This window comes from Trichosurus vulpecula, chromosome 1 (assembly GCF_011100635.1).
Source record: "Trichosurus vulpecula isolate mTriVul1 chromosome 1, mTriVul1.pri, whole genome shotgun sequence".
NCBI lineage: Eukaryota > Metazoa > Chordata > Mammalia > Diprotodontia > Phalangeridae > Trichosurus > Trichosurus vulpecula.
The window spans coordinates 301,865,395-301,937,483 of NC_050573.1; the positions used below are offsets into that span (position 1 = coordinate 301,865,395).

Here is a 72,089-nt window from a genome sequence, read left to right on the forward strand (position 1 = left end):
AAGAGTACTTTGTTCCAAGCTTCAGGGGACATGCTCTTGTTTTCACAGCTATTTCTATGCAGCCAGCTCTGCCACACCAGCACTCCTCCTTCCCCAAGAACCGCCAGCCAGGATCTGACTGCGATCTTGAGCAGGCTGTGCACTCCTGCTCTGATCTGCCACTTAATTCCTCCCACCAGGTGGGCCTGGGGCCAGAAGCAACTGCAGCTGTAGTTCTGTAGCTGCACCACCCCCGCTGCTTCTGGGGCGGTGGCCGAACCTTGAACTCCTTCCACTCTGTCCCCCACAGCTTTTCCCACTAACCTTCCCTGTTGTCTTTGGTGTTTGTGGGTTGAGAAGTCTGGTAACTGCTACAGCTCGCTGATTCAAGGTGCTAGGGGCTGTTCCGCCTGGCTCCTGGTCTGGTTGGTCCTGCTGCCACCCACACTGGGCTCTGCTCTCGTCTGCCCCCAGCTCTGTGCAATAGAACTCATCCAGCGACCATCCAGGCTGTCCTGGGCTGGATCCTTGCTTCCCTTTGCTATTTTGTGGGTTCTGCAGTTCTAGAATTTGTTCAGAGCCATTATTTTATAGGTTTTTGGAGGGACCTGGCGGGGAGCTTACTCAAGTCCCTGCTTTCCAGCTGCCATCTTGGCTCTGCTTCCTTGTGTTAATATTTTTAAAATTCCTTTTATTTCTATATGTGCTGAGATCTACCTGTTGAGTTTTGATCAAGTCTTGTTGGTATTCGATTTCGCTATTTAATTTTTTGTTTTGTATTTTTCTTGCTCATATACCAGTTGTCAAATTAATCTTCCTTTGTATTAAAATAAGATAACTTATTTTCAGTAATTGCTAAAGATTATTATAATGAAAAGGATTGCTATCTGGAGCAATAATAAATATTAGAAGGAAATATAACTATATCTGTCTATCTATATCAGTATATTTATATTCATTTCAGATACCTAGTCAGTAATGTAAAATGCTTCATTCAACTTTTTTAGTTACATGGTATCTTGTACTTGAATAGATTTCCAACAGGTTGATTATTTTTATTTTGTTTATGAAGCATTTCATATTCTGAACAATATTCCTTATTCCTGAAACCCTTGCTTTAAAAAAACATCTTTTACCTTCTGACGGCTTATGTTGCTTTTTATATTTGTATTTTTTGGAAAGAAGCATAGACTCCATCATTTTTGTCTTCCACCAACGTTTCTATATTTGGATGTTTCCCCAAGTGGCCAGTTACCTGTAAAATTGTTAATCCTAATAGTGTATTCTTATATTACCTCTAATTGGATTATTTATACATAATTGTGGAAATTCTATTTTTCTTCATGCTTTTGGGAATAATTTCTTTAAAAATGGTGTAGAGAAATTTTTATACAAATACACATGTTATTGCTATATTTTATTTTTACTCCATTCAGTTTTCCCCCTATACCTCTCCTCCCCCTCCCAGAGATCCATGATTTACAAAAGATACATGTCTTTTTAAAGGAAGAAGAAAAATAATTACGTACAACTGAATACAATATTGGAAATATCTGATGTTAAATTCAACCTCAAATTTCTTAAAGGAGTGGGGGGAACTATCTTCTTACATCTCTTGCTGTGGCTTAGTTTATTCTTTAAAATTTTGAAATATTCAGTAGCAATTGCTTTGTGGTTGCTGTTCTTTCAGCTTTCATTGTACTCATGTATATATTTTTTTTACTTCCTTTGTTTACTTCACCTTGTTTTAGCTCATGTCAGTCTTTATATGTTCCTCTGTATTCATCATGTTCATTGTTTCTTAGAGTACAGTGATATTCCATTACAGTTGTAAAGCAATTTGTGTTTTTCAAATGATGGTCATCTGTTTTGTTTTTAGTTCTTCCTTACCACAAAAAAGTTCTATAAATGTTTTGTCTTAAATGGAGCCTTTTTTCTGTCAGTGATTTCCTTGGGCTATATTTGTTACAGTGCACTCTCTAGATCAAAGGTGTGGGCATTTTAGTAACTTTATAGAATTCCAAGTTGTTTCAGAATGATTGTCCCAATTCACAACTCTACAAACCATACATTGGTGTGCCTGTGCCTCTCTTTTCACAACCCCATCCAACATTAACTATTTTAGTCTTTTGTTATCATTTCCAATTGAGTGAAGAAATTAAAAATATGTGGTATTGGTAAGGTTTCAAAGGTTTAAACCTGAGTTCTACCTCCATAAAGATCCTCTTCTACCCATCATGTTTGGGAAGTACTAGGAATCTAGCACTCTTCTGACAGGAAAGTGAGCAAATGACTCAGTGGGTTCCACTTACACTTTTTGGATATTTTAGGGATTATAGGATTTAGAACAAGAAGGTACCTTACAATTCATCCAGGCTAATCCCTTTATTTTATAGATAAGGAAAAAAACATTTTGAATTACCTCTTAGCCAAGATCATACAGGTAATGAATGAATTACAGAGCCAGGTTTGAAACACAAGTCCCTGATTACAGATCTAGCATTCATCTTTCAGTTATTTGGCAGAAGGAAGAGGAACACAAATGTTTACACTCCATTTCTATAAACACCAGGTTGAAATGTGAAAAATTATGTCAAATAATAATAGATTCTGTCTTATGTGACACCAAACAAGAAGACTGATTCCTTCAGTCGTCTTGGCAACAAGTGGAGAAGACTAATCATACTGACTGCTCTTCCTTTATTCTACCCCTCATAGAGGAACCAGTTAGTATAGCCTGGAGAATTGTTCTAAGGTCATGCACGCTAGCTGCCAAGTTCTTCTCGTGATTCGCAACTTGCCACTTTGACCTCACAGCAAGAGATTGGGCATTTTGCTCAAAGTTCAGTGGAAGATCTCTTCCTTGAGTTCAATGAATTTGGGTGATTTTTGAGGATTTGGCTGTGGCACATCTATCGCCCAGGTCACTACTCAGTCAAGAGTAAACATGTGAAAGTAGTACACTTAGATTGAATTTTGAGAAAGCAATGTAGACTATTTCATTCAGGGAAATACTGTAATTCTTGTCAAAACACATATATTAGAGAGGTTTTGTAAGAATAAGGAGTACATTTTTCTTAAAAAACAAAAACCTTTCAGTATCTTGGATGATGCCAATAAGTAGAGCATGTATCATTAATTATAGTAACAATGATAATTTTACTATTTTCTCCCATATAAACATCTTAGAAAGATGTTTCCTGCTTTTGTATTATGGGGATATTCATAGCTTCAGCCTAACCTTGAGACGATGGTTAAGTTGATCAAAGAACTAAAGAACGAGGCCTGGATCCAGGACAAAAAAGCTCTTCACTTTCAGAGAGTACATGAAGAATAAAGCATTTTTCAGACTCAGTGACATTTAAATTTTCCCTCAGAGAGAAGAGATAGAATTTGTACTTGGTCTGTGATTATTATTTTACCTTACCTTTTAACGCATAAGCTTTTTTTAATCTATTAAATCAGTACACTAGCCCTATTCTTTGTCTTGTAAATGTAATAAAGAATAAGGCTCTGGCAAGATAGAGAGTGCCTTGAGTATGTTAAGTCAAAATTCTTTATCCACTTGATGGCTTTCTGAATTTCTTTGCAAATCTATTAGATGAAACTCACTAGTTTTTGGTTTGTTTATCCTATTATAAACACTTTCCCCTTATTTATGTAGCTCTAGAATTCTCATAGCTGTTACTTGTTAATGTATTTTAATACATATCTTTATCTATTTTTACATATGTACTCATTCTTTACCTCATTAGGGTATAATTTATTTAAAAACGTTGATGAATCTGCTGCTCCAAAGTATCGCGATAGTACATTTGGTACTCAGTGGTTATCTGAGGGTGTTTTAATCAATGAATTGGCCCACCATGGTAATAAAATTCAGGAGACTGTTTATTAAATATATATTTTTATAGGGAATAGACTGATTTTGTTTACTGATGTGTAGTAGAAAACAGGACACCTGTTCCACCAGCTCCCCACCCCAAGGCTTTTTTAGTTTTATTTCCTGAGTTTATTTTCATAATAACCAGCAGAATTATGAAAGTCAAAAATTATTTTATCATAGATATGTCTAGGACTTTGCAGTTAAGTTGACATAATTCAGAGAATGATTTGAGGGGAACCAGGCTTCCAACTATGCTGTGTGATAGGAATTAAAAGGAATTTTCTGGATGTGACTCAAATAAGAGCTTACTTTGAGAGTTCCCAGAATGGTAGAAGGAGAAAGAGTACAAATAAAAAATTTTAAAATGCCTAAAAGTACTTCTAGCTGGGCAGCTAGGTGATCCAGTAGATAGAGCACCAGGCCTGGAATCAGGAAGACTCATTCATGAATTCAAACCTGGTCTCAGATACTTACTAGCTATGTGACGTTGGGCAAGTCACTTAACCCTCTTTGCCTCAGTTCCTCATCTGTAAAATGAGATGGAGAAGGAAATGACAAACCACTTCAGTATCTTTGCCAAGAAAACCTGAAATGTGGTCATGAAAAGTCAGATAAGACTAAATAAGGACTGAACATTTACACCAACCCTTAACCAGTTCACTATATTTGCATTACAAGAGAACTAAAGACAATTCCTAAAACAATTATGCTAACTTGCTAGAAGCTATCTTTTATCATATGAGGAAGAGAGAGCATAATAGCTGAAAAAAGGTAGTGGCAGCAAAGAGCAGTACCAGCTCCATGAAGAAGCACTCTTGAAGCTGATGACAAGAAATGAACAATAGCAGCTCAATAAATCACAGCAAAACCCAGAAATTCCTAGCCAGTGGCAGTGGGAGAGAAGGGGAGAGTTCGATGAATATGACCAAGAGAGGGAAGCATAATGATATCATGAGAATACCTGTATTTCTGCAGCATATGGTGGTTGGCTTTGCTTTGGACATATTTTTTCTTGCCTACAATATTGCAAGGTTTCATCAAAATTGGTTTACAGAGATAATATCTTAGTTCATTTTGGGGGCAGGATTACTGAATTGGTACATCATAAGATTCTGTAAGTATTGTTTATCCAGATTTTAGGAAAACATTTGAAAAATTTCTTATGCTATTATGGAAAAAAGGAGAAACATGGTTTAGAAAGTAGTGCAATTTTGTAGATTCAGAACTGACTAAAAGGCTAGAAAACAAGCATAGTCATTAATAATTTGATGTTGACTTGGAAGGATGTCTCTGGTGGAATGTCACAGGTGTTTGGACTTGAATCTCTTTAAAATTTTTATCAATGACTTGGACAAACATAGTGATGATGTGCTAATCAATGGGCAGAAGGTACAAAGTAATAAGAAGGGATAACTAACACATTGAGTGGCACAGTCGGGATTCAAAAATATCTTGGCAAAATACTAGAATGTGAGGCTGGATTTAGATGAAATTTCAGAAGGAAAAAGTCTTACTTGAGTTTAAAAAAACAACTTTACAAGCAACAGATAGGCTTATTATTACCAAACAATAGCTTTTCTGGAAGAAAATCTGAGCGTTTTATTTTGGTGTAGTATCAGTAAGTACTGTGTTATGGTATTCAGGAAAGCTGCATTGGAAAGGCATAGAGGTGCCAATACCTTTCCTATTCAGAACATTTATGGAGTATTGTATTTAGCTGTAGGTGTCACATTTTAAAAGGATAATGTTAAGTTATAAAGTCCAGGGAAAGGCAACTAGATTACCGAAGGGATTTTATTTCTTACCCCAAGAGGATTGGTTGGAGGAACTGGAAGTATTACAAATGAAGAGAAGACTCAGAGTAGGGATGGAATACAATATTTATCTTCAAATACTGAATTCAATAATCATTTATTGAGTGCCAGGCACAGTATTAAGTTCTGAGGCTACAAATGAAGGCATTAAATTTATTTTTCTTGGCTCTGAATAGTAGATGTAGGAGCAGATTAAAAGTACAAAGAAGAAATTAATAATGTATCCTAAATATCAGTTTTCTCTAAAAATAAAATGGACTGCTTCAGTAGGTGGTGAATTTCCACTCACTGGAAATCTTCAGGCAAAGGTGGCTACCTTTTTGTTGAATACTTTGTAGACAGCATTCTTGATTAGACAGAGATTCAACTAGATGACTACTAAAGTCTCTTCCATATCTAATTTTTGTGACTCTCTTTTCAACAGCAGTTAAGATCCCTAAAAGAGTTTTATATTTTAAAGACAGAAATATATAATAATAAAGAAGTAACTACATAGGGTGCAGTGTAATTCAGTGTAAATAAGCCAAATCTAGATCAGAGGACCTACTTATGAGTCTGATCTGTGGTATTTACTACCTATTTGACCATGGGCAAGTCATTTAATCTTGCAGGGTCTCAGTTTTTGCATCTATAAAATGAGGACATTGTACTAGATGGTTTTAAAAATTGATTCAATCTCTAAATCTGTTTTTTGTTCCATGGATTGGCTCCAATTTTCTTTTTATCAAAAGTTACACAATAATTGAAATACATACATATAAAAATGCCAGTGAATTTAGTTGATGCCCTAGCTAGTATTCTCTCCACCCAAGAGGGATGGAAAGTAGTAATGGAATAGGATTTCAGCTCTTTGCAAATATTCTATTTGTGAATACCCAATTCTTTAGTCCTTCTAATGCTCTTGAAATCCATTTGTTATATTTTCTACAAGCCTGCAAAAATCTAATGATGAACCTGGAATAAGAGGAATGTGTCTTCTCTATGAATTCCAAAAGATTCAATCAATTAATAAAATTTTGTTAGGTTCCTACTATGTACTTAGCACTGTTTTAAGTGCCTTAGATATAAAAAGAGGAAAAAAATAGCCCCTGCCCTCAAAGAACTTACACTATGATGGAGGAGATAATATGAAAACAGATATCTGCAAAGTAATTTATATTCAGGATAAATAAAAAATAATTAATAGAGGTCTGACACTAAAATTAAGAGTGACAGGGAAAAGCTTCTTGAGCAGAGAGGTTGGGAGCCAGATAGATTTGAGAATCATCAGCATAGAGATGGTAATTAAATCCATGGGAATTATTGAGCTGACCAAGTGAAGTCATATAGAGAGAAAAAGAGGATCCAGGACTGAATGCTGAGGTACATTTTTGGTTAAAGAGCATGATATAGATGGGGATCCAGCAAAGACAACTGAAAAGGAATGATCATATAGGTAGGAATAGAACCATGAGAGTCCCAAAAATATAGAGAGAAGAGAGTATCGAGTTAGTGACCAACAGCATCAAAAGATGCAGAGAGTCCAATAGGACTGAGGAAAGGCCATTGGATTTGGCAACTAGAGTATCATTGATAACTTTGGAGAGGGCAATTTCAGTGAAATGATATGGTAGGAAGCTGGATTGTAAAGGGTTAATAAGAGAGAGAGAGAGCAGAGAAAAAAGTAGAAGCACCTATTTTAGATGACCTCTGAGGAGTTTAGGTACTAAGGGCAGAAGAGATATAGAATGATAGAAGATATAGAAAGATCAAGTAAGGGTTTTTTTTTAAGATAGAGGAGATGTGGTTATGTTTGTAGATAGGAGGGAATGATCTGTAGAAACTGAGAGTGAAAATAAATGATAGAGAAGAGATGACAGAGGGGGCAATCTGTTGGGAAAGATGGCACAGAATGGGATCACTTGCAAAGATTTAGTGATTAGCCTTGGTGAGGTATGAGGTCATTTTATCATGTGAGACAGGAGTGAAAGAAGAGATAGTGGCAGAAGGCATTTGAGTGATAGATGAAGAAGAGAGAAGAAGAGGGAGCTAACAAGGAATGGCCTCATTTTTTCCTGTAAAATATGAGGCAAGTTTTTCAGCTAAGAGGGGGGAGGTAGAGACATGGGAAGTTTGGGAAAGGATGAAAAGGTGAGTTCAATCTACAGTCATGTTGAGAAAACTTATCACAAGTTTCAGTGTCAGAGACAGAATGGCAAGGTAGGCAGGTGAGATGAAAGACAGTATCTGACCTCAAGGAGCTTACATTGTAGTGGGGAAGACAACTTGTAATAGGGAGTTGGAAAGCTGAGGAAAGTTAGGAGGTGGGAGGGGTGGGCGTCTAGAACATGATGATGAACGTGGCTAGAACATGGAGAATCAGCAACACAACTGGGAGGGGAATGAAGCGTGGTCCCCTAAATAGAAGTCCTAAAGGGAACTGACCATTGGAAGAACGGGAATGGAATAGCGGAGGATGAGAAAGTCTGAGGTGCTGAGAGAAGAATGGATATCTCCTGTCTTTGTGGAATCAATTTATCACAAAACTAGTTCCTTGGGGGCAGCTAGTTGGTATAGTGGAGAGAATATGGAATTTTGAGTCAGAAAGACCTGATTTTAGAACCTGCCTCAGATACTTACCAGATATGTAATCCTGGACAAATCACTTCAACTCTGCTTGCCTCGATTTCCTCATGTATAAAATAAGGATAATGATAGTATACATTTCTTTTGAGGATTGAATGAGATAACCTATGTAAAGTGTTTTGCAAACCTTAAAGTGCTATACTGATGCTTCTCCTCCTTTTTCTTTTTCTTTACCTTCTTCTCCTCCTCCTTCACAGCATCATCATCATCACCAATACCACCACAGCCACCACCATCATCATCATCAACGATAACAACATCAGCACCAGTACCATCATTATTCCTTGACATCGTAGGGTGCTGACATAGAACTATTAAAATCCAGTAGACCAAAAAATAGTATATAGAAATCTGGTTTCCAATTTCTTATATTATATTTAGCTGTCTAGGTTTGATATTAATAAATTACTCTTCCATCTGTCAGAATGATCCTATACTAAAATGAACTGTTTTAAATATATATATATATATATATAATTTTTAAAAAAAAAACTATCACTAAGCAACTCATTATGATCATTGATTTTTCATTTGAGTCTCTTGTAAATCAGATTATCAGTGCTTTGGGGTAGCAACTTAATGAGTACTTTCTCATGGAATCACTATACACAGACATGACTTCCATAGCAAAATGAATTTTTATAAACGGATTTTATTGTTTGAAAATCACTAAGTGTCTTAGGAGGTTCATGATATAGGGCATATGTGTCATTAATCTTACTGCTAGAAAAGTCCTGAAAAATGCCTGCCACTTAATAAAAGAAGCCTGGCTCTTCATGATTTTCATAACCATAAAACTAAACCCTCTGCATCAAAGTGTCTTTCAGTGACTGTTTTATGATTAGGATTTTAAAATCTTCTACTACTGCAGAGGCAATCTGGTGTGGTGAAATAAGCCCTAGCCTAGGGCACTGGGAATCATAGGTTCTTATAGAGGCTCTGATACTGTGAGACCCTGGGTAAATATCTTACCCTCTCTGGACCTCTTTCCTCTTCTGTAAAATGAGGATATTAGCCTACATAATTTCTAGGGTTGCTTCTTGCTAGATTTTCTCTCATTTAATTATAATAATAGTTTAGATTTCCTTTATTCTTTTGTTACATGATGGGTTGCCACATACTTTGTAATACATTTAGATTTTTTTAGAGCTATGCAAAATAAAATTGGTCAAAAGCAGAAACCCCTATTTCCCTATTAAAATAGTTTTAGAGGAGATGGTATGTCACATTCTGAATGCAAGCTGCCACTGAATACAGGTAATGCTGCTAAGATGAGATATATTTCTACAACATAGCAAAATGTCTTGCATATGATAGATACTCAATAAATGCATTGAATAAATGAATAAAGAAAAAAATAAATGAAAGTAGATATTCAATGAAAAATAACACAAATTATAGACCACACTGAGGCTTTCTAAGAGCCACATATGGAAGAAAATGAGATAGGATGAGATAGAATAGGATATGAGAATTCTATATTGGGAGTAACAATTTTCTAAGTGGCAGACCTGTCCTATCATTGCCATAAGCAGCAGCTTATTGGGTCTGATTTAAGTGGCATTTTTTCTGCAAAGCTTCCACCTTTTTCCAAATAACTATCTCAATACTTTGCTATAATGCTCATCTCTCTTAAATATAGAATTATACAATTTAGACTGCCCTAATTTGAGTACATTCGAATTGTCTACACATTCTTTTGTTGGGTGAAAGACTCTAAAAAATAACTAAATAAAGGACTCCATGATCAAGACATGGAAAGAAAAGCCTGAATTTGGTGTAAAAAGAGCTAAAATCAAATCTTGGCTCTCTTGATAAGTAGTTGTGTGACCTTTGGTTAGTCACTTAAATTTCTTTCTTCAAAATGAGGTTATACTTAAAATAACTGTAGACAATATAAAGTACTTGGGAGTCTACCTGCCAAGACAAACCCAGGAACTATATGAAAACAATTATAAAACACTTTTCAGACAAAAAAAGTCAAATCTAAACAGTTGGAAAAGTATTAATGGCTCATGGGTAGGCTGAGCCAATATAGTAAAAATGACAATTCTACCTAAGTTAGTCTATTTATTCAGCACTATACATTGGTATGGCTATCAAAACTATCAAACAAAAATTATTTTGTAGAGATAGAAAAATAATAATAAAATTCATCTGGAAGAACAAAAGCTCAAGGAAATCAAGGGAATCAATAAAAAATTCAAAAGAAGGTGGTCTAGTCATACTATATCTGAAACTGTATTATAAATCAATAATTATCCAAACAAGCTGGTACTGGCCAAGAAATAGAGTGGTGGATCAGTGGAATAGATTAAGTACAAACTACATTATAGTAAATGACCATCTAGTATATGGTAAACCCAAAGATCCAAACTTTTGGAATAAAATTCATTATTTGATGAAAACTCCTGGGAAAACTGGAAAACAGTATGGTAGAAACTAGGTATAGAACAACATCCCATACTGTATGCCAAGGTAAGTTCAAAATGGGTACATGATTTACACATAAAGAGTGATACCATAAGCAAATTAAGAAAGCATGAAATAATTTATCTGTCAGATTTATTGATAAGAGAAGAATTTAGGACCAAAAAGATATAGAGATCATTACAAAATGTAAAATACATACTTTTGATTATATAAAAAAGTTTTTGCACAAACAAAACTGATGCAACCAAAATTATAAGGAAAGAAGAAAACTGGGGGTAAATTTGCAACAAGTATCTCTGATAAAGGCCTCATTTCTCAAATATATACAGAACTGAGTCAAAGTTATAGGAATATGAGTCATTTACTTAATGATAAATCTTCAAAGGATATGAAGAGGTAGTTTTCAGACAAATAAATCAAAGCTATAGTCATATGAAACAATTCTCTAAATCATCACTGATTAGAGAAATGCATATTGAAACAACTCTTAGGTACTACCTCATACCTGTCAGATTGACTAATATGACAGAAAAGGAAAATGTTGGATGTTGGAGGGGATGTGGGAAAACTGGGACACTAATTCACTGTTGGTAGAGTTGTGAAATGATCCCACCATTATGGAAAGCAATTGCAACTATGCCCAAAGGGCTATAAAATTGTGCACACCCTTTGATTCAGCAATACCTCTGCTAAGTGCATATCCCAAAGACATCCAAAAAAATGGAAAAGGACTTATTTGTACAAAAATATTTATAGTAGCTCTTTTGCAGTGGCTAAGAAGAGGAAATCAAAGGGATGCCCATCAATTGGGGAATGGCTAAGCCAGCTGTAGTATATGATTATAATAGAATATTATTGTACTATAAGAAATGACATGCAGGATGATTTCAGAAAAACCTGGAAAGACTTACATGAACTGATGCGTAGTGAAGTGAACAGAACCATTAGAACATTATACACAGTAATAGCAATATTGTTTGATGAAGAACTGTGAATGAAAGCTATTCTCAGCAGTACAAGGATCCAAGACAATCCCAAAGGACTCATGATGAAGCATACTATCTGATTCCAGAGAAAGAAGTAATATTAATTGAATACAGACTGAAGTACACTGTTTTCACTTTCTTTCATTTTTATTCAAGTCTTCTTGTACAAAATGACTGATATGGAAATGTTTTACATGACTGCATATGTATAACCTATATCTGATTGCTTACCCTCTCAGGGAGGGGGGTAGAGAGGGAAGGATAGAATTTGGAACTCAAAACTATACAAATGTTTAAAAATTTTAAAAAGTGTAGTATAACAAATGGCTTCTAATGTTTCCTCTAGCTCTAAATTTTGACATTTACTACAAGAGGATTTGAGTCCTAGAAACATTTCCAACCCACCATGCCTAGCAGTAGAATCTTCTCATACTTGAATTACCATTCCCTGAAATTCCAACAATCCTAAATAGAAGCATTTAGTTATGTACTCAGATTCAAAGAGAGATCATCATTTATCAAATTAGAATAAGGTGATTAATATGATGAAAATTTGTTATATTCTCCTTTTTATGATTGCTGTCTACACATCCTTTGAAATGAGAATTTCCATATTTAATGTAGTAGGATCATAGATTTAGAACTTCAGATACCATAAAGTATATACTGTCCAACCTTCTCATTTTACGGATGAGAAAATTGAGGCCCGGAGGGGTAACATTAATATCCCACGGTCACATAACTAACAAGTGTTAGCAGTAGAATGTGAACACATCTCTCTAATTCCGAGTTCTGTGCTCTGCCCATTACACTGTGTTTCTAGATAGTAAATTGTATTATAAATGCTTGGGAAGCCTTATTAGGAGGGAACTAATCGAAAGTACCTGGCATTCTTTTCTTGTTGACTTGGTAAAAAATTCTGCAGATGAAGGAGTCAAAAGTAATATGGCCAAGTCTTTGTCATTGTTTCCTGTAATAGTGTTGACAACTTGAGAAAAAAATCAATGAAAAACTTTTGCTGAAACTGAAAAATAGAAAAGACACTTTCATATGGGAGGCATGAGTGTGGGTCTGCTGCACTGTGGATAGGTTTTAGAAGTCCTGCACTTCATCTAATGTTTCTTGTTTCTTCTTAGCATGAGAAGCCAATGCTTATTTTCTCTGCATAGCACTCCTCCTCCCACTCCATACATGCATGCCTCCTACTCTATTCATAGGTTTGTATTCACTCAGAGGAGGCATTCTGCCCATTGCTGGATTAACCTTACATTTTGCTAGATCTTTAAAAAGAGGATGTCAAATCGGTCAAGGCTTCCTTGGGTGCATTTCTATTCCATCAGCCTTTTGAAATGAAATTACTTCCACCTGTTTCCAAGGAGTCTTCAGGAGGGATTTTCATTTCAAATGATTAATATAAGCAATGCCTTTGTGACACCTAAGGCTAAAACACACACACACACACACACACACACAGAAAAGACAAAGTTTGCAGGGAGTTGTGATGCAATGAAAAGGGATGGAACCTGTATCGAGAAGATGCCTTCACAATTAGTGGAGTTTTTTTTATTGTACCTGATGCATGGTTTGGGAGACAGTAAAAGAAAATAGGAAAGAGGTTCAATTAGACCAGTATCATGTAGGATTAGGAGGAAAAAAATTGATGGGTGATATACTTCTTGCTTAATTAGAGTATATGTGAGGCCATCCATGAGCTGAAGAAAAGGGTTCCACTTGACATTATATGGTCTTGTATATAGGCATATTTTAGTGACAATTGGTTTCTATATAAAATTATTATAAATTTATATTGAATCAGATCTTGATTAAATTTATTTCACAAGGTAGAATTTGACTTATTCTTTTCCTGAACATTTAACATTCAGACAAATCATGGACCAGATCATTAGTTCATGGCTGGTCTTGAACTTGATCTAGGACTTGAAGCCTTGATCTTTTATTTCATGAATATTTAATTGTGATGAACTCTTTTCCCTTTGCAGTATGAGGGAGAGTGAGACATTCTGTACTGCTAAAGTTATCTGTCGTGCTTGGCATTTTAATTTACTTTCTTAAGTTTTTAAACCAAGAACCATTTCAATTCCAATGAACACACTTTATCACACTTTTTCAGATGACTACTTTCTCCCTTTGAAGTTTTTTTTTTTGGTAAATTCTCTTTAAGCTTAAGCATATTTCCCCTCTAGTTCTAGCTTACTAAACACAGCATTGAAGTCAGATGTAGAAATCATTCTGCTAGAATATGAGCATGTAGGTGAGTGAATGATTTCCTGCATCTGCTGCCAATGAATGTATGTGTCTATGTCATCCTCGTTTTTGTGCCTAAAAAGCTTAGTGGTACAAGTGACCAATGCTGATCAGGAAAAGTATTTTTTTCCTCAGCTTTGTATCCACAATTGCAAAGAATTACACTACAGTGCTGCCTACTTAAGTTTTGTTGTTTGTTGTTCAGTCATTTTCAGTTGTGTCTAACTCTTTGTAACCCCATTTGAAGTTTTCTTGGCAAATATAGTAGTTTGCCATTTTCTTCTCCAGATGAGGAAACTCAGTGACTTGCCCAGGATCATATAGCTAGTAAGTTTCTGAGGCTGGATTTGAAATCAGGTTTTCATGACTTCAAGCCTAGCACTCTATCCACTGTGCCCATACACAAGTTAACTATTATTAATCATAATAGCAACACATCACAACTGCACATTGTTTTATATTTTTCAGGATTTTTTCTCATGAACTATGTTTTTTAAACAGTCCCCTTGAAAGGAATCTTTTGTTTTTTAATTTTATCTAGTTTTTATTTTGTTTTTCATGTTGAACTTAATAAAATCCAAAATGAATATTGCCATATATCTATATATACATATATAATGGAAGAGAAGAAAGAAAATTATATCCGAAAATGTGAATTGTTATTATTTATCCCTCACTTTTTAATAAATGAACATAATAAATTCAATATTTATTTGCAAAGTTATCCTGCTTATATGTGTCCTTCTGAAGTTCCTTGTGCTCTCTTATATGTATTGGGAAAATTTTTTCAATGACCTTCTTTTCTTTTCTTTTTCTTTTTTTTGCTTTTTGGCAGGGCAATCAGGGTTAAGTGACTTGCCCAAGGTCACACAGCTAGTACATGTGTCAAATGTCTGAGGCCGGATTTGAACTCAGGTCCTCCTGACTCCAGGGCCGGTGCTCTACTCACTGTGCCACCTAGCTGCCCCAATGACCTTATTTTCTTAATTTTTTTTTCTCTTTAAAATCAGCAATATTGCTAGGTCCCCTAAGCCTTCACATCTCCTCATCAAAAAAAAAAAAGATAAAGAAAAAGAAAATCCTTGTAACAAATGATCCTAGTGCAAATATGGCACTTTGGAAAATCCATACATTTGCCATGACCAAAAATATGTCTTATTGTGCATCTTGAGTCTATCATCCTTCAGTCATGAAGTGGGTAGTGTGCTTCACCATCATTCCTCTGGAATCAGGTTTCCATATATAGAAAAAATTTATTGGGTGTTTAATATGTGCCAGGCACTTGCTACATTTTGGGATTCATGAAGATAACCCTGCCTTCAAGGAACTTTTATCCTAATGTGGGAAGATACCACACACACACACACACACACACACACACACACACACACACACACAGAGAAATACATACAGAAATGAAAAGTATGGTAGAAAAGAAAAGGTATATCCATGGACAAGATGAAGTCCAGAGAGTCTAGTGGAGAGGTAAGCTTGCCTAGCCTCAGCACATCTTCAAATGGAGGTTCTTAAATGAAGCTCACCAATAGGAAGGGGGAGGGGCACAGAGTAGAGACTTCTTCCAGGGTGAGAAGGCATCTGGGGTGAAGGTAGAGAATTTCAGAGATTAGGGAATAGTTACAGGAGAGGAGGAGGTCATTGCATTGATCAGTGTTTTTAGCTTTTTTTTCTTTTACCTTTTTTGAGTTCTTTTAAAAAATTAATTTTTCACAGTCTTGTTTTTGTTTACCAGGTTCTTTTTTTTTTTACTCTGAGTCAGTTCATATGTGTTCCCATATTTCTCTGAATCCATACAATTCATTATTTTTTACAGTTAAAAATATTTTATTACATCAATTTGCCAGAATTTGTTCAGTCTTTCCTCAGTTGATGAACCTTCCCTTTGTTTCAAGTCCTTTGCTCAAACAAAAAAAATATTAAAATATTTTTGAACATGTTTCTTTTTCTTCTTTTTTTGATCTTTTTGGCCAAATAATATTATTATTGTTGAGTCAAAGGACATATACAATTTAGCATTGTTTGGGTATAGTTACAAATTAGTTTCCAGAGCAGCTGGACCAATTCACAGCTCCACCGGAATTTCCCCAATTTACCTGTCTTCCTTCAGGCATTCCAAAAAAGTTTTATTTTCCTTTATTTGAGGGTTATCTTTAAGCCCTGAATATGGATTTATTGTTGTACACTGCAGTGCTGGGATTGGGAGATCAGGAACATTTTGTCTGGCTGACACATGTCTCTTGCTGATAGACAAGAGGAAAGATCCTTCTTCTGTAGACATTAAGCAGGTGCTTCTGGAAATGTGGAAATACAGAATGGAGCTGGTCCAGACAGCAGACCAATTGTGTTTCTCTTATCTGGCTGTTATTGAAGGAACCAAATATATTATGGGAGACTCTTCTGTTTCGGAGCAATGGAAAGAGCTCTCCAATGAGGATTTGGAGCCACCTCCGGAGTATACTCCCCACCACCCAGACCACCAAAATGTAAATTGGAACCACACAATGGAAAATGCAAAGAATTTTTTCCAAACCACCACTGGAAAATGAATGAAATATGTGCTAAAGAACAAGATGGCCCTATTATAGAAGAAAGCATAACTTCCTTAACTGTACCACTGACCACAGAAAGTCCAGACGCTGGAGTTAGAAAGAGAACTGATAGTGAACGTCAGAATGCCACATCCACCAAAGAAGAGCCATCCCCAGAGGAGGATGAAGACAATATGGCAACTGCCTGGAAGCCCTTTCTAGTCAATACCTGTATGTTCACTGTCCTCACAGCTGGAGCTTACCTCTCTTACAAGGTACGGCTTATGTGTGGGTGGTAAAACATCAGAGTTACTTTAATTTCCCTGAGTTATTTCAAACATTTTTATATGACTATTATCAGTATTAGCTTAGACCTCTTCCTTTCATAACTGCCTGTTCTTATCCTTTGGCCATTAATATGCTGATATACCCACATATACATACATAGATATATCGTTCATTAATCTGGGAATCTGGGACTTTAGTTTTGTTCCAGTATTTAAGATGGAAAATACACTTGGCCAAGGTTCAATCATAGTCTTAGACTTGGAGAAGACCTTGAGTTGGAAACAATTTTTCCCCTTTCACCTTAACATAGTACTAGCTTTTGAGCATTTATAATTCACTTGTATCATGAATGTATGTATGTATGTATGTTTATTTTTATCTGTGTAAATGTTATATCCCTCACACTGAATTGTAAGCTCCATCAGAGTAGCTTTAACCTTTTAGAATTTTATATCACTCTCTGTAGGCCAACACAGGATTTTCTACATATCAAATGTTCAATAAATGCTTGTTAAATTGATTCAGTTTATTCTAATCTTTATCTAAAGCATTGAGCCATTTAAATTATGAAGGAAAGGCTGTAACCCAAAATTTCCCAAATCTCAATTTAATCAAATCTCTTTGCATTATATTCTAACTAAAACAATGTCAAGATAATACCATTATACATTGAAACTCATCTCTTTGGTTCTTCAGAGTGTAGAATTTAGAGGTGAAGGGAACCATCAAGATCATCCAAACTTATTTCAAAAATGAAGAACTGACGCCAAGATTGTTACTTGCTCAAGTTTGCACAGATAGCAAGTAACAGACTTGGAAGTCAGAATTGTAAGGCTAGAATTGGAAGGACCTCTGCAGTCACCTAGTACAACCCCCTCATTTTACATATCTGTATGAGAAAACCAATGTCCAAGGATTATAAATGACTTACCCAAGGGCATACAGGTAGAGAAATTTAGAGGTAAAATTTGAATTGAGGTCTTCTCATTCTGAAGCAATGATCTTTTGACTCTACTATTCTGCCTCTCCTATGTCATTTGCATCTAAATTCAGAACTTTTTCCAGTGTACTATTGTGCATCTTCATAATCTAGAATACTCCTGTATGTCTATGCATGTCTAGTAGTATTTCATACTACTTCTTTTCATGTGTAATATGCATCGTCTTCTAGGATCACCATATAATGTGATGAAGCTTTGATTTATAACTTTAGTGGAAATTACATAATGTAAGTAAAGAGTTAATTTTTTTAATGAATGGATAAATCTTAGAGTTGGTAAAGCATAAGTGTAACTTGACTAATTCAAGGTTCTCTTCTTTGATTTCCTAGAAGGATGGTCATCCTGCCTTTGAATGAACACCTCCATTAAACTCCTTATCCCACAAAGCAACTAATTTTCATTTAATTACATTTGTAGTCATTAGAAAATTCTTCTTATGCTAAGTAGAAATTTTCTTCCCTATAAATTCTGTTTATTGGTCCTAGTTTTGTCCTCTGGAGCCACATGAAATGTATTTAATCCTTGTGTTTATAAAAGCTCTTCAAATATTAGGAAACAATGCTGTCTCTTTTCTAATATCTTTTTCATATTAAATTTCCCAATTGTCATATTTCAGGACGCTGCTTTTTTTCTCTCCATATTGTCAATGTTGTCCTTGAAATGTGCCATCCAGAATTGTGTAAATATGTATTCTAACCATCATAAAATGCAGCATGGCTCTTCTCTTTCTAGATTTCAACACTATTGATACTTCCATTGATGCAGACCATATTTGGATAAAGTTTTTAATAATAATAATTATTAACTATAAATTTGAGGTTTGTAAAGAACATTACAAATATCTGATTTTATCCCCACAATAACTATGGGAGACAGGTGCTATTATTATCCCCATTACTGATATGGAGACCAAATGATTTCCTCAGAGTTATGAAGTTAGTAAACGTCTGAGGCAGGATTTGAGCTCAGTTCTTTCTGACTCCAGGCCCAGTACTCTAGCCACTGTGCCACCTAGTTGTCTATACATGCATCTTAAACTACATATGATGCATTGGTGGCTCAAATTGTGTTTATGGTAAAATAAAATGATTTTAAAAGGTTTTCCAAGAAAAAAGTTCTTTCAGGTACAGGTTGGAGTAAATGTTCTTTTTTTTGGGGGGGTAGGGAAATTGGGGTTAAGTGACTTGCCCAAGGTCACATAGTGAGTACGTGTCAAGTGTCTGAGGCCACATTTGACCTCAGGACCTCCTGACTCCAGGGCCTGTGCTCTACTCACTCCACCACCTAGCTGCCCAAGGAGTAAATGTTCTTGATGTCCTACCAACACTGACTTTATCTTATAAGGGTGTGTGTAGGATCATTGCATCAGCTTGATTAATTTACTGCACCTCACTTTAAAGAAATGAAAAGATGCTATACTCTAATATACTTCCATAATCAGCTGAGAATATTTCTCAATTGAATAAAACCAATCAGACATTTCAACTAGGCACCACTGGAAGTCTTTTCCATTTTTTTAGTAAGCAAGATCACACCCTTTAGATCATCTATCAAATTGTTAACTAGTCTGACACCTAAAGATTCAAGTGTCTACAAGCTTAGGGCCTTCCAGCTAAGCCCCAGCGATGAATTACTTGCCTAAGACTGAGGGGATTACTCCAGCTTTGGCCTTGGCCTCCTCTCCCTTGAAAGCTTTGAAAGGTGCAAAGGATTTTGGAATGACCATATGCTCATCAGTGTCTTTGTATCATTCCTAGGACAGTACTAGCAGTATCTAATGAGCTAAGAATAGATTGCAATGAAAAAAGGCAGATATGAAGCTTTACAAGGACACTAGCAGAAAAGTTACAACATGTTTAGGAGGCGCTTCTTGAGTACCCAACAAAGGGTGAAACAAGGGACTTCCATTAACCTTTACCATAGTATGTGCCCGAGATTGAGTCTACTTTCTCTTGGTATCTATGTATTTTGGGGAGTATGACCCCATTTTATAGGCATGTATTGTACCCAATAGTAAAATCCCATTTCTAAAAAATGTGTAATAAATATAAATATTTAGATTATTAGATGATATCAACCAGTAAACAACAAAAGAAACACATCCATGGAGGCTCTCAAACTATAGCATTATAAAGATATCACCAAGTGCCTCTGTGTTAACTCTAGAACCCTGAGGGGGAAAAGTAGCATTTGTGTTCTGGGACATCCAGCCTGCCAGTAATAATGGAGGTTAGGCAAAGATCTCTTTAGCCTCCTTTCACTATACTTACCTTCAAACGCCTTGACTACTAGGTTGGCCCTAGATCTCAGGACTTCATACTGTCTTCTTCTGATTCCATACAGCTGGGCAGCTTGTGCCTCATGCTTGGAATGTGCCATTTGCACATATGAGCTTGTTGAAATCCTGTTTTCCTTCAAGACTCACCAGAGTGGTTACCTCCTCCCAGAAGCCTTTCCTTCTAGATCAAAGTGATCACTTCCTTCTCAAATGTCTTGCAGCACATTTTAAGATATTTTTCTTGATCAATTCTATCATGTATTATATATATATATATTCATTTAAATAATAGACATTATAAGATCATGTATACCTTGAGGGTAGCAATATTTTTCTTTGTTAATATCCCCAGGACATAACAGTCTTTTGCACATGGTGGTCACTTAATTTACTAAATTGCATTGTGAAATTCCTTCCCTTAAATCCATCACAAAGTAGTGGATAGAGTGATGGACTTGGATTCAGGAAGACCTGGATTCAAATTCTGCCTCAGACAGTTGCCATCTGTGGGGCCATAGACAAGTCACTTACCCTTGTTGAACATCAAATTTTTTACTTGTAAAATAGGAATAATAATAACTCTTACTTCATAAAATATTGTGAATATTAAATGAGTCAATAGCAAGATGCTCTTTGCATACCTTAATGAACAAGATGAATGCCAGATATTATCTCATAATTTCTGATCTTATTTTCCCTTGCACCTCTAGGAGACTTGTAAATAGTACAAAAGAATGCTAACTACTCAGTGTATTCAATTTTCTCTCCTCTCTCTGTCTCTGACTCTCTGTCTTCACTGTCTTTCTCTCTGTTTCTTTCTGTCTCTCTCTCTCCCTCCCTCCCTTTCTCTCACTCTCTGTCTTGCTCTCTCTTTGTCTTTCTCTGCCTTTCTCTGTCTGTCTCTCTTCTCTTCCCAGTCTTTTCACCCATTCGTTCCTTTCAGTCATTGTGTCCTCTCTAGCATTTGACATTGGTGACTACTCTCCCGTCCTGAATATTCTCTGTTCCCTTTGTCTCAGTGACACTGCCCATCTCTGTTTCTTTCCATTCATTTCTGATTGCTACTTTTTGGATTATTTTCATGCTTCATCATCTTCCTGCTTCATCAACCATGTTGTTGCTATTGCCAGGGCCCTGTCCTTGACTCTCTACTCTCTTCTTTCTTCAGGTGCTCTTAATGATTTCACCTGCTCCAATGAATTCAATTATTTCTTCTTTCAAGATGAATCATAAATCTCCATTTCTAACCCCAAATCCCCTAATCTGATCTTCTAGACTTATCTTTCTACTTTCTGGTCCTTTCTATCTTTATGTTCCACTAGCACCTCAATGTTAACATGTCCAAAAATGAAAATCTGGCGTGAAGTCCAAGTCTTTAACTAATATGGCATCACTTCCCTAGAATTTCTCTAGGTTATCAATGCCTTTAGGAAAATATAGAATCTAGAACTGGCACAGTACTCCCCCAAAACCTTGTCTCTCTTAATATAGCCTGAGGTTAAATGAACAGTTTTGACTTCATTATTGTATCAGTGGTTCCCGTTGAGCTTGTATTCCACTAAAAACAATAGCTTTTTTTCCCTCACAAACTTTACCTTATCAGACCTGTCTCATATTCTGTTTATATATAGTTGATTTAATTTTTTATCCATGTTTTATTTTGCTTTTATCCTTATTCAATTTCAATTTATTAGGTCTGTTCTATCTTACAGTAAAATCTGTTGAAATTTGATTTTATCCTTTCTCCATCATTAATTTCCCCCATCATTCATTATTAAAATTCCTTGCATCTTTGTACCAGCTGTAAGTTTGTTAAAGAAAAATGAATCTATGCCTTTATTCAAGTCATTAATAAAAATATTGAATAACACATGACTAAATACAGATCCCTGAGGCACTCTACCAGAGACCTTCTTTTACACTGATATCAGTCCATTAAATCAGTGCTTAGCATAGTGCTTGGCACACAGTAAGCACTTGAAAAATATTTATTGATTCATTCATTTATTGATGTCTGCTCTTGCTCCTGAAATTCAACTTATTTATCTGTGTGCCTATCTGTGCTAACCCACATTTATTGGTGTGTTCCAGAAGGATAGGAAAAGAGATTGTTAAAGACTTAACTATTTGTATATCTTATGAAGAATCATTCAATCATTAGTAAGTATTTATTTAAGAACTTTCTATGTGTAATTAACAGGGTTAGATAGTGAAAGAATGGAAAGAGCTAAATAAGATGAAATCCTTTAAAATATTTTTATAATCTAGAGGGAAAAAAGAAAGTATATGTGCAGATAAGCAGACTAATATGTAGGATATGGTAAATGATTACAAACTGTGAAATCCCGCTATTAAGATTAAAGGAAAATCAATTCTAGGTGGTGGATCAGAGGAAGTCCTATGATGGAGGTGGCATGAGAACTGTCTCATGAAGGCTCAATTCAATGTCTAGAGAATAGAGAAGAGGTAAAGAGCAGAAAGTATTCCAGGCATTGGGAATAGTACAAAGGTACAAACGAAGATTAATTTAGGCCATATCTGTGAGATCAGAAATCCAATGTGGCTAGAACTTAAATATATGAATGAAAAATGGGAAGTTAAAGAAATGATGACAAAAATGACATACTTCACATATTTGAATTCCATTCTCTAACTCAATAAAGAAAGGTATATGACAGGATAGGGGAGATTATGAGAGCTGCTCAAAAGTACAATGAGCTACCACAAGAAAGAGTGAATTTGCTTTTCTGGAGATATACAAGCAAAGACTAGCTGAGCACTTCACAGATAAAATGGAAAAAGAGATTTATGTTTCATGTAGAATTTGGACTAGACAATCTCTCAATCCCTTTATAACTCCCTAGTTCTCTGAATGAATCAATAAATGAATGAATGAAAGCATTTATTAAGCACTTACTATAAGGAAAGTACTGTGCAAAGGGCAGAGGATACAAATAGAGAAGTAATACAGGTCCTGCTTTCAAGGTGCTCACAAACTAATGGAGGAGACCACATGTATGGAAAGGATCAGCTTTAAAACAGAAAGAAAAGTCCAATGGTCTTTAGGACACAGTGGCAAACAGACATTAATGCCTATTCTTGAATATAATTTCCGTTGATAAATCATGTCAGTTTCTAATATTGAACTATTTGATAGTGTCAATGAATTTAATTTAATAAAGTCAAGTCCTAGACTGTGCTTTTTGGAGGAAAATCATCATATGAATCAAATGTTATAAGCAACCGAATACAAAAAATAGTAGAAATTAATACACAAGTGATGAAAGATCCTAATTGTCTTAAGTTTTATATGAATTCTGCAGAAATACAGCTGCTGCTTATCACTAAAGATGCAGAATATTTTTCAAAGTCAGGAATGAAACTTAAAATTGTGTCTGTGTAGAATAGCACTATGTAGAGAAATGTTAACATTACAAGGGCCGACATGTTTTATGTTGCTACAAGGTACCTGCCACAAATGCAGCAAATAGTCTGTAACAAGAAAAGGCTCAGAGGGGACTAGATCGAAAAAGGGATCATTTACAGCCATTAAAGCTAATGTACAAACAGCATGGCACAAAGGGAACACAGGGCAGATTCAGTCTAACACAAAGATAAGCCGAGTATATTTCAATCAAGGAGGCAGAGTTTGAGAAGCAAGTCTAAATTGCAAACACTATGCTTTGGATTTTGTTCCTTCTTTAATAATGAAAGGACATCAGAAAAGAGGATTGCCATTACAAGCACTGGATTGTAGCTGGATTCTATTTTATTTTGTCTTGCACACAATAAATGCAAAGTGGAATCATTCAGAGAGAAAAAACATCCCAATGAACAGACTATTAGGAATGATATGTATATGCTGCCAAGCTAAATCAATGCAACGTAAAGGGAAGAATTCTACAATGTCCCTAAAATGGGAATTCTTACCTTAGAATGTTAAGATCCTTAAGTTCCTCCATTGTTTGATTAGTTTACTTTCTTCAGTATGATAATAATCTTGTATATTCACAAAGCACTTTACAATTTACAATGCGCTTCCATACAAATTACTTTACTAATTCTTTGCAATTACATTGTGAGGTAAGTACTATTTTTGAGTAGTCTAAAGAAGGAAATGATTACTAAGAGACAGACAAACTTCATTTTACTTTCAGAAGGAGTTAGCAGAATATAAGAAGTGAAGCAAAATGGAACTTACACTTTGATAATTGAAAAATTCTGGCACATATTAATAATTTAATTTATTAAATTAATTAATAATTTAATAATGGAGTCCATAAACACAGAAAAGGAAGAAATGGTTACAAGTCAGGATAACTATTTAAAGAGCAGTTTATGTACACAATAAAATATTTATAGCAGTGCTTTTAGTACAAACAAAAACCTGAACAAAGTAGATACTCATCAATATTACAAAATAAAATATAGCACATGAATGGGATTAATTTTGCCCAAAAAGTGATGAATTCTGAAGAATGAAGAAAAGCATGGGAAGATTTAAATGAACTGATGCAGTATCAATTAAACAAAACTGGAGGAACTATATATGTAATGTAATCAGTAAGAACAAAAACAACATTAAAAATTAAAATTATATTATGTATAATTATAACAACCAAATGTGGCTCCAAGGAATAGACATGAGATTGAACCTTCCTCTCTTCTTTGTAGTTGTGGACTATGACTATGAAACATTGAATACAATATTGGAAATGGTTGACATGCTAATTTAGCATGCCGAACTTTGGGGAATAAAAGTCATATAAACTATATTAATGCAAATTTAAACTTTAAAAAATTTACATAGACTTGTAGATCAAGGAAATCAATGGATGTAATTTCAGATCAATTTCAGCAAATTATTCTAAAAAACCTCTCAATTTCCTTGTAAATAAGATGGATAGCTCTGGGGTTTATTATAGTAGAGTGAGATGAATTTGGATTGGATTAGGTGACTGATCCCAAAGAGTGTTCAGTAATATCAAATTGGCAGGAGAAAATGGCCATGGGATATACTAGGGGACTATGTTCTTAGCCTTTTACTTGTCAACCTTCTTATTGATGATAACATTTATTACATATTTATGAAACATAAGCAAATGTTTAATGTTGTGGATGGCAGAGTCAGATGGCAAAAAGAAAAGCAAAGATCAAAGCTAGAATTGTAGACTAGATAAAATAAAATGAAATTTAATAAGAGTATATTTAAATTTCTCTTTATGGGTTGGACTAGTCCTGTGATGATACTCAGGGATAACTGAGGAACACATTGATGCACCAGAGGCACATACTAAGTGTGAAAATAGAAAGAAGGAGACACATTGGGTATATATCAGCACCTAATTCAGTTTCTGGAGCATAGAGGGTGCATAATAAATACCTATTGAATTAAATCGTCTGTGTAGAAACTTTAGAAAAAACAAATAAGAATCACACAGATTTCACTTAGAGCTCCTTTTAATGTTATCTGATGGATAAGTTCTGATCATTGGGCCTTGGAAATATTGAAGAATATCTACATCTCATAATTAGGTTCAAACAATCAACTATACATGGCAAGATTTTATGTGAAAAAGAAAATCTGAGGACATTGTTAGGCTTCAAGATTACTAACACACCCTACCTTTAATCATGGGGACCAATGGCCTTACTGTATCATGTTCTAGTTAGACTACATCTAGGTGGCTTGTTAACTTATAAGTGCCACCCCTCAAAAAGAGATGAGAGTTAGAAGAGATATGATAATCATTTTCAAGTACTTAAAGTATTTTCATACTGATAAGTTTTTTTTTCCTCCTCATCTGTAGAGGACAAAACTAGGTAAAAAAAGGTATTAGCTGCAGAGAAGGAAATTTTCATTTGGTGTGAGAAAAAAAATAAAACTTCCCCAAAATTAGAGTGATCTTAAAGTAGTATCAAATTTCTTTAGACTGAAGAGGCAGTGAATTTACTATAGCTGAAGGTCCTGAAGAAAAGACTAGATGAACCTGAAAATGAGTGTGTACATCTCTCTTATAGGCAGCTAAGTGATAAAGTGAATAGAGCCCTAGGCTTAGGGTCTGGAAGATGTCATTTCAAATCTGACCTCAGATACTTACTAGATGTGTGATAGTGAGCAAGTCACTTAACCTCTTTTTGCCTCTGTTTCCTCCCTGGTTAAATAGGAGTAATAATAGCACCTACCTCATGGGATCATTGTGACTATCAAAGGAGTTAGTATTTGCAATATGCTTAGCACAATACCTGGCACAAAGCAGGTGCTACATAAGCTATATATGCTTGCTTCCTTTGACCCACATACTTTGACTAAATACAAAACTCAGTCATTAATTTAATGATGATGATGATATAACTTCTGATAGGCTGACAAAATCTAACATCTGCCAAACGTGAGAAGCACCATACCAACTGCACTCTAAATTATATTATTTATTTATATTCACACAATACTTTTCTGGTATCTGTACTTTAAATGATCTGCCATTTTATTTTTGAGGATACTTCTACTACCAATGACAATATCAGCCTTTGCTTGCCTTATCAGACGATCTTTGTGTCCAGAACTAACTAGGTTAGTCTTCAGAAAACAGATGGAGAGGTCACACTTTAAAAATTCCCCTACTCATCAAGAACTACAAGAGCTTTCAATCATGTATATAATTTTAAACCCAGAATCAGCTTTATGCTACAGTGAGACATCAGAATAGGCTCAGCTAAGGGTTAGACAAAATGACGTCTGAGAACCTTTAATTTTTTAATTCTGTCATCTATATAATAGAGATGTACTTCAAGAAATCAAATTTCTCTTATTATGTTGCTTTTGGTACTCTTCCACCAAGACATATCTCTCCCTTTCTTTAGCAGAGGTAAATGTCTATGGCTCAAAAAAAATCTATCGCCCTGAAGCCACCATTATTCTAGTTTATGAGAACCCATGACCTATTTACATGGTGATCTCCAATGACACACTGGAGTAAAACTGCAGTGAAGAAGATGTAGATAATTAAGTATGGGTAGTTATAGATGTAGGTGTAGACATAGATACAGGTACAGACATAAAGAAATGTATTAATATATTCCACTTTTATCTCTCCTAACATCTTTAACATGGCCTTAGTGCCTTGTACCTGCCTTATTCTCTTTCATTAAGAGTTCTTCATTGCTTCCCACCCATGCATTGAAATATTGATTAAAGTTCTTCTCTTATTACTATCTGATCTACAACTTGAGGATAGCTCTTGCCCACTCCAATACTTCCTTAGGTAGTAAACACTTATTGTAAGCAAAGCAGTCTGCTAAGCCCTGGGGATACAAATAGAAAAGCAAGACCTCCTTGCTGTCAAGGGACTGTTATTCTAATGAGAGAGACAAAGCATTTAGAATGTTTCAGTATCAAGTTAAATGGAAAGCTTTGCATGGTCATTAAGATGGAGTGGCAAAGCAGATTTTTTACAATATTTATATTCAGGAATATTTTATATTTACACTATTTATAGTCAGGAAATTGTTCTTAACATCCAGTTCAAATATTTAATCCTATCAACTTGTCATATATTTCACAGCCTCAGTCCAATCCAGCTGCTAAGGAAATGTGGTATTATTGTATTTCACACCACCATCTCGTCTCTCTCTCTGTCTCTCTCTCACTCTCTGTCTCTGTCTGTCTATCTGTCTCTGTTTCTCTCTCTCTGTCTCTCTCTCTCACATACACACACACACAAACACACAAAACTCACTACTATTTTGGTTCATATTTTTTCTCTTTCTCCTCCACCAAAAAATGAGTCAAAGCATTATAATATATAATAATTCCAACCATATTGACATGCTGTTATGTTAATGAAAATGGGAAGATCTTTCCCATCCATTAATAGGCCCATGTGACCTGCCTGAGTCACATGAGTCTGCATCTCATGGTGCCTGTGATGGAAGAGCTTGCTGAAGGGGTAGAGCAGGAAAGGGTGGAGCAGGAAGGTGGAGTCAGTCAGAGCTGAGAGAGAGAGAGAGATGGTGGAAGTTGCAGCTTGGAGAGAGAAAGAACAGACAGCAGCAGCTACTGTGAGTGAGAGAGGGAGTGATTTTGCTTAACGGAGTCTGCTTGTGGGAAGGCTGACAGAGGGAATGTATGGGGATGGTTGTGCCCCTTGCATTGATAATGTGTATCGATTTCCTTGTTGCTATGATGGATTTGGCTTTCTGGTGTTGGAATAAATGTCGTGGTTCTGTCTTCCTGTGATGCCAATTAGTGATTAAAGATCTTTCCCACCCATTCAATAGGCCTCAGGTGGGGCCAACAAAGGGAGGCTTGATTAGAGGCAGACCCACACCTTTGTGATGCCAATCAGTGATTAAAGACCTTTCCCACCCGATATATCTCAGGTGGGGCCAATTAAGGGAAGCTTGATTAGAAGTTTGTAGGCAGGCCTACTCCCTTTACTTACTGGGCACTAAGACTCAGGCTCACATCCTTTTGCTGATTGGGTGTGAAGCCCTTTGGCCATAAAAATGGCTACCCAGAAAGTAGCCATTGAGAACAGAGAATTCAGAAGTCAGAAGTCAGGAGTGAGAATTCAGAATCCAGGGCAAGGAAGAGAAGTAAGAACTCCAAGATGACAGAGCTGCAAAAAGAGTGGGGAACGGAGAGTGGAGTGGAAACCAGGGAGCTTCTTTAGAGACCAGAAAACTGAGAAGGGAAAGAACACAGGCAAGTAAACAGTTAGGATTCATGAGTGTTTATGGGGAGGCCCCAGCAGGGAGGAAGGTTACAGGATGACTTGGTTCCTTGCTATGATACTGTGTGTTATAATTTCCTTATTGCTACATTTAGGTTGGATTACTGGTTTTGGAGTATAATGACTGCTATATCGAATTGGAGTTATTGGTTTTGGGATTTGATCTTCTGGGGTCTAAATAAATGTTATACTTCCTCTGCCTTCTACCTAGAGAGTTTTTCATACTTTACGATTCTGAACCACATAGGCATGTTCATGGTTGTCCTTGAGGTCATGAATCTTGCCTTACTGACACACTTCTATGAAGAGAGTCTATTTTGTGATTCAGAACTGTGACAGCAAACTCATAACAGCCATAGCCACTGTGGGTATCAAATTGGCACTACACATGCCTAATTTTACAATGAAATCTGTTGAATAAACCTCTTTATGCTGATATGTGTGTATGATTAATACAGTGATGACTTCTAGTTATCAGTATACCAAATTTATGTTTAATAAGTCTCTATTGCAATTTATTACCAGTCTCTAACTCTAACTATAATCTAAGGCAGGGAAGATAGTAATTTTTAGGGAAATATGGTGCAGATTAGAATATTCCATTGGACCTATGACCTTGATGAGGTAGGTATTTCCTGAACATGACCAGGTTGTGATATATCTATTCCAGTTTATCCTGTGTGATTCTTGTCTGTATCTCCCCATAAGATTAACAAAGGGTTTCAACAAGTATTTTGGGACTATTCCTCATATTCTCTTGGCATTGTATGGATGCCGGTGGACCATGGGGACCATTCACTTATTGTTCTATCGTTCATTATTGCAAAATCACAAGACTGAGACTGATTACCTAAGATGGCAGAGTGGGAATAAGCAGTATATCGAGATCCACACCCAACTCCATAGAACTACTCCAAAGACCTTGAAAAAGCACCAGAATGAGTTGTGATGAGAAAGGTCAAGGGAAAACAATGACAATGAATCTTTTTACCCAGTTTGCATAAGCATTGTGAGACAAAAAAGAAATTTACAGACATTGAAGACATGATCTAATCAGGAGATCACCACATGAAGCCTTCCAGAATGGAGACTGAACTGGAGCCTTGAGAACTAGGGCAAGAAAAGGACCTCAGTCCAGCAAAAGGAACCTGATGTTATTCAGGGAGCACAAGATTATACCAATTGCAGCTCTATTACTTGTACCTAAGGGATGGGACACAAATCCAGTGAGGGCTGAGGAGGAAACCTGTGCTTAGGAGTGGCAGGTGAGGGCTAGGAGTTATGGACTGGAGGCATGTTCTAGGCAGCAAGTGGTAACAGAATCAGGTAGCATATATATGCCTTTGACACTGGATCAGGATCTCAGATTTATCCTCCAGCTTGATCTGAAGACTCCAGCTGAATAACCAGGGTAGGGAGCTCAAATAAAAGGAGTGGCTGCATTTCTGTTGTTCTGAACCTTCAGAGTAGCCTAGGTAGCTGACTAGCTAAGACCAGCAGTGGTCTACTGGACAATCATGGGGCAAGCTTACAATTGTGTTGCCTAGATACAAACTCAGGTCAGGAGCTTACACAGCTCATACCAGAAGGACAGAGGTTAGATTTTGCCATGGATCAGACTGCTTTGAGATCACTGATTCCCACCCCCACCTCTAGGTAAAGAGAAAAACAGAAAAAAGAATCTCACCATGAGGAATTATGATCATAGGGACTTCTGAGACACAAAGCCCAAAGAAGAGGACTCCAAAAAATCTACAAATAAAGCCTGAAATTAAAACACAGCCCCAATTCAAGTTCTATTAGAATTCCTGGAAGAGGTGAATCAGGATTTTTTTAAGTTAAAATGATTTTATAAATGAAATGAGAGTTTTAGAAGAAAGAATTAGAAAAGAAGTGAGAACTGTGAAGAAGAAAAAGTTGATAGGAATGTAAACAAAAATTAAATGATTAAACTATCTTTCATGGTCATACATTTCTAAGAAAGCCTTTGTGCTACATTTTTTATATAGCAACTTGTATATAATATGTTGCTTCCTGTTCATGAATACCATGCACCCATACATCCAAAGATATTTAGGTTATCCTCAACTTCAATTTAGCAGTGACTAAAATATTCCCTGCTTCTCTAGCATACAATATCACTGAAAGAAAACTAGTGTCAAAAAGATCGGCCTTCTTCAGGGATAAGCTTATATATAGAAAATATTATTTATTTAAAAGGTTCTGTGCTGTCATCTACTTAGATATTCCCTCTAAAAATGTCCATCTTAACCCATTCATGCCTGCCCTTGCTGTGCAACTCTTGTATGTGTCCTGCCATAAATTCTCTTGGGTGGGGAGATAGTTCACAGAGTAGAGAACTTCTGTACTTTCTCCTCACATTTTGAAGATAATAGTGCAGCTCTTGGGCTGTTCATGTATCGTGCCTCATCATCAAGGCATAAACAGTTCATCAACTTTTCCTATCACTTGCCTAATGATAATCACATTCTTCTTTAAAGTTCCTTATTGGTTATTTGTTGCTGCCTGTTCTTACCTACCACATACCTCTCCATTGTTCTCATTATGATATTCATTTTTAAATCTTTGGAAACTGTTGTATTCCGTGTCTCACTGTCACATAGCAATACAAATAGAAATTTTTTAATCAAAAGATGACTGTCTCTTGGAGAAGCTTGGAGTCATTAAAGGAACTTTGCAATTTCCCCAAGGCAATCCAGTTCATTCTCCATTTCAATTCTTAGCCCAACTTATCGTCCATTTGTTATGTCTGTGCCTCATATACATTCAATAGGGTTATCACAATACCTGGGACTTAATCCAAATCCATGTCATAATTTGGCCAATATACTTTTTTCTTCCACTTGATTCTTCCTGTACAGATTGTTAACCAAACTTTTTTGTTTTGTTATAGATGTCTTCCAGGAAACTTTGTAATTCCTGAGCTTCATGTAGCCAATTAAATCTCATCTGTTGAAAGAAAAAATATTTGGAGAACCTAACTAACAATAGAAAATGCCCCTTCAACTTGGATGCTGCTCTGGATCTCCTCCATCATAGTATGGTTATCATTTAACATCCTGTTTTATGTCTCACCAGTTGTGTAAGATCAGAGGGTAGTTGGTTGAATAGGATTATTTCTATTGTCATCTACTTAAAAGCATCTTGTATGATTTTGATGTGTGAAAAGGACACATCTTGTTAAAAAGGGAGCCTTTAAGGCAATGCTTAGCCCCTTCAGATCAAATGCTTTTTCAAAATCAATAAACAGTACTCACAGTGGAAGCTTATAATTTCTACATCTCTCAATCAATTTCAAAATGGTAAAAAAAATATGATCTACTGGAGAATATCATTTGCAAATGTCTGTTCTCTCTCTATTAATACTCTCATTGAAGATACCTTTGACTCACATATATGTAGATTGAGTATCATAATGAGAAAGTATAGGTCAAAATTTGTCAATGTTCTCTCAGTCACTTTTGTTCAGTATTTATAAGATCTGAAATTTTTCACCTCTTTGATATATTCTCCTTCAGGTATCTTATGTTTCAAGCATTTAAGCCCCTCATAAATACGTGACCTCCTTCACTTATGACTTCTATATATTTTTGGTTCAATCTGGCTACTTTTACCAACTGTGTTCTTTTTAGTGGTACTACCTCTTCTCTAAGCTTATCTGGGACTATGATTATAGTGGTGTCTCCAATATTCATGACTTCACTGTTCTTAAGATTGAAAACACTTTCTAATAAGAATCTTTATGAATCTTTTCCATTTTTCTTCTGTTTTTCTATTCTCTTTCTAATTTTGCCCTAAAATGTCCTCAGAATGACTTTGTATGGTCACATCTCTTACTAAGCTTTGTTAGGGGCAGGAAAGATGGCAAATACACACTGTACTTCCTTTAAAGTTTTGCCTAGGGCCAGCCTTGGATGAGGGTATTGGGTCTTATGCAAATCTGCTGTAGGCTTAGTATTCATATTAATATGTATGTGTAATCATGAGTGCCTTATATCTATATATTCAGGAAGTTTTATCCTTAGCTGAGGGCCTTTAGGAAAAGGTTTGGATCTATAATATTAAAAATGGAATTGCTCTTTAAGCTATTAATTAAAATGACCTATACTCTAAGTTCAGACTTAAAATGAAGTGAGAACAGTGCAAAAATGAAAATAAATCTCTGGAACTTATTTGTAGGGTATGTTTCTCATAAGCAAGAAGAGTAGAATAAATATATTCCAGGTTAATTTGTTGATTTTTATCTGTGGTGCAAATTAAGCTGGTTTGGATTTGAGTGGTGTTCCCACACATTATACTTGGTGTGGTGACTAACTAACATCATGTTGAATATCATAGGAGTGCAATAGAAGATTGAGAACTAAATGGCATCCTGGGATTTGTAGTTCAGAGTTTCAAACATTATCTTAGCTTTGAAAATTTCTTGGGTTTATCAAGAATTTAGAAGTAGTGTAGAGAGTCATGCAGTCAGGACTTAATGAGTTACACTGAAAAGAACCAGCATTACAAGACCAACAAATGAGGAAAAATCAAAAGGAAAACTGAATGGATTGATTCAAAGTTGAAAAGGAAAATATGGCTTTGCTATATAAACAGGAAAGATCAAGAAGGCCATTGGATCTCTATAGGGATTTCAAAGCAGAAGACTCCATTGGAGGTTATTGGCTGTATCCATTTTTTCAAAGACTGAGGGAAGTTTAGAAAAAAAAATGGCTCTTTCCCCAACTCCCTGGCAGGTCCAGTGACAAATATAGTTATACATATGTTATACATACATACATATATACGTGTGTATATATATATATATGTGTATATATATATATATGTGTGTATATATATATATATATATATAACAAGATGTATATATATCTTGTTTTATGCAAACATTTCAGATTTTCTGAATCAAACTTAAAGAGGTCTGTGTCTAGCTAGAGAAAAATATAAACTTAAATTAGGGCAGAGAGCCAAACCAATGCCTGGATATTGGGAATTTACCTAACCAGGAGTTCTGATCTATAATGATTTTACTAATAACTTTTCACTTGATAAAGCTCCATAAAATAGCAGAGGTGGGGACCACACGTATTTGAAGAGACATCATATTTTTCACCAGGCTAAAAGTTAGATAATTATTGTAGCACTGTGTAACTAATTAAATCTCCAGAAAGAAGGACAAAGAGGAAAGAATGGTGGCTAAAGAAAAGGTCAGAAATTTAAACTACTATCCTGCTCCCCCCTCCCCAAATGATCCATACCTTACTCCTATGAGAATATAATCATGATGTAGGAAATACTCAAATCTGCTCTATCCATCAGAGAGGAAGGAACAGAAAGGAATAATAGACATTCAACTCTTTACTCTCCAGAAACACCCAACAGTGTTACAAGGAGTAAATTAAAATCTAAGCCAGCAGACTGGACTTAAAGTTATTATTAAGCACTCTTTACATAACAGGCACTGTACTATACTGTTGAGGATACAAAGATAAAATTGAGATAGTCCTTGCCTTCAAGGAGCTTATATTTTAATAGTAGGGACACCGTATAACCACATAACTATATATAGAAGATATGCAAAATGAATGCAAAGTAGTTTTGGGAGGCAGGGTATGAGTAACTTGAATTAGCTGTTAGTGAGCTGTAAAAATGACATGTCACCTATAATTTGACTCATTTGGAGAGATGCTAGCACATTCTATAGATTATTTTAAAGGATTTTATAGGGAGGCAAAATTTGACTGAAACTTAGATTACAACATTTTCAGTTCAAGGAATGATACCTCAAAGCTGTTTGAAATGCTATTGAAAGGGGAAAATGATATACTCTACAAATTCATAGAGCTTCTTTAAAATGTCTTCGATATTTTGATTTTTGATCCCTTTTTTGATTTTGATCCTTTTCCCTTAAGAGGTTTTATCCAATTCAATAAACATATATTACATGGCTATTATATGTAAGGCATTTTGCTGGAAATAGAGAGATATAATAACAATAATGATAATGATGCTGATGGTGATGATGACGATGATAACTAGTACTTATATAATATTTTAATGTGTGAAAAGCACTTTACAAAAGATATCTTCATTATCACCCTGGGTGCTATCATTTATCCTTAATAAGGCAGATAGAGTCTAAGTGACTTGCGCAGAGTTGCACATCTTGTAAATGTCTGATGCAAGACTTGAACTCAAGTCTCCCTGATTGTAAACCCAGTGCTTTTTATAGAGGGTCACCTAGTTGCCTCCCTATATAATATATTACCTATCTATTATATTATATATCACATGCATATATAATGTTATTTTGATAGGCAATATTATACAACGTTATGTGTATCATTCACTATATATTTATAGGTGGAATACCATATATACAAATAAGTATGATAAAAGTCCATATTTTCTAGAAGAAAAGGTATAAAAAGTGCTATGCAAAATCTGAGGATGAAGAGATAACTTTCAGCTGAGAGAGAAAGATTAAAGGAGGATACAGGCCCTGAGGAAATAGGACATTGAATCATGAGAAAACTTTCAATAGGTGTATTTGTGGAAGGCTGTTATGGGAAGGCATGGGGAAGAGATAGGGGAGAACAAACGCACAGATTCAATAAGGAGTGAAGCAAGTTAGGGAATGCTATGAGTTCAGTTAGTAAACTCAATTCAGTCAGTAAATATTTATTAAGTAACTACTATGTGCCAGACTTTGTGCTAGAGGAGAAAAAAGAGAGCTCCTGGTCTCGAAGAGCTCAAAGTCTAATTGGGTAGAAAATATGTAAACGACTACTTACAAACAAGCTACGTGCAGGATAAATTGGAGATAATCAACAGAGTTAATGTATCAGAATTAAAGAGGGTTGGGAAAGGCTTCCTGTAGAAGGTTGGATTTTAGCTGGTACTTGAAGTAAACCAGGGAAGCCAGGAAGTGGTGATGAGAAGGGAGAATGTGCTCTAAGGCCATAAGGGCTCAAGAAATCAGCTATGAAAGAATCATTGAGCTCCCCTAAATTGGAATGAAAGCTGGAATAACTTTTTGAGAACAAAGACTGCCTCTGCTCCATGAGGAGGTGATAGAGAAAGATTTCTGTAGGAAGAGTATTTTAAATATTATGAACTCTAGTGATGCTAGGAATTATTGTTAATTTTAGTAATTTATTTAAATTTATTTTTTTCTAAGGAAAACCCCCTTTCTTTCTGCAATTCGGTCCACAGCCCCATTTTCATTTGGCTGAGCTCTATATATGATTTTTTTTTCTACATGGAGAACTAGAGTGATCTGCAATTCATAAATCATGGACAAATTTTCAGCTTTCCCAATGCTCATTAATCTGTCAAGATTTATGTTCTTTCAGTTGGAGGAAATGTGTTATATCCTATCAACGTAAAGCTGGCATAGCTTGGTAGAGAGTGCTGACAGACAAGAAGAAGGGCTTCAGGCCCCACTATATGTAGGCCAAGACAAACAGTCTTCCCTCAGAGGCAGGTTTTGCAGCAGGAATGAGCCCATCAGGAAACAAGATCTGCATCTCTGGGCACATCACTTATTAGGCCTTAAGACTGATCTGAGGACTGATGCCTGTGCTCTTGTCTGGATCTCACAGCATGCAGAAATGCTAGATGTATTGCCAATGGCCTCTTTTTCCTCTCTTTTTACTACTGTTGTTACTGATTGAGGAAAATTTCAGAGTGCATGTGTGGGAGTGAATATAAAACAGACAGTTCACATTAGGACGCAGCATATAATACTTTACATTTGAAGAGATGTACATCGTCCTTCACACTTCCTTATATCACCAAGTACCATCATTTTATTCATGCATTTTACACAGAGCAGATAAAGGATATTCCTTCTTGGAAAGCAGCTGCTCGTAAATCAGAAGAGTTACTAGGAAGACTGTCAGGTCTTTCTAGCAGTCAATAACCAAATTAATTGATCCATCAAGTAGGTAGCAAATCATAAGTGTTAAAAGAATGTTTTATAAATGTGTATGTGTGTGCATATGCACATATAGATGCATGTGTATGCATATTATATTTAAAATCTATTATGTACATATATGGGATACATACTGAATGTAAATATATTATCTTTGTACATTATATTAATCCATAAAGATTTATTAAACACCTACTACACTGTGCTAAGTACCAGGAATACAAAAAATCTCTGCCCTCAAGGAGATTTTAATCTAATGGGGGAGACAATTACAATATAAAAATATCTGTTTATATGTGTATATTTTGCTTAAAATATATACACAGAGATATTTTTACAAATGTAGTCCCAGTAAAATTTTATTTTAATCCCTTTTATGTGTTTTTGTGTCTGTGTGTGTGCATGTACATACACACCCATACATATACACATATATATTTGTATATATATTTTACAATTACAAGGCAAAACCCTCAGAATTAATAAATCAACTGAGAATGAACAAGTATTTTTCTTCTTTATACTATACCATGCTACTTCTGTGCCCTTCTTTCGATAGGCTGGTAATATTATAATCCTGAATGGAGGTAGATACTACTAATTTGAATTATAATTTGACCTGCAGTAGAGTTAAGTCTAAGTAATAATTAGCTCCTCTAGAATAGTGTTATCTTTTAGCTAATAGTGACAATTCTGATCGTCCTATTTCAAAATGAAGTTATGTGTACTTTATGGGCACTACTTTTTGAGCATGTTTTAGTATTTCTGATACTGGATTCATTGGTTTATACAGGTTTGATTTTTAAGCACTCAAATATTAACAGATATAGATGGGCCTTTCAACCTTACTTTGCTACCAGGCAAGGACACAGCTGTGCTTCTGAGAGCACAGGTAGGGAAGTGGAAAAATTTAAATTAAATATTCAGATAATTAAGATTAGCTGAAAATAAGCCTGCAAAGTTAGACTAATTGGCCCCATGCTTATAATAAGCCTCTTATCAGAGTTAGGCTATTTTCTGGAACATTTTTCAAGTCGGTAATGTGATCACTGCCACTTTGGCCTCAGTCAGTCTTTGCCTTGCTCTGTCATTGTTCTCACCAGGCTGTTTCATTTGTGGGCCCCACAGATTGGCTCAGATATGCTAGATTGCTTCAGTGTCTTCTCCTGTCACTTTTGACACTGATTGACCCTATCTGCTGCAAAGAAGTGGTAATACACTGTTTCAATCTGACTCTTTTCATGGCTTCTTTTGTAAGAAAAGAAAAAAGATTTTGACCCTCTTGATATAAGTTTGAACTAGTACCCATGTGGGCAAAACATAGAAGCTAGAGAGAATAATCTTTTAACACATTTTCAAAAGGATTTCCTGTTCCTATAGGGGTTTGGGTTAAATCAATGAATTTTGTTCTCCAGGCTGTCTTAGCCTTTATTATCACTGCCTATACCATAACCTCCATCATATCTATGGGGACATTTGGAAACTCACAAAAGCACGTAACCTGGAGATATTAATGAAGGGATTTGATTGATGAAAAATTGTGCTGGTATTTCATAAAATACTTCTCCTAAAATAAATGTTAATTATATGCTGCATACCTCACATTTTCATTCTACTGTTTTGTTAAGGGAATCTAATTATGTTCTTATTATCATGGTCTAACAGCAATTATCAGATAACTTCACATTTTGTGAAACAGACTGTGATAATTATACATGTTTTATAACAATTAATAAGCTTTTAAAAGCCTGAGGAGAAGGTACTGAATAACCTGAACTTCCTTCTTCAGGGTGATCCGCCCCAGTTGAGAGAGAAGCCATAGTTGCAGATGGCAGCAGTGGGTCGAATTGAGGAATATTGTATGAGAATTCAGGCTAAACTTAAAAAGCACCAGGGATTCTCTAACTTGCTGGATTTCCATTCCCAGCCTTCCTCGAACCATAAATGTTGAGCTCATTTAACCTCCTATCATCACTTCCTTCCTGCTTCAGTTTTGTTGACCAATCCTAGCCACATTCAGGGGCAGCATAATTGTTCAGCATCAAATTACTCTTTTGGGGGCATTAGAGATCATCTAGTTCAATCTCTTAATTCACAGATGTGGAAATTGAGACCTAGGAAGAACCAACTTGCTTAAAACCATACAGGTGAGTAAGTAGCTAAGCTGAGATTAAGGTCTAGGTCCTTTATTTACAAATCCAGGGCCCAATACCCTCTGTTCCTGTTCCCCAGTGATCATGTTTCTCCCTTGTCAGACAGTTCTTAAAGAGAGAAATGTTTCTTCTTGGCACCTCAGTTTTCGTAATGAATTACATTTTGTCTTATTCCACACTTTTTGGGTTTCTTGCTTTTTACACCTACCTGCTCAGCTGTTCTTAACAATAGGATAACTTATGAAATGACAACCCAATTGCTTCATAGCTTTTTTGGAATTGGATGTTAGGTAGGGAAAATAATTCACCCCTTTTCCACTTGACCAGAGCCAAAACAGGTCTTTGGAAATTGGGCCCTAATAGGAGCAAGTGCCTTGATTGAAGAGGTTCATTTCTGTTTCTTAATAAATAGGATTCTTTTGATTCAAAACTGACCTTCAGAGCTTGCCTTCAGAGATTGACATAAAAACAGGCATGATACTTCCTTCAATTTTCAAGATGGGAGACGGTGAACAGAATTGAGGAGTATAGCATATGATCTAAGTCCTCTAGAGGTTTAAAAGGCACAGGTCTTCTGAAGTCATGTCCTCTCATTGTCTCTCTCACTCTCTGTTTCTGCATCTCTTCCTTTTCTCTGTTTCTCTACTATTCTCATTCTGACTCTTGCTTTTTCCTTTCACTCTCTCATTGTGACTTTTGAGTCACCCCACCCCTCTACTCCGTGTCCTAGATGTTGGTCTTGTGACAAAGTCATGCCTGACTTGACCCAGGGGGAATAATTCATTGCTAGCCTCCTCTCAGAAGTAAAGGAATGTGACTCCTATATCAGTGATTATTATGAAGAAACCTATTTTCATCACATGGAAGTAATTTTGACATGCATGTATCTTTGTGCTGAGCTACTTCAATTGTTGGATAGTCTTCATTCAGTTTTTTGCTTTCTAGTTTTTGAAAAAAAGTGTCTATTTAGTATTATTCAGCCCTTACACACTAGACTAGTTACTGAAAAAAATATCCCTAGTTGGAAAGGTGGAAGATAATTTACACTCAACAGATATGGATATTGTCTCATTAAAAGTTTCAGGTGGAAGAATGTGAGCATTGAGTTTATTACACATTCCCCACCTACACTCCAGTTTCTGTAGCAGATTCTTGGTGAAAGAATCCTGGTATCCTGGCTCCCATTCTAGTACTCTTAACATCATTACCTCAATTTTCACTCATTTCTTCACTTTCCTATCGTTAAAGTAGTGGACCATTTCAGCTTTTAGTAAGGATTGGCATGGCTTCCCTCAAAGGAGACATTGTATTATAGGGGAAAAGATCATAGAATCTAGGTTTAAATCCCCTTTACTATTTACTAGCTCTGTGAACTTAGGCAAATCTTTCTTGGTCCATAATGTTTGAATGATGTTAGTTAGCCTCAATGGCTCCTTCTAATGATATGTTGTCAACTTCAATTTAAGAGAAAACAGCTGATATAGCAAAATTTAGGTCTTTAATCAGGGCAAGTGGGTTGCATCTTGAGGTGCCACACAGTAAGTGCTGGGGTGCCTGAGGAGGGGCTGGGAACAGGGTTACTAAGGCTGGGGGAATAGTCAAGCTGCAAGTGGGAAAGGTTACGGTTATTTCAGTTTCACAAGGTAAGTTCTTTTGCATAACAAGCAAAAGCATGGGTGTGACAATGTCTGGTCTGTTTCAGACAATTTGTGGGTCTGGGAATGGGGGCAAGATCAGATTCAATCAGCTGAGTGTGATGATGTGTATGGTCCTAATCTAGTCCTACTTTCACTAAGTAAAGTTTTTTGCAAGATAGAAAAATGAGAGAGAGAGAGAGAGAGAGAGAGAGAGAGAGAGAGAGAGAGAGAGAGAGAGAGAGACAATTCTAAGAATTCCAATAGATTCTGCCAATTTTTGCTCTTTCCCTTAGTGTCTCCAGTGCCATCTTGAGACTTAGTGGACCTTCAAGGCAATATGTATGGCTTTGTGTTTATCATGAAGAAGTATAACAGGAGTTGGAAAGGCAAATAGAAAGTGTTGTGTGCATTTTTCCTGAGTCCTCAAAAAAATCATTGAAAGGTGTCCACCCTTAGGTAGAGAAGAAGTGAATAAAAGTCAGTTATTAAATCATTTAAAAGTAGTGAATGGGTTTATTTTGCTGGAAATCTTTCAGCTGCTGCCTTAGCAGCCCTTTTGTAAGCCATCTAGGTGAGGCTGTTTAACAACTGAGCTGAAAATATGTTAACTAGTTCTGAAACATGTTGGCTTAAACATTCTCACTCTAAAAGAGTAATTATGAGTACTCCAAAGAAGCGGCAGCAGAGGCAGCCAAAAGTGAGTGCAGAGATACTCAGTGTAGGGTGGCTACAGAGAGCAGTGGAAGTACAGAAGTGGGGAAGCAACAGATGACAGCTGGGGAGGCAGAAAGGCAACAGCAGCAGAATAAAGAACACCAAATCTTAAAAAAAAGAATAGCATTAATAGCAAAGCAATCTCTGGACCGGACAAAGGACCTGCAGGAAGTGGAACTGAGAAGCACCATGGGGGCAATTGGATGATGCAAGATGCAACTCTAAGAACTCTAGCAAGAGAGATTTTCCAGGCTGGGATATACGTAACAGTTCAACAATCCTTCACTTCAGAGAGTGAGTTTTCTGGGGATTTCCTCAGAAATGATAGGCTTTCCCACAGAAAAATTAATCTGTGGGAGATTTTACTCATTTGCGTATGTGGGAAGAACAAGGTACTGAGGATGATTCTATTATTTATTTTTGCTACTCTGTCCTCGTTAAATATGTTGCCGTTTGATTTGTTGTTCTTTTCTGATTTGGGATGAAGCTCATGTACCACATGTGCAATGAACACAAAAACCAAGGGCGTGCTAGAGCCAGCTTAGACTGGATCAGAAGAGTTGTTACATTTTCAGTGTGTGCATTTATGTCTTAGAAATCACCAAATGCTACAAATAAGGATTTCATTTATTATTTAGTGAGTTGTCTAGTCTTAAGAAAATGATGGAGAAAATAATAATGCAGACTAAACTGAAAAGTATGTCATGTGCACCTTCTCCCCAACCCTTGAAGCCTATTGTTAAATATTTGCCAGTACACACTCGATAGTAACTGTTGGAGATTCCAAAGTGAATGTAAAGTGTATATGTCAAGAGATTTGCCTCACAGACCAACTACAACATCCAATTTCTTTCTCTTACCTATCTTGGTTGCCTTTAAAATTTTTAACCCTTGCTTGTCTTTCGTCTTTTTATTTTCAATGAAGAACCAAGATATTTTGATTTTCACTCACAAATTTTTAAAAAAAAACCTCTTATTAATAACTTTTCCATTATTGCAGCAATCCTATCACAGAATCAAAAAAATCCATCTAAAAGTCTGAAAGAACAAACCGTAATCAGTCTAAAATATGCCTAGCAAATAGTACTCTAGTCCTTGCCCTTATCACCTAACACTTAGATTATTGTACTAGATTATAGTTCTAACTAGATTTTTAGATTTCTGTCCTTGACTCAACTATTTTGCTTTCCAACAAAATGTAAGCATGGTATCCATCTTAATTGTTCCTAAAAATGTCATTTTTAATATCACTCCTCTGCTGAAGTACTTATAAGCAATCTCTGGTTTATTGGATCTTTTCAAAACCTGCAGTCAAGGCATTCCATGTAATGGCTTCATTTAATCTGTTTGATTTTTTTGTTTACCTCTTGGCTTTATTCATGTTTTCTTCTAGTATTAAATATCCTCCCATCTATGGTATATCAAATTTCTCTCTCTCTGTTTTTATATCTCTCCATCTATCCACATATACATATATAGATAGATAGATATAGATATAGATGTAAACACATACTTACATATATATATATACATATGTATATATATATATGTATATATATATATATATATTACTTGGGAGAAAACTTATGACTTCATTTCAGTTTTAGAACTGTACAACTTATTCAGAAGGAACAAAAAAGGGAAAATTCAGGGGAAAATACCCTATGTTAAGAGATCAAAGAGCAAAACAAAAGTCCAAAATAAAACAGAATATTCATAGAAGTTCTCTTAGTGATACCAAAGTACAATTACCAAAGTGATTGCCCATCCATAGAGGGTAACAGTAAAACAACAACAGCAACTATGATATGGAAATATAATGGAATGTTATTGTACATCAAAAATTCACAATATGAAGAACTGAGAGAATCATGGAAAAATGTTCATGAACTGATGCAGCGTGAAGTAATGAGAGAGCAAGAGAATAACATACATTATGAGTACAACAATACAAATGAAAAGATCAGCAAAAGGAATCTTCACTCATATGTATTTGAAAAACCTATGAAGGTTCCAGATATTGGATAATGATATCTATCTTTCTCATACCCTCCTCTTGGCAAAGATATTGGACTATTAGAACACTGAGGATAGTATATATCATCAGATTCTATTACCGTATCAGATTTTTTTTTGCTTAATTTTTACTCTTTCTCATAAAGAATAAAAACAGGTTTAGGGGGTAGGAATCCTTCAAAAATTATTTTGATGCACAGAGATGCATTAATAGAGCTTTTATTTAAAATAATATTTACCAAAGACAGGTAACTGTCTTGTTCTTGGAGAAGACCATGACGTCAGGAAGGTAATGCCCTGACCTGTATGTGAATTGGATTTAAGTGAGGAAGGCTGTGCAAAGTCATCAGCCTCACCTTTCCCCCAGAGCCATCTGGGTCCAGAGGTAAGATATAGATCAGGGTAACTGGAGATGGCCCCACAGGTAATTGGAGATGAATACATAAATATGTCATGGTTCTGTGATGATAATGGAAGATGTGATTTGAGTGAATTGAGACTGGTGAGGGAAAATGAAGAAACAAAAAGGGTGTTAAAATAAGAGCCTCAAAGAAAGGGGGAAAAGTATTGCCGAGTATTGCTGACCTATTATCCAAAAGCAAAAGTATTGCTATTGGATGGGAGCAAGATAGTGGGTTATTAAGAGAAGACAAAGCTTCACCTGTCTTTTGTTTCCTCCTTTTCTGCCAAGATAAGTACTGTATTTGTATTTGTACTACATCAAAAACAGCAAAATTTACTAAAACGGAGTCAATAACCAAGATAAATAGAGATATATTAACAATATGCCCAGCATATTTGGATACAAAGAAGAGTAAAACACAGTCCCTGCTTCCCAGGAGCTCACAGTATAATGGGGAAGACAACATGCCAAAAAAGCACCAATGTACAAACAATTGAAAATACAACGGAAGAGACGTGATTGATGACCTACTATCAATGATTTTTGAAAGATCAGGAAGAAAGTGACCTAAATATATAATTAATAGTTTGATGTCATTTGAAAGAAGATTCCTGGCAAGCTACTTTATGGATCTTTGCTTGGCCCTATGTTTCTTAGTATTTTTATTAATGACTTGAATAAATGGCTTGATATAATGTTTATCAAATTTGAAGGTGACACAAAGCTAGACAGTATGGATAATATGCTAGAGGACAGTCAAAATCTTTCTTGACATGCCCAATTGTTGGGGAAAAACTGTTAAAAGCTCTTTAAAAGGATAAAAAGTTTAAAATAGTTTCAAAATTTCAACTTCACAGATACAGAAATTAACCTGATAAAATTTAGCGAACATAATTCTCACAGGACTATTTCTTTTTAAAAATTCATCTTGTTACCTTTAGTTGCTTCCATATTATATATGCTACTTTGAAAAATATACTCCTTCTTCCTCAAAGGGTCCACATTAACCATCCATGGGAAGAATTTTGTATCTTATTGTACAGCTATAAAAGTCCATGGGTCCTGGTTCTCTTCCTTCTCTTTGCTGAATTCTTTCATCTTCGACCTCTCTGAAAGAAGTTTGGATTTCCTTCATCTTTTTTGGATTCTTTGGCTTTTTTTATTTTTCTTTTATAATACTTTCCCCTATTCTTTTAAACACTTTTTTTTCCTGAAGACTCTAGGCTCCATATAATCAACAATGATTTTGTAGTCAAAACTGCATGTGTTATTTATGTTAGGTGATGTTAAGTGTTGTATATTGTCCTGAAGAAGAGAACTGCATAGCAGTTGCAAAAAGGAATATTTACCCTTGATGTAAAGGAAAACAGTTAAGAGCTGTCCAAAGATTCTGTAGCCTGCCTTCAAAAACTACTTCAAGGTGCACTTGAAAAAAAAACAAACCAAAAAAACTTTTCATGTCTTTCTAGTCTATATTGATCTTTTTTCCTTCTGATTTCCTAAAGCAGATCTTTCAGCTATTCTATTGTGTGTTTTTTTAAATCACCTCCAGTTCTTAGTTGCTGTCCTCTGATAAAGGGAAAATGTGTAGAAACATGCAAACTTGAATAAGAATTGCACATTTATATTTACCAGGTATTGGCATATAAGAATGCTCTTACTCTTGCCTGACACGCTAGTTAAATGAATTGTTGGAATTTTGTTGTTGTTGTTGTTGTTGAGGGCAAGTGGTGCCAAAGGAGCCTTTATTTGAATCATTGGGATCAGGACATAACATCACTCAGATTGGGGCAGAGACCCTGGTCAATTTTTATGGAGGCCACTGTGGAGGATACTGCTATGGACTGGCAATAGCTCTAGTCTAGAGAGAAACTCATTCTAGCCTAGCATACAATCTGGTAGCTTATTATTAAAAAAATCTTATTATGTAAATTTTGTGCTAAAGTCTGTATTCTAAGCTCCAGATGGGTTACAAGGGCTATCTGTGCTCTAAATTTGACGTGCTGGAGCAAAAGCCCATTTGCCCTGCCCTGGTGACAACTGGATCACACTTCACCCATTGTGCCACACAATATATTTTGTGGGAATCTTTTTTGGTAATGTTTGCAATTTTTCACACTGTAAAAAAGGAAAGTTAATGTTTCCAAACAATTCTTTCTAGATTTCTTTTTCATATTTGATTTTAGTTTCCAAATGATGCTTTAATTTAGTATTGTTCTCTTTATTTATTCCAAGTGAAGAGGTTTGGAAGAATTGATTGAAGAAATGCACAGTTCTATCAGTATTCATCTGAAATGGAGGATAAATTCAATTTTAGGAAAGGACTTAGAAGGATATGCTTACACACCAGGGATAATGATTGAATACAGAAAAATGCATCTAGTTTATCAGAAAAAAAATACACAGACACAATTCTCTAAGCAAAAGCAAATTCCTAAAGTTATTCCCATTATCCAAGATACAGGTTTTTATTATATTCACATTGATAGACCTGCAGAGTTTAACTAAATTCAATTCTGAATAAACAGAAATACAGAACAACATTTAGTTCAGTGCTTCTTATAATTTAAAAATCCTCTCTGCAGTAAGTGAATTTGGATAATTCTCACTCCCTTCCTCCCTGCTGATTGGTGACAGAAGTGGATTTTAGCATTATAATATATGAATCTTTAATATAACTTGAAATTTTTACAGTGATGAAAGGCAGGACTAACATTTTCATTTTATCTTCAACATATTTAGTTTGTAATATCAGAACCAATGGTTTCATTTGTTACTTTAAACCTCTGGCAGCATGCTACTTTCCTATAAATCAGTATGGATTCCAAAGTTAATGCTGCAGTTTTTGTCTAATTTAACTCTGACATATTTCTTTTGAAACTTACTGTTGCTTCACTGATTTAGGGCTCTGCAGCCTATTTTTCTATTATTCTATCCTAAGACGCTTCATTTTCTCAAATATACTGCAGCAGCTACATCTCACAATTATGCAAGTTGACTTCATCTTTTTCTGATAGAATACTAGTCCTCAATTCAATATGCTTGTCTTACTTGTTTTATGTATCACTACCCACTATACATGCACAGCATTATCTTAAAATAGAATTTTGTTCTTCATACACGTGAAAGTTTCTCTTAATATCTTTGGGCAAATGATGGAGAAAGTTGGTCTTTATTATTGCACATTTAGATAAATTCATAGCTAGTTGAACTCCTGCTCTCTAAGACTATTGATTAATGGAACATGCCAACCTGGTCTCTAATGGCATGCAACAGAGCCTTGGCCTTGTCTTGTACTTGGCACTGAGCTGTTTAACATTTTTGTCAATGGCTTGGATGAAGACTTAAATGACATACCAGGTGACCATTATGTTAGCCATTAACTTTTAAGGACTTTACTTTTTTCAGTGATATCTTCATTATGTTCATGCTTTCATACTCTCTTGCCTAATCTCTCTTGTGACCATTTTATGGTTCAGCCGATTTCATCAGTAATTTACTAAGGACCTCATGCATACGCTCTTAACCAGGGTTCTAAAAACTTTTAGGAGGCTTGGATATACAGTTCATGGGATGTGGGAAGTTAGATGCCAAAAAAACTCTCACATTTTCATTATTTTCTAACGGAAATTGAGCATTTCCTTTAGTCATTTAAAATATTATTCTAAGAAAGCATCCTTAGACTTCACTAGAATGTCAGAGGAGTATAACACACACACACACACACACACACACACACATACACACACACACACACACACACACACACTCGTACAGTTAAAAAACCAGGGGCTGAAGATATAAAAAAAAACAGAATGCTTAAAACTTAGTCTGTGGCCGTATGTTCTCTAGTCCATCTTGGGAATCTTGCTGATGGCTAAGGGCTTCCCTAACACTTAAAGCCCTATGTAATTTGACTCCAATATACCATTCACATCCTATTTCAATGCTAACTCCTTATACACACTCTACAATGTAGCCAAATAATTCCTCGATTTCTACTTTTTGTATTTTTATAGCCAGATGTACCATTGTCTGAAATATATCTTTGATATTTCTTAATATGCTTTTAAAGTTCTTACCTTCTTTCCTTGCCTAGTTCAGTTTCCATGTCCTCTATTATTCCTTCTTTTAGCCACTTATCCATCTCACTTACCACCACTTACCAGCCAAAAGTCATTTCTTCCTTTTCATATTTTTCAGATAATTTTGTCTTGTCTTCAATTTTGCCTTTATCATATTCAATTCATTACTACATATTTATTAAGCCACTATATACACACTGTTGTGTTAGACTCTGATGATACAAAAGGTAATATATTAACGGAAAGATAAAGTGGTCTAGTCTTTGCCCTCAAAGAGCTTAAAGCTTAACAGAAGAGGAAGAAAGGATGGAGAATTTATCGAATACCTGCAATGCTCCAGGCATGGTGCTAAATGCGTATTTGATCATTTAATTATTACAATAACGCTGTGAAGGAGGTGCTATAATTATCCCCATTTTATCGTGAGAAAACTGAGGCAAGCAGAGGGTAAGTGATTTGCCCAGGGTCAAAGAGCTATTAAGTATCTGAGGCTGAATTTGAAGTCAGGTCTTCCTACCTTCAAGTCCCAGAACTCTCTATTCATGTTTCTTTAAGTACAATTAAGTGTAACATATATGCCAAAAAGGCATAAAGTGTGATACAAGATAGAGTGCTTCCAGTAATTCTAACCTGTTACCGATCCTTTGACTCTAAAACACTCAACCATAAAATTTCCTTTCTTCCTGAGTGCTAGCTGGCCTGGGCATTCACCTTCTTTGTGTTTAGCACTGATACACTTTTGTTTTCTCTGGCATGATGGGGAAGGTCCAAGATCTCTGTCTCTTTAGCTCTTTGCCAAAACTAAACTAAATATATACACTAAAATGCAAATGAGAAAACAGTGGAAGGGAAAAGCAAGTTAAATCACTAGTTAATGTCTTCCACAAGAGATTTGCCTGCAAGCTCTGCACAGCCATTAATACCCTTAAGGTTTGTTTTCTGACCTTATTTCTTCATAAGTTTAAAAATAAGCCATCATAAGTGTACTCAAAATAGCATAATCAAGCAAATTAAGGATACATTTTTCCCTTTCTTCCCCCATTTATATTAATTTAATTAATGAATTAATTCTGTAAAAAAGAGAGAATATTAGGGGCTTACTATGTGGAAAACCCTGTGCTATGGAATAGCAGAAAAGCCATTGGCTCTGTTGTCAGACAACACAGATCCAAATCACAGTATGGGCAGTCAGAATCCATGTGATTTGGGCCAAATAATATCCTCTTTGGACCCTAGTTTTCAATTCTAGTTTCTTTCGGACTCAGGAAGACCTCTCTTAAATCCTGTTTTCAACACATGCTGTGTGACTCTGGACAAGTCACTTCAATTCTCAAGGCCCAATAAAATTCTATAAGAATACAAATTACAGAACAGTTGCCCATCTGCATTATTAGATGCAGTTTCCTCACCAGGATGCTCTATACATCAATGAATCAAAGGTCCAAAAACAATGACAATGACAAGGTCCTATGCTAGGGGTGTTAGAAAACCATCAACCTATTTCACACTTCCATAAAGGTAACAACATATGACAGCACCTTCCTGATGTAAACCTTACATTTCTGTGTAATACTAAACAGTAACAATTGTACAGAACATACTATAATGAGACCACAAAAAGGTTCAGAATTTTATGCAAGGCCATTGAAAGAAAAGAACATTTCTGGCCAGAAGTAATCAAGGACAGCTTCTTGAAAGAGATGGTGTTTGAGATTGGCCTTGAAAGGTGGGGAAGACCTCTAACAATGATGACTGTGAGAAAGAGGAGAGGAGGGGAAATATATGACAATGGCAATAGAAATAACATACACATTTGAGGTAAAATTTGAAAACTGCAACTGAATTACACACAATCTTAAAATCTAAGATAGAAAACCACTGTGGCATATATTTGTATATCTGCAATGATCATAGTATCTAGTAAGCAGGATTTCCCATCCCCCACTCCCCCACCCCCCACCACCAGGAATAGCCATTACCTTAAGTGATGCTCATTAAATCATTAATATCACAAAGTTTTTATGTGATAGAGATTTTGCTGTCAATTAGTGGGAATTGTTAACTTTTTTCCTCTTTTCTTTGAAACTCAGGGTTATTGAAAGCAATTGGTTTGCATATTTATTTTGGGAAATTATGGACTACTGCAATGGCAAGCAAAGTGGGATTTTTGCTGGATTGAATGTGCATTGAGTTTTAGCCAATCAGAGACTTGTGAGTTGAATTCTAGCCAATCCGATGTGCATGAATTCAGCCAAGCAGAGACCTGAGTTTTACCCAATCTGATGCCAGCTAGAACTGTATATAAGGAGAGCCCAGAGTGTGAGAGAAGCAGACATCAAGAGGGCACTGAAGAAGAGACATCAAGAGAGCTGCCAGCATTGAGAAGAAGACTGAGAGAGAGCCAGCGTCAAGATAGCTGACAGTGTCAAGATAGCTGCCAGCATGGAGAAGAGATGAAGAAGGATGAGCTATGAGCATTGAGCAGAGAGGAAACCTAAAAGAGCTAGGAGGAGACCTCTACAGCAGAGAGGAGATCTCTGAGAGTGAGAGGACCTTCAATGGCAGAGATTTGCTGAAAGAGCCTCTGAACATTGAAGGCTAGCGGAGGCTAGTGGAGCTGTAGGTCAGAGAGCTGCCCATGGGAAGAAGGCCTAGCTTAATCCCCTTTAAGAGCTGTTAAAGTTAACTGAGCTATTAACACAGAGCATCTTGACTTTGGAGGTGAATTGAGATGGTGGTGTTGATGGTGTGTGTTGCTGCCCTGTTAAACTCTGTTTTCCCAGAAACAGAAGCTGTGGGCAGGAACCCCTGGAGCCTGTTGTTGGGCAGGAGCTTGGAGTGGAGCAGTTCCCTTGAGCTTCGACCTGGTGCAGGAGCAGAGAGCTGCCTACTTGTGCATCCAGGCAAGAGTAGGGAGCAGTCAGTATACAGAGGAAGAGCCATGGGACTTGAAAGTCAACTTTGAGACAAGATAAAATTCTAGTTCTTCTCAGCACTAAGGCTGTCAAGTGCCTTTGATTGAGTCTTGCCTTTGATTGAATCAAGAGACTTTGATGACCTGCTTAAGTCGCAAGAAAGCCTAAGTCACATGAGTTTGAGTCACATGGTTGTGATGCCCTCTGACCCTAAAGAAGTGTATAGATATACTCTGAGGTTAGCATTTTGCTTTGGGGGCACACTCATTGGAAGAGTGTTGGTGTGAAGACTCTAGGTAGCCGTTAAGGGGTGCCCCCAACCCCGGGCTTTGAAAACCCAGATGTTGGTGCTTCTCTCTGGTAACTATGTACATATTGATATGATCAGACAAAAGCCTGTCTGTTGATTTGTATTTATTTGCTCTGTTTATATAATTTCTGTTTGTAATTTCTGTTTGTATTTGCTGTGAAGTTCAGGGTGCTGACTTTTTTCCCTAAACTAAGTGAATTATATATGTATGTTTAATTAAAATGAGATTGTAAACCCCTTAAAGTTTCTTTCCTTAGAAAAGCAGATCAAAGAAGCTGTGCTAGCAGCCCTTCTGTGAGCTGGTGTTATTGGCCTTACATAGCCACAGCAGCTGCAAGCAGCATTGTTGTTACAAAAATCCAGGGCATTTTTAGGGATTAGATTCATATGTGTGCTTCTGTGTATATTAGGGATGTAGGTAAAAAGATTTGGGATTTCTATTCCATCCCCCAGATTCCAAAGCTTGGAGACTTTGGGCATTGAATAACAGGATCTATAATCTAACTCCCTGGGAGGACAAATGTAAGAAATGTGATTCATCCCCCAACAACAACCTTGTTGACTTGTATGGCATTCATCATCTCACTTCCTCATACAGCTCTAGAGAAGTAAACAAATGGCCTAGAAGTGTTTTAAAAAAATATACCTGAAACTCTTACGAAGTACAATTCTAGCCAGTGGCAATGATTTTTTCAAAAGCTTGGAGGATAAAAGAAAAAAAAAATTAGGGGACAATAAGCAGATGAAGCTGAGGGAAGTGGAAGATTCAGGTAGGAGAGAGAGGGAAAATAATAGCTCACTTCAAATCAACTTAAATCAGTATAACAACACAACCAATCACACATTTATGGATGATCCAATAAGCAATTAGGAGTCACTGAAGGATTTTGTGTAGAGGAGTGAAAAAATCAAAGAAGTCCAATGGAAAAAGATACTTGGGAGTATAAGGATGGATTGTAGATTTGGGAAGAATGAAGGGAGCAAGAGTACTTGAGAAGGTATTACAATTGTTTAGGTGAGAAGTAATCAGTGCTTGAACTATGGCAGCTGTGGGAGTACAAAGGAAGCTCATGAGAGACAAGGCAGAAGGAGAAGGAGAAACAACAAAACAATTAGGGGAGAATTAGAGAGAGAGAGAGAGAGAGAGAGAGAGAGGGAGAAAGGAAGAGAGGGAGAGAGGGAGAGAGAGGGAAGATGTCCCAGGCACTGGGGATTTATTTATAACTGGGGATATAAATGCAAATAAGTAAGACAGACCCTGCCTTCAAGGGAATTAAATTTAAAAGGGAGAAGCAGATAGCATGTAAAGATGCCCTGGAAGCATGTGGTGAGGTGCTGGCCAGTAAGTAGCATTGTTGCTGGGGCCTTTAAAAGTAAGCCTGGAAACCCAGGGGAGAGAAAGAAAGGGAAAAGTTAAAGGTGAGTATGGGGTTTGGTATTTAGTTGACTAGGAGGAGGGTAGTGTGGTGCCAACAGGAGAAATAAAGAAATTGAATGAAAGCCAGGTTTTGAGGGAAAGATGAATTCAGTATGGGCCATGCTGAGACTGAGCTGTTGGTGAAAAATCTAGATGGTATTATCTAGGAGGCAGTTGGAAATCCAAGGTAATGAGTGATTAGGAAAATGAGATGGAGTTCAAAGTAAAGGCCAGGGTTGCATATGTACATTTTATATTCATTGGCATTGAGGTGAAAATTGAAACTACGAGAATAAAATAACATTACCAAAGGAGATTCTACAGAGAAAGAAGAGAACAAAAGAGAAGTGCGTAGTGTGTGTCCACATTATATAATGGAAGGAAAATGAGGAGACAGCAAATGAATCAGGGAAGGAGACTTCAGAGATATCAGAGACTTAATGATATTGCAATCAGGCAAAGATAAGGATATGCTGCAGAGAGGTAGAGGAGTATGAGGAAAGTGAAAGGTCTTGGGTACATGAAGGCATGTTCTACCTCTTTACTTCTTCCTAGTCTCCTATTTACTTCTTAATCCCTTTCAATCTGCCTTCTGATCCCACCATTAAGCTATTTATTTGCCCAAGGTCAACAACAGCTTCATAACTTTGAAATCCAATTGCCTTTTCTCAGGCCTCATTTGAATATTGCCTCCTAGGAACACTTTCCTCTTTTTGGCTTCTGTGACAGTTCTTTTTTGTATTCTTACATGACTGACCCTTCTTAGTCTAATTTGCTGGATCACCATCCTTGTCTGACAGGGTAAATGTGGATGAACCGCTATAAACTCTTTACTTCTGTACTCTTTGCATTTGTGATCTTATCTTATCTTCATGAATCTAATTGCCAACTTAGTGTAGAGGCTTTCTAAATGTATCCAGGCCTCATGTTTCTCAGGAGTTCCAGAACTGTATCACTATCTGCCTCTTGGATATTTCCAGTTGGATGTCCCACAGTCATATCAAATATAACATGCCTAAAAAGAAACTTACTATCTTTCATCGAAAACTCACCCCTCTTCCTAACTATTTTTCTATCAAGGATACCATTATTTTTCTACTCACTCATGTTTGTAACTATGGAATCGCTGACATTTCGTGATGTGTTGTGGCAGAAGAATTCAGTCAGGCTACCTCCAATACAAGTATAGGCATTTATTGAGATTGACACCTCTCATGAAGAGGGCTAAGTTCCAAGAGGAACCAGAAACTTCAGAGACAGCAAGATGGATTTTTATAGGGTAAAGATGCAATTGCATCACAGAAATTATGAATATTTAAAAAAGGCAGGAGGGGTTTGTTAAGGGATTAGATAATAGTAGAGGGATCCCAGGTACAGTGGAACGGTGCATGCAATTACCCACAATGCATACAGAAAAACCCATTTGAGGGGGTATGTATGTATGATAATGACATTATAATAAGCCTTTCTATATTATAAGTTCACCTAAAGGACAGCTTTTGCTATTATTGTGCAGGTGCCTACTTAGAGAAATTCCTTTCTATTGCTTTGGGATCCATATCCTGCTTGGGCATCCTGGTGATGACTGATTATTATGGTCCTGTCTGAGACTAGATGGATGTGATTGTAGTTGAGTGCATGGACACTCCTGCTGCTTCTGTGGGAAATATGAGGAATGGGTCTGGGGGCAGTGGCTAGCTGGAGGCAGTGGCTGGGATCCCATCACGTAGACATGCATGCTCTTTCTGTGAGAAATATTAGTTCATGGACACACCTGCTATTCTAGTGAGCTGTGAGGCATATATGAAGAAGTTAGGGTATTGAGCTGGGGTTGGGGGGAGGAAGTAAGGGCCAGTGGGCCTGCTGCTGTTCAGTGAGGCCTAAAAGGAAGTTAGAATATTGGGGCTGGGCACAGCTTTATTAGGATTCCCTAAGAATTATTCTCAGCTGCTTCTTTTCCCTTTCATTTCTCCTTCCTCATATCAAGTTGTTGTTCAAGTCATATCTATTATATCTCCACGAAATCTCTTGTGAGCATTCCATTCTCTCCTGTCTCTTGGTTCAAGCTTTTCTCCTCACTTCTTGCCTGGACTATTGGAAAGCATACTAATTGGTTTCCCTACCTTTAGTCTCCTCTCTCTCCAACTTATGAAATATACAATTGGGAAACTGATATTCATAAAGCACAGGTCAGATCATATCACTCTCCTGTTTAAGAATCTTTAGTAGCTCCCACCTACCTCTAGGGAAAAATAATACCAACTTCTCTGTTTGGCATTCAAACTTATGTACATTCTTGAACCAGCATACCTTTCCAGGATGCTTACATCTTTCTTTGCCTCATGTATTTTATGTTCCAAACAAATAATCCTGCTTTTTAATTCCCTACATGACACTCTTTCTCCTACCTCTTTTTCCTTTGTACAAGCTGCGATCCTCCCCCAACCCCCCCCCCCCCCCCACCGTGGCTAGAAGTTTCTCCCTTTTTCCCTTCTTACTCTTGGAATTCCCAGTTCCCCTCAAATTGCAGCTTGAACACCAGCCCTAAGACCAAGCTTTTACTGATCTCCCCAGTTTTTAATGCTCTCATACCTCAATTATTTTATATTTACAGTATCTAGTATGTACTTTGAATGTGCTTTTCTGTGACTGTTTTCTGCTCTAATCATAGTATTTTGTGAGATCTTTTTACTTTGAGTCTCCCGATTATAGTATAGTGCTTTTCATGGTGTGGAATCTTAATCAGTCCATGTCAAACTGATTTGAACTCTATTGCTGTGAAATGAGTAGGAATAGCATTAATGACCAGAGAGTGAACTATTTCACTAAAATGGCAATAAGAGAAACCAAGTTCCAATGGAAAATTGAGAAGTAGGTGGAAACAGCTAGTAATAGTTACTTTTTTAAAAAAAGAAAGTTGTCAGCGAAGAGAAGAGAGTTAAGACAATAGCTTAAAGGGCAAGCAGTAATGGGAGTGGATCTACCCCTATGTATCTGTGACCTTCGTCTAGTTATTTTCACCTCTCTGGGCCTATTGCTTTCTCATTGCCAGAATGAGGAAGTTGCTGTAAATAATAACAACCTACTTTCATATAGAACTTTACTGGGAAGTCTATATGTAGTTTTGTATTTTATACACTCTATACTTTTATAAGCTAAATATTACAGTTATAATAACGTCCTTTTTACAAGTAACAAAAATGAGATTTAAAGAGGATAAGTGGTTTTCACATGGTGACACAGCAAGTAAGGGTGAAAGGTGGGGTTTGAAAACATGTCATCTTAATTCTAGGTACAGGTCTTGTTCATCTACCCTACCTTAGCCCTTAGTTCCTGTAGCCTTGCCTCTGTGGCACCTCTCTGTTCTAACAATTCATGTATCTATTAAAATTTTGTTTTATTTTGCTTTGTGGATAAGGTAGACCTGAGCATTTTTATAGACTAAAAAAAAGCATTGAGTATAAAATTAAAGGCTGAAAATGAACAGAAGATAAAAGCATGGGCATAGAAGAAGTGGTAGGGGTTGAGATTGAGGAAAGTTTAACCTTTGGCAAAAAAGGAAGCTTAGTTCCATAAGGGAGTTCATCTTTCACAGACTTAATCACAGAAAAGGGGCCAGATCATGCGGTGTTAAACTAATTGTAAAAATGCTGTCACACCAGGTGCTCCCTTTATAAAGTACAGATTAGTCCCTTGATCCAATCAGAACAGAAGCAATGCCATAGGATGAAGAAGGTAAACCACAACTCTAGGTGATCTTTAAAAATCAGTTCAGTGAGTCCAAGGGAGAGACTTGAAGAGAAACCCAGCTCCTGTAGAGATGCATAGAATAAAATAATCTGGAGAAGGGGGAATCTGTGAGCTCAATGGTACTAGAAGAACAGCAGCTTGGTTAGAAGCAGGTGTCGAAAAGGAAGAAGCTAGGGTGATGTGATAGAGAATTGATAGACCTATCAAACATGAGGAGTTTGGGGATAGAGCAGCATTACTGAAACCCCTCAGGATTAGAGACCCCAAGGTGTATTTTTTTGTTCTGCTTAGACTCCCTCATGGAGGGAGTCTGAAGTCTTTCTTTCTTGCAATAGGAGAGTCTGTTTAATTGTTTTTGCTTTAAAATTTGTTTTTTAAAAGTGTTAACAACAGGTATTTGCTTGGCTCAGTGTATTTATAGGAAATAAGAAGGCAAATAAAGGGGAAACATTCTTAGAAAAGAGGGAGGAGTAACTAATATTAGAGGTGTTTTGTTAGAGAGTTGCCTTGTTCTAGAGGCTCAGAGATTAAAAAAATATATAGGTAATTATAAATTTGCTAGCAGATGAAGAGTGATTAGGAGGATCATAGGAATAGAGGAATGAAGCTGAAGGAACTCATGCTCATACTGCATGAGTTAATCTTCCCATTTTATTAGAAGGTAATATCATCTGCTAAGATAAAAAAAAGGATGGGATGAAGTGGAGATTTCAGAAAAAAGTAAGTTTAGAATAGCCATGTTGTGTAATGGAATATTATCAAGAAATGACAAGTTATTTTTCAGTTGAAGTTAAACATCATGAATTTGTAGTGGGTCCAATTAACACCACTTCAAATTTTCTTTTGGCTATTTTGATAGCTCAGGAGTAGAAATCAAACAGGTGTATGGTAAACATTTCCAAAGAGGAGCAGGGCAGTGAAATGTTGAGGAGTCAAGTGATTCATGGTTGGGAGAGAGATACTTATTGATACTTACAATTTTGGGTAGGGAGAAAAGTGAGGTTAGAACAGTATTGATAGAGTAGAAGAATAGGAGGAAATAAAGGATGGTCATAAGGGTGACAAAAAAATACTTAAAGTAGGAGTGACAAATGGGAATGTTAGAAAGACAATTTAATATTATACAGTCTGATCCGTGTTGCTTCTGTTCATTTGTTTATAGTACTGCAAAAAATGAAGCAAAGCTAATTAAGTATGCATATGCATATTTTTTCTTAAAGGTTCAAAATTTTAGAGGTAGAAAGTACCTTAGAAACCATCTAGTCCAATACTTTCACTTGAGGAATGAGAAAGTTGGTACCCTTTCCAAGGTTTTCAAGTAGTAGCTGAATGACCCACTATCATGTTGTAAAGGGGATTCCTATTGGGTATATGTTGGATTAGATGGCCACTAAGGTCCCTTTTGATTCTGATATTATATGTTTCTGTAAGGCCCTGGAGAGATGAAAAGACTTGTCCAAGGTGGAAACCTAGTGAGTAACAGAGCTAGGAATCTATCTTTCCTGATTCTCTGGCTTTGCTGTTCTCCAGAATATATATAGTGCTTGAACATTTTCAGAGCACTTTAAAAAAATATTATTAGATATAATCCTCACAACAACCCTGCGAGGTAGGTGCTAGAATTAGTTCCATTTTACAGATGAAGAGACTGAGGCTAAATTGTATGGCAAATGAGTGGCTGAGGCAAGATATGAATTAGCTTTTCCTAACTCCAAATCTACAGCTCTGCCTACTATGGCACCTATATGCCATCTCATATAAGGTCTATGTTAGGACTAGGATACTGATGATTGCATACAAACATTCTGTGCTCTTTTCATTGCCATTGTTTTTCAACAGCACACTAATACCCTAACAAAGTCTTGTCTATAATCCTCAACAGTCAAAGAATTACTTCCTCCTAGAACACAGGTGCAATGGGGGCATGGAATCTGCAGAAAATTCATGATGACTAACTTTCCTCAACTAACTTCCACATCGCTAGCCTTGTAATTCCCACTGCATATGCCAATAAGATACTGGTTATAAAACAAATTTACCAATTGGAGATCCAGCCTTGTCTAAGCTCTGGATTTCATAAGCATGAACGAACCCCAGTGTAGCACCACTAAAATCCCCTTGCTTAAGCTTACACAGTCAATCAGAGGGAAAAATCACAAAGCATAAAGGACCCTATAAAGAAACCCTGCAATCTGATTTCCTAGGGAAAACCTGGAGTGAAAGGGAAATATGGTTGAGCTAAGAATGTATAAAATTTCCTAGAAAAGAAACAAATCACAGTGTGTTTCCACTAGAATAGGTATTACCTGAAAAAAATTCAAAGCATTTCTACATGAACGATAAGGTCATCATGTACCAGTGAAGGAACAATTACTAGATGTGAGAGAAATCTGATTGACAAATGCAGAAAAAAATTCCCAAACTCTTAGAACTTGGTGGAATCTCACAGTGGGAAACACCTTAATTATGAGTATCATTCAGCTTGTTCAACCTCCTTTAATATTTTCTATTACTTGAGTACATATTTGGCCCCCTGGTAGTGCTTGGAAAGTAATTAGCTAGGTAGTCATAATGCTTAGAGAACAGCTTTCTTGAACTTAATACTTTATATTCAAGGGGACTATTCAGAGTTAATATCTTTATGTGTATTGTTGGGAGGATAAGGCATATTTCATAATGAAGGAAGTTATTTGTGTGCTTTTATCCATAAATATATACATGGCTGCGTATATATGTATATATGTGTGTGTGTGTGTGTGTTTTTCTTTAGATGACATGAGTAATTCGTATATTTACAAGCATAAGTTTGCCTGGGTTAACAAGAAAGATTTTGCTGTAGAAAATGAAGATAAGAAGGAGAACAATTAGAAATAGGAATATTTCCCCTTCTATAGTCTAGGCAAGGACCTTTGTGAAACCTCTCTGACAGGTTCTCTCACAGGGAGTAGTGTAGTTCCAAAGAGAAACTGGAAAGCTGATAAACACTGAGGAAATCACTACATACTCTCAAGCATAGACTAAGCATAGAAAATATGGAGGATGTTAAAGCTAGAAGTGATCTGGCAGATATCACAACCTCATAGTAATTCTTCAATTGTTCTTAGGTATTCTCTGTAAAAAAGTCATCCATTAGATGAATAGGACTGCTTTTTATTTTTAATAGCTGAACATTGGAGGCTAATACCTATAAATTCTTCTTCCCCTTGTATTTTACTGCTTTTATCTCTTCCATATACACTGCCAGGTAGATAGACTGTTGGACATGGAGTCAGGAAACCTGAGTTCAAATCCTTTCTCAAATATGTATTGGTTGTGTGACCCTAGCCATGTACCTAAACTTCTGTCAGTCTCATTTCCCTCAGACGTAAAATGGTGATGATAATAGCATGTATAAAGTGCTTTACAGCCTCTTAAGAGTTATGTAAACACTAATCACTACTCTCACAACTGCCATGACTACAATGATTTCTATGATTACTACTACTACAACTGCTACTACTCCTGCTGCTACTACTGCTACTGCTGCTACTACTACTACTACTATCCCTACTACTACTTTGGAAAAGAATCAAAAACTTTGGTTTTATAGACCAATTTTGGTTATAAGATTCATAATAATTTATTTACCTTCAAGTCCCTTTGGGGCTGTCAAGAAAACTTCCAAGGATGTTGGGAAAGAAAAGAATGCCATGTAGCAGCTACAATGGATTGTTTTTCTGTGTGGCACCAGAGAAAAAAAGGTACTTTCCCCCCAAGTACTTTGTATATGTGCGCATGATTTTGCACTAGTACAATTTTGTTAGCCTTGATAGCATCATTTCTGTGAGTAAAAACAAAAACAAAACAAAACAACCCCTCCTGCCTCCCACTACATGTAGAGTAGGAAGCCTAGGTTTAATTTCTAGCTCTGCTGCCTACTCCCTATGTGACTTTTGGCCTCCATTTCATTCTCTGTTTTGTAAAAAAGAGGGATTGGATTTGAGGACTCCCAAGCTCTACCTTTCCCACACTAATCCTATGTCCTTTGCAAGATACATGACTTAAGACCTTTTAAGTTATCCTCAACACAAAACCAGATGAGCTGCCACTAATAAGGGCTATTTCAAGATCTTTGCTGATTTAGAAATGGCCAATTGCCCCCTCTGTAGAATGTTCAGCTCATTGAATTGGCTGTTAAACATAACTCCTTGGGGGGAATTATAAAAGCCTATGATGCTCTCAACTGAATTTTAATTATTTCATGAGTAGCCATAGAAGGATAGAGTAAAATTAGCCTAGCCTTATCCCTCATTTCCATGAAACCATTACATCCACAAACAGATGATGGGCAGATGGCTAACTATTCTATTGTTAAAAGAGCCATCGAAGGTGATTTCCTGGGTTCTTTCAGCATCTTCTTCCAGAGTCTCACAGTCCTCCTTGTGAGAAAGTTTTTTTTTTTATTTAGTGGCATTGTTTCAAGTTACTCACATCCTCCTAACCTCTTTTCAATCTTCTGTTTGATTTCTAGTGCTCAATCTGCGTCATTTTTCCCCTCCTCCAGTCTCAGTGATTCATTGTTCAATTAACATTTCCTGGCTTCTATAAATTATTCCTCAATTAAGTTTAGTGTAGGGTAATTGGTTTAACCTGCGACAGCTCCCTCTCATCTACATTGCTGTGGAATACTCTTTGACCAAGGGACACTGCTGGTCTTCTCACCATATGCTTTCTTCATGTGCTCTTCATTTTAATAGATGAAGTACAATTGAGGTCAGGGGAAAGGTTACATTGCTTGTTAAGGGCAGGAGATGGCCATTAGTACTATATATTCAGTTCTTCCAAAACTCATTATGATATTAATCTTTATCAATTTATGTGACTTCCTTTCTGTGATTCAGAATGCAGCCACCTTTATTATTTTTAATACAGGTCACTCCCTATGTGTACCTTTTGCTGATTGCTCTGATTCTGGTAACTTTTACAGATGAGCAGAGAAATGCCAATTTACCCTTTGCTAAAGAGAATGATCCTAGAGAAGCAGAAAGGAGAAGGAAAAAAAAGAGGCAGCATATTTCCTGATATGTATATATAGAATACCTGTGCGAGGATTCCTAGTTGCCATTTTTGAGTTCAGATCATCAAGCCCATTTGAATTGTGTCCTTAAGATGTGAAACAATTGGTGGAAATGATTGTTGAACAAACGTCAATGATTTTGGTGGCACAGATGATAGAATGCCAGGTGTGAAGTCAGGAAAGACCTGTGTTCAAGTCCAGCTTTGGACATTTACTAGCTGTGTGGCCCTAGGCAAATCATTTAACCTCTATTTATCTTAGTTTTCTAATCCAAAAAAATGGGAGAAATAATAGTACCTACCTCCAAGGAACGTTTTTGAGATTATAATTACAAACATTTATATAATTATTACATCATTTATATAATTATATGTGTATATATAAATATAATACATTATGTAATTTCATATAACTATGAGGTTATAATTATAAAATAATTAGCACAATGCCTGGCACATTGTAAGTTCCATATAAATGTAAGCTATTATTATTTTTATTAATTAGAAAGCTTCTATAGCCTGGAGAAGAAGCATGCATCTCAGTCTTTGAAAAAGAGAGGTCTGAGATTGTGGTCTGAAAAATATAGCTCTGTGAGTTTGACTTGTTTTCCTGAAAATATTCTAGAATGTATTATTAAAGGAATGATTAATGAATATCTAGCAAAACAAAGTGTGGATTACAAAGAATAGAATGTGGCATTCCAAAGTAGTCTCATTTTGGTTTTTGACAGAGGATTAAGGTGGAATGCTGTATGCATAGATTTGAGTAAGGCAGAGCTGGATTTCATTGATATAGAGGAACTCAAAGTATGGAAAATCTCTTAACTAGTATAGATCAACAACTCCTTTATGATTTAGAGAAGTGCTTTAAGAACAATGACTTGTCTATGGGGACACAGGCAGTATATATTAGAGACGAGATTTTAACCCAAGCATCCTTGACTACAACATCTTTACTTTATCAATTACTCTATGATTCCTTTCAGATTTAAAAAAAAATTGACAAAGTTTCCCATGCCATTATGGCATTCTCACCGAGGTGGCTGTCACATTGGGAAAGTTTCAGAATAATTTGTTGAGCTGTCACTTTTGCATTTTGCTTATGAATGTGCTTGTCTAATGCAATTGAGTACTTATAAATAAATGTTCCCACATTACAGCTTGATGTGAGTGTACTATGGGCTGATTCCAGCTATACAGTCAAATTTCCAAGCCTGGGTTCTTTCTGGATATGTGGAGGATGTGAAGAGACTTTGTGAAGATGTGGTGTTCTATATCAGTTACTTAATAAGACAATGAGCTTTTCACAATATTTTGTGTGTTAAGTGGGGAAATAAGAGAGTAGTATGGATAATGTGGTGGTGGGTGAGATTCCTCTGTTCATTTTGGAAAATGGCCTTCACTGACATAAGAAAGAATCACAAAATGCATGAGGTTATGCTGAGGTTTCTTTAGTAAAGATTAGAATATTCTCATTCCCAGATGATTCAGGTTAGAGAGCTTGAGAATTTATTTAAAATAATGGGTTTAAGCAATACGGCAGATTTACATTCTGAAGCCCCAAGTGCTTCTAGCTGTTCTGGTTTCAAGCTCGTGAGTCATCTGAAATCAAGCCATGGAAATCCAGGGGGTATGTTGTTAAATAATGCATGAGTGATATAATTTTATTGTGTATCTCATTAGTAAAATGCTGCGGGAAACAGTGAAATTTTTAAAAAATCGAGTTTTTTTAAGCCACCCATTCTTCAGCATCATCACATTTAAAGAGACACTTTACAGAGAACCCGATGATAGAAATAACAGGAGGATATAATTCAGTAAAGGGAGTTGCTTTTCTGTGGGTCAAAGGAAAAATCACGAATTTCATTTCTGATTTAAGCTCCAGTCTTGTTTTTTGTTCTTTTTTTTTTTTATCTTCTGCGACAAACAATTTCAAATCTCTTCCACCTAATAAAATGTAAATTACCTCTTGGGTTCAAAGTTATTAAAGCATTTTTATTAGCTCGTACACTGTACAGCATTCAAGTAAGAAACAGGTTATATAAATAATCATCTTTTTTAATCTCCCAGTATCCATTTATAATTAATAGTGTACATCACCTTATCTTAGAGACAGCCATTCCTTCACAAACAAATATGTGATCTGCTGCAGATGGGGCTGAGTGGCCTAGGAAGCCAGTATATCAATTTTACTGCATTTTAAAGGCAGCCATCTCATGCTTAGCACTTGGCATTGTAACCATGGTATCTGCAGTTAGATGCTGAATCCAGAAACATCAAACAGAAGGATTATTCCTTGGATCTGCTGTAGGAAGTCAGAAACTCTAAAGGGGGCAGAATTATGAGGAAATGTAAGAAACAACTGTATGTGATGAAAGATTTTTATCATTCTTTATGTAGTCAGTTGAGGGAATTTGTTGTTTGGAGCTTTTACCAGAAAGACAGTTACAAGCAAGCCTATAACCAGTGTATGATCCTAGATTAATGGTCTGTGTTTATCTTCAAGGAAAGCACATTAGCAGTACTTTTCCACACCTCTTTATTGAGATGGAAGTGCCAAAAGGAATAAACGAAGTGGTTCAGCTCTTGCTGGTGAATAAAATACTCTCTAAATTTATATGAAGGACCTTTGGAGGCATATTCATTGCTTTCAAATACTGAGAAAGTTTTAATAAAAGACAAGATGGTCCAGTGGGACAATCACTGGACTGGAGTTGAGACACTTGAATTAGAGTCCTAGTTTTGCCATTAAATGGTTTTATGAATTTGGGCAAATAGCAAAACCTGTCTGGGTCTGTTTCCTCATGTGTAAAAATGAAGAGATTAAACTACATGATTTTTAAAGATCTTTTCCATTTCCAAAATTTTGTTTTCCTCTGCAACTAAATGGGATCATGTTTTGATTCTTACCCATCCTCCTTTGTCATACCTCTTCAAGGGTTACTGAATATCCCTGGTGAAAATCTCATAAATGTACTGATTGAGTTCACTACAGATTTATGTTATGTAATCTCAAAGGGTCCAGTAGTGCTGAACAGCAATCCTTTTAGACTTCCTTAATTGACTCTTTATGAGACTCCCCACAGTGGCTAATCCAATCTTCTTTTCTCTTCAAGCCACATTCTACTTTCTCTCCCTATTCCTAGCAAAAAAATCTTCCCTACAATTTTGTGGCACAGTGGATAGAGAGCTGGACCTGGAGTCAAGATGACTTCAGGCTAAATTAAAATTCAGAGTTAAACACTTATTAGTTTTGTGACTCTGGGCAATTCACTTAATTTCTATCTGCCTCAGTTTTTTCAATTGTAAAATGAGTATAGCAACACCTATCTCCCAGGGTTGTTGTAATGGTCAAATATGATAGAATTTGTCAAATGCTTAGGACAGTATCTGGAGCATATTAGGCACTTAATAAATGTTTTTCCCCCTTCATTTGCCTGCCCCAACTATATTCAGAAAATAAAGGCAGTTTTCATGAACTCCCTCATCTCTACCATTCCAACAATTCAAATACCTTCTATAATATTATGTCAAGTCAACAAACATTAAGTGTCTAATATATACCAACCAATCAATAAATGCTTATTAAGCTCCTACTCTATTCCAGGCACTGTGCTAAGTTACATTGTGGACATAAAAAAGAAGCAAAACAGAGTCTAGAACTCAAGCTGCTTACAATCTAAAGGGGGAAATAATATGCAAACAAATATATGCAAACAAGCTATATAGAGGATAATTAGAAGATGATTAACAAAAGGATGGTACTAGAATTAAAAGGAGTTAGGAAAGTCTCCCTTTTGAAGAAGGGATTGTAATTGGGAATTAAAGGAAGCTAGCCAGGTAAGAAGATGGAGTTGAGGAGGGAGAACATTCTAGGAATGGGGAACAGAGAAAATGCCTATAGCAGAGAAATGGAGTATCTTGTTTGTGAAACAGACAAGATGCCAGTGTGATGGGATCAAAGAGTACGTGATAGGGAGTAAGGTATAAGAAGACTGGAAATAGAGGGGGCTAGATTATGAAAGACTTTGAATGCCATCAGAAAAGTTTGCATTTGATGTTGGAGGTAATTAGGAGCCACAGGAGTTTATTGTGTAGGGGGGTGACGTGGTTGACCTGAGCTATATGAAAATCACCTTGATGGCTAAATGGAGGATGGACTGGAGTAGGGAGAGACTTGAGGCATACCTACCAGTAACTATTGCAATAGTCTAAGTATGAGGTCAGTAGAGCCTAACCCAGAATGGTGGCAGTGTTAGAGGAGAGAAGGGGGAATATTGAGAGATGTGGCAAAAGTGAAATTGGCAGACCTTAGAAAAAGATGGGACTCTGACCATGAGAGATAGTGAGAAACAGAGGATGACAACTAGGTTGGGAGCCCAAGGGACTGGGAGGATGATGTTTACCTCTGCAATAATGGAGAAGATAGGAAATAGGATTTTCTTTTAATTTTGGCTGCATTGCTTTTGTTTGACCAAAAACTTTTTAATTATATGTAATCAAAAGTATCCATTTTAATTCCCATGATTCTCTATCTCTTATTTGGTCATGAACTTGCCCACTAGCCATGGATCTCAGAGTTAATTTTTTCTATGCTCCTCTAATTTGTTTATGATATCATGCTTTATGACTAAATCATGTACACATCCTGAGGTTACATGGGTATAAAGATAAGATGTTTGCCTATGCCCAATTTCTTTTTTTTTTCTCTTAAGAACTTTGTAATTGATTGTTTGTTTTATTTTTTTTTAAATTTATTTAACATATTTAGTTTTCAGCAGTGATTTTCACAAGAGTTTGAATTGCAAATTTTCTCCCCATTTCTACCCTCCTGCCCACTCCAAGATGGTGTATATTCTGGTTGCCCTGTTCCCCAGTCAGCCGTCCCTTCTGTCACCCCACTCCGCTCCCATCTTCTTTTCCCTTCCTTTCTTGTAGGGCAAGATAAATCTCTACGCCCCATTGCCTGTGTATCTTATATCCTAGTTGCATGCAAAAACTTTTCTTTTTTTTTTGTTTTTGAACATCTGTTTTTAAAACTTTGAGTTCCAAATTCTCTCCCCTCTTCCCTCCCCACCCACCCTCCCTAAGAAGGCAAGCAATTCAACATAGGTCACTTGCGTATCATTATGTAAAACCCTTCCACAATACTCATGTTGTGAAAGACTAATTATATTTTACTCCTTCCTCTAACCTATGCCCCTTTATTGAATTTTCTCCCTTGACCCTGTCCCTTTTCAAAAGTGTTTGTTTTTGATTACCTCCTCCCCGTATCTACCCTCCCTTCTATCATCCCCCCTTTTTTATCTTCTTCCTCCTTCTTTCCTGTGGGGTAAGATACCCAATTGAGTGTGCATGGTATTCCCTCCTCAGGTCAAATCTAATGAGAGCAAGATTCACTCATTCCCCCTCACCTGTCCCCTTTTCCCTTCCTACAGAACTTTACCCCATTCTATGTCTCCCTTTCTCCCTCTCTCAATATATTCCTCTCTCATCCCTTAACTTGATTTTATTTTTTTTTAGATATCATCCCTTCATTTTCAACTCACCCTGTGCCCTCTGTCTATATATACATATATATGTATATATATGTATACACACACACACATATATATTATATATACATACATAAAAACACACATACGCACACACACACACACACACACACACACACACACACACATATATATATATATATATATATGCATATTCCCTTCAGCTACCCTAATACTGAGGTCTCATGAATCATACACATCCTCTTTCCAAGTAAGAATGTAAACAAAACAGTTCAACTTTTGTAAGTCCCTTGTGATTTCTTTTTGTTTACCTTTTCATGCTTCTCTTGATTCTTGTATTTGAAAGTCAAATTTTCTATTTAGCTCTGTTCTTTTCACTGAGAAAGCTTGAAAGTCCTCTCTTTTATTGAAAATCCTTATTTTGCCTTGGAGCATGATACTCAGTTTTGCTGGGTAGGTGATTCTTGGTTTTAATCCTAGCTCCATTGACCTCCGGAATATTGTATTCCAAGCCCTTCAATCCCTTAATGTAGAAGCTGCAAGAGCTTGTATTATTCTGATTGTGTTTCCACAATACTCAAACTTTATCTTTCTGGCTGCTTACAATATTTTCTCCTTGATCTGGAAACTCTGAAATTTGGTGACAATATTTCTAGGAGTTTTTTTTTTGGGATCTTTTTGAGGAGGCAATATGTGGATTCTTTCAATTTCTATCTTACCCTCTGGCTCTAGAATATCAGAGAAGTTCTGCTTGATAAATTCTTGAAAGATGATATCTAGGCTCTTTTTTGGATCATGGCTTTCAGGCCAATAATTTTTAAATTATCTCTCCTGGATTTATTTTCTAGGTCAGTGGTTTTTCCAATGAGATATTTCACATTGTCTTCCACTTTTTCATTCCTTTGGTTCTGTTTCATAATATCTTGATTTCTCATAAAGTCACTAGCTTCCACTTGCTCCAATTTAATTTTTAAGGTAGCATTTTCTTCAGTGGTCTTTTGGACCTCCTTTTCCATTTGGCTGATTCTGCCTTTCAAGACATTTTTCTCCTCATTGGCTTTTTGGAGCTCTTTTGCCATTTCAGTTAGTCTATTTTTTAAGGTGTTGTTTTCTTCAGTATTTTTTTCAGTATTTTTTGGGTCTCCTTTAGCAAGTCATTAACTTGTTTTTCATGGTTTTCTTGCATCACTCTCTTTTCTCTTCCCAATTTTTCCTCTACTTCTCTAACTTGCTTTTCCAAATCCTTTTTGAGCTCTTCCATGGCCCAAGACCAATTCACACTTTTCTTGGAGGCTTTTAATGTAGGCTCTTTGACTTTGCTGATTTCTTCTGGCTGTATGTTTTGGTCTTCTTTGTCACCAAAGAAAGATTCCAAAGTCTGAGACTGAATCTGAGTGTGTTTTCACTTCCTGGCCATGTTCCCAGCCAACTTACTTGACTCTTGAGTTTTTTGTTGGGGTATGACTACTTGTAGAGTAAAGAGTACTTTGTTCCAAGCTTGAGGGGATATACTGTTGTTTTCAGAGCTATTTCTATACAGCCAGCTCTGCCACACCAGCACTCCTCTTTCCCCAAGAACCACCAACCTGGACCTGACTCAGATCTTAAGCAGGCTCTGCACTCCTGCTCTGATCTGCCACTTAATTCCTCCCATCAGGTGGGCCTGGGGCTGGAAGCAACTACAGCTATAGTTCTGTAGCTTCACCACCCCCGCTGCTTCTGGGGTGGTGGCCAAACCTTGAACTCCTTCCAATCTATCCCCTGCAGCTTTTCCCACTAACCTTCTCTGTTGTCTTTGGTGTTTATGGGTTGGGAAGGCTGGTAGCTGCCACAGGTCACTGATTCAGGGTGCTAGGGCCTGCTCTGCCTGGCTCCTGGTCTGGTTGGTCTTGCCGCTCCCAGCTCCTTACGTGTCCAGTGACCATCCAGGTTATCCTGGGTTGGAGATCTGCTTCCTTCTGCTATTTCATGGGTTCTGCAGTTCTAGAATTTGTTGAGCCATTTTTTATAGGTTTTTGGAGGGACCTGGCAGGAAGCACACATGAGTCTCTGCTTTCCAGCCGCCATCTTGGCTCCGCCTCCCTAGTGTTCTCGTTGATACATTTTTTTAAAAAAATGTTTCAATGTTTCATTATATTATTTTTTGTTATTCTTTTCTTTTGGGGGGTATATTACTGTCATTTTATCATCTTTTCTCACACCTATAACATCACCCCAAACACTGAAAAGAGCCCTCCTTTGCCAGTCAATAAGGATTCATTACAATATGTCAAGTACAGCTAAATCAAGCAAAACAAATCCAAACATTGATAATGTCTAAAAATATATGTTTAATGCTGCATTTCTTCTCCATTACCTCTCTGTGAAGAAGTAGGAAGCATGCTAGCTATACCATCAATTTTATAGATTTGTGGTTAGTCATTACATAGATAAAAGTTAAAACTTTGAAAGTTGTTTTTCTTTACAATGTAATAATGTGAATTGTTTGCCTGGTTCTGCTGTTTTAGTTTATTTTACTTATACAATTATTCCCAGGTTTCTCTGAAATCATCCCATTTATCATTCCTTATAGCAAAATTGTATTTCTTTAAATTCATATGCGATAATTTCATTAGCTATTCCCCAATTGGTGGCCACCTCTATCCATCTAACTTCTTATGATTTTACCGTTTTGTTCTACTCCAGTCTTCCTTTTTATAAGGAAGAAAAATGTGATGAAAGAGAAGGAATGAATTAACACTAGTAATATATAATAAATCTGTTATTACTGTTTTTACTTTGCTATCTCTCCTCCCTTCATTTCTCCCAAATTTTATTACTGGATCTAGCATTTCCCTTTTAATATACTGTTATGATACAACTTCCAAAACTGAAGTATATTTCATTCATTTCCTCTCTAACTCTATCCTTCCTTTTAAATCACTGTCTTGCCTCTCACTGTACATGTTTCTCTTTAAATTTAATGTATTGCTGTTGCCATTAAAACCAGTGTTTGTGTGTGTGTGTGTTGTGTGTGTGTGTGTGTGTGTGTGTGTGTGTGCGTTCCACCTGTATTTGTCTGGTTCAGATAGAGTGATGTTCATCTGATACCTGTTTCTCCTTTCTCTTTTACCATGCATGTACAATCTTCTTTTCACCTAAGCTAATTATGAGAAATAGTAAGTTTCTCCCCTCCTTTCTCATTTTGCTCTACCTTTTATTTTTTAATACCATCAAAACAGAATATATCTCAGGACTTCTGTCTTATTTATTTTTCTTTGTGATCCTTGAAGCCATCAGGCTTTTGAAGGGACACTTGTCTCTCTCTATGTGAACATAAGTAGTCAATTATAGTTTATTTCCTTCCAAATAAACAAGTGCATTTACCTATCTAGTCAGTTATTAGTCAATAAGCATTTACTAAATGCCTACTATATGCCAGGCACTCTGTTACGTACTGGGGATAGAAAAAGAGAAAAAGCACAGTCCCTGCCCTCAAGGAGCTCACAATCTAATAGGGCAGACAACAAGCAAATACATATTAACAAACAAGGTATGGGCAGGATAAATAAGAAATTATCAATAGAAAGAAGCCTCTAGAATTGAGAGAACTAAAGAAAGTCTTTCTTTAGAGGGTAGAATTTAAGTTTGGACTTGAAAGAAGCCAAGGAAACCAGAAGCTAGATGTGAGGAGGGAGAGCATTCCAGGTATTTGGACAGTTAGAGAAAATGCCAGGATTCAAGAGACAGACTGCTTTATTTGTGGAACAGCAAGGAGACCAGTATCATTGGATTGAAGAGTATAAGGAGCAGAGTAAAGTGAAAAGACTCAAAAGGTAGGAGCAGAGCAAGGTTAGGAAGCACTTTGAATACCAAAGAGGATTTTTTTTTTACTCCAGAAAGCAATAAGGAGACAGTGGATTTTATTGAGTAAAATTATAATGTAGTTGGACCTGTGATTAAGGAAAATCACTTTGGTGGCCAAATGGAGAATAAATTGAAGTCAGAAGAAATTTGTGATAGGCAGACTCTAACAACAATGTTGCTAGCAGCTACTGTGGAGGTGAAAGACCAACAACACCAGCACACAGGAGGGCTGCTAGCATATGTTATTTGATCTGCTTTTCTAAGGAAAGCAACTTTAAGGGGTTAACAATCTCACTTTAATTAAAGATAAATATATCATTCATTTAGTTCAGGGGAAAAAGCCAATACCCTGAGCTTCGGAGAGTATACAAACAGAAATTACAAGCATACATTATATAAACAGAGCAAATAAACACACACCAGTAGACAGGCTTCTAACCGTCTAACTATATCAATACAAACACTTACCAGAGAGAGAGGCATCAACATCTGGGTTTTCACTCTGTGACAGCTACCCAGAGTCTCTTCTGGTCAAATCACAAGACACTCTTCCAGTGAAGACACAAAACAAAAAGTCCCAAAGAGCCCCAAAACAAAATGCCAACCTCAGATCATATATACTCTTCTTCAGGGTCAGAGGGCATCACAACCATGCAATTCAAATCCATGTGAACTAGGCTTTCTTGTGACTTAAGCAATTTCATCAGACTCCTGATTCAATCACAGACTTTGAATTGAAACAAAGGCAAGACTCATCAAAGGCACTTGATTACCTCAGTGCTGAGAAGCACTAAAACAAAAAAAACAGCAAAAAGTCCACCCTGATTACAATTACACAGACCCATCAGCAGACTATTAGAGAAGTACAAACTTGAAGTGATGAGGACCTGCAGCTGTGGGGCAGCAGGGGTAGGGGGCAGTATTGGAAGACAGAAGGAAACATAGTTAAGAAATGTTGCAAAGGTGAAATTATCAGATCTAGGCCATAGATTGGATGTGGGAGATGGCGAGAGATAATGAGAAGTCAAGGAAGACACCTGTTTCATAGCTTGGAAGACTGGGAAGATGGTGCTGTCCTTGACATTAATAGGGTAGTTTAGAAAGGTGGATGTTTAAGGAGAAAGATAATGAGTTCAGTTTTGGACATGTTTAGTTTAAGATGTCCGTATGACATCTAGTCTGATTTATCTGAAAGGCAGCTGAAGATGTAAGAGTAGAGTTCAGCAGAGGAAATTGGGTAGGATAGGTAGATTTGAGAATCATCAGCATAGAAATGATAAATCTATGAGAACTGATGAGATTGCCAAGTGAAGAAATAAAGGGGAATAAGAGAATGGGGAAGAAGGCCCCAAAGACAAACTTTTTATAGTTTCTCTTGATTTCTATGTTTTCATTTTGTAGTTTCTTCTCAGCTCTGATTTGTTAATCAGTATGATTTGAAATTACTCTATTCCATTAAAAATTCATTTAATTTTTTTC

The 72,089-nt window shown here is 36.4% G+C and overlaps 1 protein-coding gene across 1 annotated transcript; it reads left to right on the plus strand.

The window, feature by feature from the left end:
• The first annotated feature begins 10,736 nt into the window (after nucleotides 1-10,736).
• On the plus strand, nucleotides 10,737-41,504 carry LOC118837450 (tyrosine-protein phosphatase non-receptor type 1-like). Its single transcript, XM_036744336.1, is given in 4 exon segments — nucleotides 10,737-10,782; nucleotides 16,149-16,463; nucleotides 16,466-16,809; nucleotides 41,235-41,504. Coding segments are annotated over 4 exon segments (975 nt in total).
• Nucleotides 41,505-72,089: the final 30,585 nt, after the last annotated feature.